Consider the following 72,089-nt stretch of genomic DNA (forward strand, 5'->3'; position numbering starts at 1 on the left):
GCTTCATTTTTGAGAAGATTCATAGAAGGGACTTTTTGACAAGTACAGGTTTTTGATCAATTTCAGATCATACTGCTGAACTGGGTAAGAAATTAAGAAATCCTAATGGAAAGCCTGATGGCTTAATAAGACTGTTAACAAAAAGGACTAGTTATATAGGACTGAGTGATCTGGTAAATATATTTATAATGTTTATGGGTTTTCTTTTGGTCTGAAATATTATTGTCTTTTAATCTGTGTTCTCCAGATATAAGAAAACCTTTTCTCTTAATCTAATGACTTACAGCAATTTGGTAAATTATATCTTTGTAAGCAGAATTGAAACATTTAAATATTTATCTTTTCTTTCTACTTATCCCCCCAGAAATTGGAAACTCTTAGGTTACCAGAAGTCTTATCAGGTGAATAAGGATGGTCACCACCTGACAGGTGCAGGAATCTCAAGATACTTTGGGGACTTCAAGAAGAGAGAAATTCACTCAAATCTATAGATAATGCAGGCGGAATCTGCGGCAAGCCCTTAGCACGGCTTTCCGGGCCTTAAGAAGCCTTTTAAAAGTTTAATCTGAGATTTATTACAAAAATTTCCAGCAAAATCAATTAAAAAAAGCCTCTATGATCAATTACACTTATGTAAGTAATCAGGTCAAGTTTATTGAAACCAGACTGATCCTCCAAACAAATTAGTCATAATTTAACTATATTTGATAGAAATGAGGGCAATTTTAGAGAGAAAAATTATGTTTCGATGGATATTAAGTTCTATTATAATTAATTATCTTTGAGGTTTGATATTTACTGCCTAAAACTCACTTCCCAGATAGCTCCTTGTTGCTATGTTACATAATTGTAAATTTTAATTGAATTATTAAAAGGACACTCTAAGCTTGTTTCTGAAGCTTATCACAGTAATCTATCTTTGGGTGAAGATCAGATGCCCCACTACCTGCAACCAGTAGAGTGTGCATACTGGAAAAGACATCATTTAAGGAACTGTCTCCAGCCTAGATGGAAGGACCTTTATCAGGTACTCTTACTAGCTCATGAGCAGTGAAACTGAAGGGGATTGACTCTTGGATTTATATTTCCCACTTAGAAAAGGCCCTGACACTGGACTGGTTTATAGAGAGGACTGCTGTCCTCAAAATCACCTTAAAATGACACTCAAACAGGGGAGAAAACCACACCCACACCAGGATGAGAAGATGACATCAGAAGTAGACAGCTACCCCAAGATGCTGGACCTGACCTGAATGATTATTTACAGTATTTTCTTAATTTCTTGGACTTTTGCATACGAATCAAATGTTTTTTTCTATCATAAGTGCAATCTAATGCAGAGTTTTAAAATTAATTTAATTGTTGGGTTTGTGGTCAATTACCTATATCCAGTACTTTTGGGTTACTTTGGTGGATTTCTCTTCTCTAAGGCTCTAACTGAATGGCCCTTAGGAAATTAATTCTAGAAGAAAAGAGTTATAGTTACATTTGGGACACTATTGATAATACTAGATGGGACTCCCTCACTTGGCCAATCAATCATACTTGCTCTGACCATGGCCATAAATATGAGTTTTCTTTTAAAGTTACTCAAGCTCAATCAGAGTAATGAGCTAACTTTCAGTCAAAGAAAATAATCTTCGTCAGTTATGGGATGGATTTATATGGATAATGCCAGGTTATGATGGTTTAAGTTTAAGGGCCCCCCTTATGTTGGGAACAGTTAAACCATACTAAGGATAATCAGCCTAATAACACTAGGAAATTGAGCTGGGTGCCTTATGAACAATGCGAATATATAATTGCCCTTAAAGATAGGGATTGGTATGGAACACACTAGGTCAGATGACCTGGAGCTATACTGGGCTACACCTAATGGAAGTTCTTGCCTTAAATTCTTACTTATGACCTTACCAATCCTACTAGGTATATTACGTGTATTCTGCCTATTTTGCAAGGTTGTTGTTTCTTGCATTACCAAATGTGTGACTGAGCTTCTGATAAAATGATGACTAGGTGACTTGAAATGATTGACCAAATACATAGTTCTGCATGATATCAATGATTGTAATGGTGATATTCTAGATATGTGAGGAAGCAACAAGAGGGAATCTTTTTGTGGACCATCACAGACTAGTAAGACAGGTTGTCCAGGGACTTTTGGCTACTGTTAACAGGGCCTAGTCCAGTAATAACACATTGAGTGGCCTATCAACAAAATCCTGATCTGACCTAGGAGTGAGCATTCCTACCACTGTGGGACAAAATGGTCATGAAATGCCTCTCAAACCATGGTCAGTTTTATGATCATGAGGGGGCACTGACAACTAAAAATTATCACTTGCCATCTGATTCTACAAGAATTAAATCACTGGTCACTGCAGTTGCTGACCTTTAACACACCCTGAAAGGAGTTCAGGGCAGAGATCAGGAATGAGGCACTCTGTGCTCTGGAAAAACTGGCAGAACAGGCCTTTTCAGAAGAAAATTTTATGAATCCAATTTCTTGCATCTTCCCATACTTAGAAAAGTACTAAAAACATTAACTAAGATTTCTGTTCCTCATGACCAGTGGCAACCTTCTACCAGTTGTGTGCTTGATTGCACGTACTCCCTTCACCAAAATCACATATATGCTGACCTTCCCCTACCTCTTCAGAGCAGTTCCTTAGAGTTATCTGAGAGGCTGTCTTCTGGGCAAAGAACCAGCTTTTAGTTTCATCAATTTGGTGTAATGTTCTATTTCAGTGTTTTCTGCTTTGATCTTTATGAATTCGTTTGTTTTGGCTATTTGGGATTTAATTTGCTCTTCTTTTCTAGTTCTTCAGGTGGAAGCTGAGGCCATTGATTTGACACTTTAAAAAGGTATAAGCGTTTAGTGATAGGAATTTCCCTTTAAGAGTAATCTCACAGAAGATGATAAAGTAGGAAGCACCAGGAACCTTTGTCTCCACCTGGACAACAAGAGTCCTGGTAGAAACGGTCTGAAATAAATATTTTGGAACTCTAACATTTATTGGAATGCTTGCAACTTCCAGGGGAAATCTTGGCTGGTAAGTTGCAGTTAATTTTGGTCAATTTCAGCCATTGGTGCTTTGGGGCCACCCGTTTCAAATTCCCAGCCCTGTGACAGTCAGCTGTGGGGATGGCAATCTGTGTTTTTGGTGCTGCATCTAGGCTAGGTAATAAAGACCTTGTCCTCCACATGTTGGAGTTCTGGTTGTAGATTGCTGCTCTGATTACTAAGGCATAGGCATGGTGGCTGGCTGCCAAGGTTCCAACCCCCATGGGCTGTAGTGACTTCCAAGATACTTAAAAAGCTCCACCTGTTTTTTTTTTTTTTTTTTGACATTCAAGAAAAAAGACTATACATGTAGGGAAATTTAGAAGCCATCACATATTCCCAGGGAGATACACAGACTCAGAAAAGAACTGAGATCTTAAGCTTTCACCTCAGGCTGATCCTAGCATAGAGACACCCTATAAGCATCAGGAAAACAGTAAACCCTGGGGGAGGATAAGACTGATTTTCATAGTTACCACATTATAAGATTATAATGTTTACTGTACAACAAAAGTCATAAGGCATACAAAGAAACAGAAAAGTATAGCTCATTCAAAGGAACAAAAAATAATTGATAGAAAATGTGCCCAAACTATCCCAGATGTCAGACTTACTGGTCAAAGACTTTAAAACAACTCTTAAAGATACTCAGAGCTAAAGGAAGACATGTACAAAAAAGAGGATATCAATGTGCTAACAAAATGAGAATATCAATAAGGAGATAGAAATTAGAAAAAGGAATCAAAAAGAATTTCTGAAGCTGAAAAGTATGATAACTGAAATAAAAACTAAAATGGAGGGGTTCAAAATCAGATATGAGCAAGCAAAAGAAAGAATCAATTTATAGATAGGACAATTGGAATTATCAAGTCCAAGGAACAGAAAGAAAAAGGGAATGAAGAAAAGTGAACAGAGTCTAAGGGACCTGTGGGATACCATCAAATAGACCAACACGCACATATGGGAATCCCAGGAAGAGAAGAGAGAGAAAGTGGCAGAAAGAATATTTGAAGAACTAATGGCTGAAAACTACCCAAATTTGATGCAAGATAAAAATATACAAATCCAAGAAGCTCATTAACTCCAAGTAGAATAAGCTCAAAGATACTATAATCAAGCTGCCAAAAGCCAAAGCCAAAGTGAGAATCTTAACATCAACAAGAGGGAAGTGATTTAGCAAATACAGGGGATCCTCAACAAAGATTATCAGCCAAATTCTCATCAGAAACCTTGGAGGCCAGAAGGTAGTGGGTTGATATGTTCAAAGTACTGAAAGAAAAAAAAAAACACTGAGAACTCTATATCTGGCAAAACTGTCCTTTAAAAATGAGGGAGAAATCCCCAAATAAAGACATTCCTAGATAAACAAAAGGAGTTTATTACCACTACACCTGCCTTGCAAGAAATACTAAAGGGAGTTCTTCAGGTTGAAATGAAAGGAAACTAGACAGTAACTTGAAGCCATATGAAGAAATAAAAATCTCTGGTAAAGGTAAATAGGTGGGAAATTATAAAAGCCAGTATTATTGTAATTCTGCTTTGTGACATCACTTTTTATATTTTGTACATGATTCAAAAAACAAATGATTAATCAATGTTATTGAGCATATAATATATAAAGATGTAATCTCTGACATCAGTAACAGGAAGATGTGGAGAGCTGTAGAGGGGTAGAGTTTTTGTATGCTATTCAAGTTCAATTGGTGTAAATTCAAATTAGATTGTTAGAACTTTAGGATGTTAAATGTACTCTTCATGGTAACCTCAGAGAAAATGTCTATGAAGTATAGACATAAGAAGATGAGAAGGGGACCAAAATGTTTTACTAAAAAAAATTAAACACAAAAAGAAGGCAGTAAGGGAGAAATTGAGGAACAAAAATGCTAAAGTCATACAGAAAATATATAGCAAAATGGCAGATTTTTTTCTTATCAGTAATTACTCTAAATGTAAATAGATTGGAGGAGTGGGTAGAAAATATGATTCAACTATATACTATCTACAAGAGACTCAGTTTATATCTCAATATACAAATAGGTTGAAAGTGAAAGGATGGAAAAGATATTCCATATAAATAGCAACTGAAAGAGAGCTGGAGTGGTTTTCTACTAGTATCAGACAAAATAGGTCTTAAATCCAGAAATATTCAAGGGACAAAGAGTGATATTATATATTAATAAAAATTTAATATAGCAATATGATATAATACTTATAAACATTTACACACCTAATAACAGATTCTCAAAATATACAAAGCAAAAATTGAGAGAATTGAAGGGAGAAAAAGACAATCCTACAATAATAATTGGACGCTTCAGTACTCCAATTTCAATAATGGTAAATCAACCAGACATAACGTAAGTAAGGAAATAGAGCACTTGACTACACAATACAACAACTAAACCTAACAGACGTATGCAAAACACTCCACCCAACAACAGTAGAATAAACATTCTTCTTAAGTGAATAGGGAACTTCTCCAGGACAGACCATATATAAGGCCAAGAAACAAGTCTCAATAGATTTAAAAACATAGATATCATACAAAGTATCTTCTTTAATCATAACAAGATCAAGTTAGAAATCACTAACAGAAGGAAAACTGGAAAATTCACAAATATGTGGAATTAAACAACACACTCTTATAAAACCAATGGGTCAAAGAAAAACATCAAAAGGAAAATTAGAAAATACTTAGAGGTGAATGAAGGCAAAAACACGATATACAAACACATATGGGATGCATTACAGCAGCGCTCACAGGAAAATAAAGATCTGTAAATGCCCACGTTAAAAAGGAAGAAAAATCTCAAATCAGTAACCTAACTTTATATCTTAAAGACCTAGAAAAGGAAGAGCAAATTAAACCCAAATCTAGCAGAAGGAAGAAAATAATTTTTAAGAATATAAGGCAGAGGTAAATGGAGAATAGAAACAAAATAGAGAAAATCAATAAAACCAAATATTGGTTCTATGAAAAGCTCAACAAAATTTACAAACCTTTAGCTAGATTGACAGTGAAAAATAGAGAAGGCACAAATAACCAAAATCAGAAGTGAAACTGGAAACATTACTAATGGCCCTGACAGAGATAAAAAGATTATGAGTATACTATGAGCAAAGGTATGCCAACAAATTTGATACCTAGAAGAAATGGACAATGACTTAAGACACAAATTAACTAAACTGACTCAAGAAGAAATAACAAGTTTTATCCGATGTTTAACAATTGAAAAGATTGAATCAGTAACCATAAACCTCCCAAGAAAGAAAAGTCCTGGACCAGATGGCTTCACTAGTGAATGCTAACAAACATTTAAAGGATTAGCACCAGTCGTTCTCTAACTTCCAAAAAATTGAAGAGAACACTTCCTAACTCAGCCTATGAGACTAGCATAACTTTGATCCCAAAGCCAGATAAGGACATCACAGAAAAGAAAATTACAGATGCAAATTCCTTATGAATATTGAGGTAAAAGTCCACAACAAAATATTAGCAAATTGAATCCAACAGCATATCAAAGTGATTATTCATCATGATCAAGGGATTTACCCTAGGAATGCAAGGGTTGCTCATTATAATTAGTAAAACACAATTAACAGAATGAAGAAAAAGAACCCACATGATCTTCTCAACTGATGTAGAAAAGACATTTGGCAAAAATGCAACACACCTTTCATGATAAAAGCTCTCAGGAAAGTAGGAATAGAGGAAAAGTTCCTCAACACAATAAAGAGTATTTAAAAAAATTTATTGAAGTGTAGTTGATTTACAATGTTGTGTTAGTTTCAGATGTACAGCAAAGTGATTCAGTTATACGTATACATATATTCACCCTTTTTCAGATTCTTTTCCCATATAAGTTATTACAGAATATTGAGTAGAGTTCCCTGTGCTATACAGTAGGTCTATAAAGGGTATTTATGAATAACCTACAGCTAACATGATATTCAATGGTGAAAGACTGAAATCTTTCCCCCTAATGTCAGGAACAAGACGAGGATGCTCGCTTTCCTTGTTGCTATTCAACATTGTACTGGAAATTCTAGCCAGAGATTCTTACTGTTCATGTTAACTTTCATTATCTGATTGAGGTAGCATTTGTCTTCCCCACTGGAAAGTTGGAGAAACTCCTTTTAATATTGTATGCTTTTGAAAGGAAGTCACTATACGCAGCATACATTTAAGGAGTGAGGAGTTATGTTCCATCCCTTTGAGAGCAGAGTGTCTCCGTAACTTATTTAGAATTCTTCTGTGATTTGCCTATTATCTCCCATTTATTTATTGATTGAGTAGTTGATTGATATCAGTATTGACTCGTGGATATTTATATTATACTTTGAGTTATAAACCAATGTTACTTAATTTATTTTGTTGCTCAAAAAAACAGAAAACAGGTTTGTCATTATTTTTCCAAAATTTTTCTCCCTTCTCCTTCATTGAGGATTCCTACAATAAGTTTATTAGTCTAATTAAGTTTGTCCAGCTGGTGCTCTTTCCCCTTTTTTCCTCTTTATGTTTCTTTTTTGTGTAATTTTTATTGCTATGCCTTTCAGTTCTCTACTCATTCCTTCTACAATGTCTGATCTGCCATTAATCCCATACAACATACCTTGCAGTCTCTGACATTGTAGTTTTAATCTCTAAACATTACATTTGTGTACTTTTTGGAGCTCTCCTATCTCTACTTAACTTTTTGGATGTATGGAACACTATATTTTATGTTTGTATTAATGTCCTTGTCTACTAATTCTAACATCTGTATTAGCTCTGGGTTGGTTTTTATTGATTGGTTTTTCTCTCATAAGGCGGCATATTTTTGGTTCTTTGCATGCCTGGTAATTTTTTGTGTGCGTGTGTGTGTTATGCGGGCCTCTCACTGTTGTGGCCTCTCCCGTTGCGGAGCACAGGCTCTGGACGCGCAGGCTCAGTGGCCATGGCTCACGGGCCCAGCCGCTCTGCGGCATGTGGGATCTTCCCGGACCGGGGCACGAACCCATGTCCCCTGCATCGGCAGGTGGACTCTCAACCATTGTGCCACCAGGGAAGCCAGCCTGGTAATTTTTGATTGGATTTCAGACATCATGAATTTTACCTTGTTGGATACTGGTTATCTTTATATTCTTACAAATATTCTTAACCTTTGTTCCAGCACACAGTTGACATACTTGCAAATATCAATATTTTGATTCACTTGATGTCCTGCTTTTTAGATTTGTTAAGTGATACAAGGGCAAGATTTGGTCTAGAGCTAATTATTTCACACTACTGAGGTAAGATTCTTCTGAGTATTTTACCCAGCACCTTGTGAATTATGAGGTTTTCCAGTTAGCTGTTGGAAATAGTCAATACTCCTGGCCTTATGTGAGTTCTGGACACATTTTCCCTCAATTTTTTTTATTTCTGTCTCTGGCCTCAGGTAGTCTTTTCGCAAGGATCAGTATTCTGTTGAATATTCAATGGGAACCCTCTGCAGATATCTGAGGTTCTTTCCCTGTGCAGCTCTCTCCTTTTTGATATTCTGTCCTGTGAATTATAGCCACCTTAGTCAGCTCAGTTTCCTAAATTCTGGGAGTCTTTTGGGCTCTGCCTAGGCTTCCCTCCCCCCATGCCATGGTCTGGAAACTGTCAAGACAATATACTGGGGCAATGGTAGGGTTCACCTCATTTCCCCCACGTCTTTCAGGAATCATTGTTCTTTATTGCCTGATGTTTAGTTTCTTGAAAAAAAATTTTTTTTCATATGCTTTGTCTTTTTGTTTTGTTCAGTTTGGTTTGATTTTTTTCAGACAGGATGTTCAATCTGGTCTTTGTTACTTTATCTTAGATAGAAGTTGAACATCATTTTGCTCATTTGTTAAATATTGGCACATAATAGAGAATTTAAAAAGACATATTGCAAGCAAACAAAAAACGTCTAGGCTTGCATTTAGTCCTTAGGTCATCAGTTTGTGATCTCTGAGGGAGAAGATCACGTAGATAGGCAAAAGTCTCATTCTGAGAAAAATGAAGCAAGCCAGGGTGAGCTGGTTTAGCTGAGAATAAAAAGATATTCTATGTTTTCAAGAAGAATGGAATTGGCAGCCAGTGTTTCCCTGTTGTAAGGTTGGCCAAGATTATTACTATATTGAACATTGTTGGGTTTAGGAGGAGACAAGAGGTCAGTATGTGAATAAAATAGGATTGCCAGATTCAGCAAATAGAAATACAGGGCAAGTTTAAATATGAATTTAAAGTAACGAAGGATAAATCTTTACTATAAGTATGTCCTAGGTGTGATTTGGAACATACATAAACTAAAACAATTATTTGGTGTTTATCTTAAATTCAAATTTAACTGGATGCCCTGCATTTTTTTTTTTTGCCAACTTTAGGATAAAACTACTCAGTGAAAGTGGGAGAAAAACCCAAAGCAAGTCAGGGTGAGCTGAGTTAGGAATCAAAAGTCCTGTTTTGAGTATAATCATAAATGGGTTGTCATTGGCTTAGGTCTTGGGATTAGTCTGGTTTTGAAAGAAAGAACTGAAAACTAGCCCACAAAGCTCTTTTAATAATATGATCCCTTATACTGATATAACACATATGCTTTTCCAAAGTTCTTTCACAATGCATTCTCTCACTTTACCCTCCAAACCACCAGAAGTTCAGTTCACATTAGCCATAGTTTGACAGTTGAAAACAACCAAGGGCTAGAGAAAAGAGACTATTCTGAAGTCCCCAAATGGGTTAGTATTAAATCAAGACCTAGGAACTTTTTTTTCCTACTTGTAGAGGAGTTCACAATCTTAAAATAGAGGTGCCAAGGTTCAGACTGTGTGTGTGTGTGTGTGTGTGTGTGTGTGTACATGGACAAACAGGTGAGAATGTGTGACATTCCTAGCAAGGGAGGAAGAGGTTAATCTGCTTAATATGAGCCTAATCCTGTGAGTTTAAACCAGGCCACACTTCCCATCCTCCATTTCATAACTGAAACTGAATCAAAATCAGCTCAGGTGAAGGCAGTTCTTTGGGTCATGCTCACTTCACTTCTGTTCTTGCTTTTCCTTCTGTTACTGCCTCTGTTTGTCTCTTAGCTCTTGGAGTTACCTTCCATATCTGGATCCTCAGAGACAAATTTCAGGTTCTTGGGTTTCATTGCTTTCATCCTCGAGATAACGATTTGACTTGCTCTGGCCCTCTAGTACTTCCTGGTCCTGCCATCTTGACTGAGCTCCAGCCCTGCCGAGACCCCAGCCTGCTGTTGACTTGGGGAGCTGAAATTCTAGCCAGGGTGGGGCTTTTGAAGGAAGCAGGTGGGTAGTAATCTTGAGCTGTGAGGGGGTGCTTTGGCAGCAGCCAATTAGCTAGAAATCTTCTGCGAACTGGTCTGTTGACCATTTCTGAGGCGTGTGCCGTGCTGCTATTCATCTACCTTTCAGCCTGGAGTGCTATGACACAGTCCATACCCCTGGCAAGAACCTTCATGGTGACCTGCTTTAAGTGTTGACTTAAGCCAGGTTCATGAACATAAGGCCTCCATAGTTCGTGTACCTCTTAAGCTGCCAGCAAATGTTTATTCAACGCTTTAATTTTATTAATCTGTTTTCCTTCTCTTTCTCTCTTGTTCTCTTTTTTGCCCTCTCACCCACCCCTTTCTCCCTCTGTCTCTCTCCCCTGCCTTTCTCTTTCCAATCTAGAGCCATTTGAATGGAAATAAGGAACATACAACAATATGGAAGGCACAGCTCCATCCAGTAATATGTTTTACTCTTTTCCAGTTCATATCAGTTGGGCCAAAAACCCACTACTAAACCAGATGTGAAGCTCCCCCTACCAGCAGTGCATTCTCATCAACTGCTTTGAGCTAAGGATGGAATAAATCGGCTGCTTGAATTGGAAATTTTTACTGACCCTGATACTAAGAAAAAGTATAGCAAATAGGGGTCATGAGGTAATCATTTGTATATTAGTCAAAGAAGCTCCTTGTGTTGACCTCCAAACCTAAAAATTTTAGGAGAAGATGATATATGGAAGCCCATATTCTCTGTCTTAATCTCACATAACGTTGGAGTTGGAAAAAGCATTGGAGACTCTGAGATGTTGAATGAGGTGGAGTAGGGACAAAACTCAAAGCCCCTAGGCTTTATGACAATCTACTGTTACAATATACTTCCTTTAGTTTTCTGAGTTTTTCATTTCACTCTGTGAGATTGAGAAGTTTCAGAATAATGTGGTTGGTTAGATTGGTGGGAATATCCAATCTAACTGAGATCCAACTAGCTGAGAATCTAGTTCTTTATCTCTTTAAGGATAGGGCTGATTCTCCAATGTAGGGCGAAGTCCAAACTCCTTAGGTTGGCCATTTGAGGTCCTCCACAGGTTGATGTACACCTGATTTTCCATCTTCCTGGTGAGTGTCATCTGCTTATCCAAACTGGTTCCCTTGCTGCCCATGGAACACTCTTCATGCGTTGCCTCTTCTGAGTCTGTTTCTGGAATGGGCTCCTCTCTCCATGCTGTCTACATCCTATACCATCTCAAGTCCTAGCTCAGATGTTACTTCTCTATGAAACTTTTCTGACACCCTCTGATCTCCTAGGCCATTTTTGTCTGCACCATTCTTGACGACTTACTGTGTACCAGGAATGAAGTTCAACATAGTGGGCACTAATTGATCAAAACGGTTGCTGGTCATAGCTCTAGCACAGGGTTCCAAAGGATTTCCTTTTGTGCCAGATAGTTCATTTTAATTGCTAGATGAGGAGGAGATCTGGAGGGAAGGGCCAGAGTGGCCAGAGTAGCCCTGGCACAGTGGTGGGAGGATTTGGGGACAGATGCTATTTACCACCCAGAATAGAGGTATTTTAAGATTTTAGCAGTCTGCATAGACATAACAATGCATATCAGTCTAATGTCATTTCTCTATATATTATCTTATTTTCTTAACCTGCTTTATATGTGTGTGTTTTACATAGTTCTAGAACTAAAACTTTATTTCAGAAATCATCCATTCTAGGGGTTCTTAGCCTAGGGTTCATTCTATAGACTCAAAAGGAGTTGATAGCTTTCATCAGAGTTTTCAAAGGTATGCATAAAGAAGAAAAATTTAGGAACAACTGCTTTGCTCCAACACTTCCATTTACAGATCAAGAAACTATAGCTCAGTGGTTGAGCATTAGTGCCCTGCATGCAATACTTTTCAGGGAAATATTTGCTGCCTGCAGTCTAATTTAAGTTCCTTTGTTGACGGCACCATTATTATTAACCTTATTGAAGGTGTTCCATGACACCACATTGATTATCTGCACCTTTTCTTCTGCAAGGAGCCTGTGGAGCTTGCCTGCTAGGTTGGAGTTCTTTTTTTTTTTTTTTTTTTTTTTTTGCGGTACGCGGGCCTCTCACTGTTATGGCCTCTCCCGTTGCGGAGCACAGGCTCCGGACACGCAGGCCCAGCGGCCATGGCTCACGGGCCCAGCTGCTCCGCAGCATGCGGGATCCTCCCAGGGACCGGGGCATGAACCCGCGTCCCCTGCATCGGCAGGCAGACCCCCAACCACTGCGCCACCAGGGAAGCCCCTGGAGTTCTTTTTTTTAACAATTTGTTTTATTCAAGTATAGTTGATTTACTGTGTTGTGTTAATTTCTGCTGTACAGCAAAGTGATTTATTTATACATATATAGACATTCTTTTCCATTATGGTTTATCACAGGATACTGAATATAGTTCCCTGTGCTATGCAGTAGGACCTTGTTGTTTATCCATCCTATATGTAATATAGGGTGTAATTAGCATCTGCAAATCCCAAACTCTCAACCTATCCCTCCCCTGCCCTTGGCAACCACAAGTCTGTTCCCTACATCTGTGAGTCTGTTTCTGTTTCGTAGATAAGGTCATTTATGTCATATTTTAGATTCCACATATAAGTGATATCATATGGTATTTGTCTTTCTCTTTCTGACTTACTTCACTTAGTACGATAATCTCTAGGTCCATCCATGTTGCTGCAGATGGCATTATTTCATTCTTTTTTATGGCCGAGTAGTATTCCATTGTATGTAGGTACCACATCTTCTTTATGCATTCATTCATCTGTCGATGGGCATTTAGGTTGTTTCCATGACTTGGCTACCATAAATAGTGCTGCTGTAAACATAAGGGTTCATGTATCTTTTTGAATTATAGTTTTGTCAAGATATATGCCCAGGACTGGAATTGCTGGATCATATGGCAACTCTATTTTTAGTTTTTTGAGGAACCTCCATACTGTTTTCTGTAGTGGCTGTACCAATTTATGTTCCCACCCACAGTGTAAGAGGGTTCCCTTTTCTCTGCGCCCTCTGCGGCATTTGTTATTTGTAGTCTTCTTGATGACGGCCATTCTACTGGTGTGAGGTGGTATCGCATTGTAGTTTTGATTTACATTTCTCTAATAATTAGTAATGTTGAGCATCTTTTCATGTGCTTGTTGGCCATCTGTATGTCTTCTTTGGAGAAATGTCTATTTAGGTCTTCTGCTCATTTTATGACTGGGTTGTTTGGGGTGTTTTTGTTATTAAATTGTATGAGCTGTTTGTGTATTTTGGAAATGAATCCATTGTTGGCCACATCATTTGCAAATATTTTCTCTTAGTCTGTAGGTTGTCTTTTTGTTTGTTTATGGCTTCCTTTGCTGTACAAAATCTTGTAAGTTTGGTTAGATCCCATTTGTTTATTTTTCCTTTTATTTCTATTGCCTTGGGAGACTGTAAGTTGGAGTTCTTTTTAAAAAAAAATTTAAGGGCTTCCCTGGTGGCGCAGTGGTTGGGAGTCCGCCTGCCGATGCAGGGGACGCGGGTTCTTGCCCCGGTCCGGGAGGATCCCACGTGCTGCGGAGCGGCTGGGCCCGTGAGCCGTGGCCGCTGGGCCTGCGCGTCCGGAGCCTGTGCTCCGCAACGGGAGAGGCCACAGCAGTGAGAGGCCTGCGTACCGTAAAAAAAAAAAAAAAAAAAAAAAAAAAAAAAAAAAAATTTAAGATTAATTTTTATTGGAGTCTAGTTGATTTACAATGTTGTGTTAGTTTCAGGTGTACAGCAAAGTGAATCAGCTATACATATACATATATCCACTCTTTTTTAGATTCTATTTCCATATTGGTCATTACAGAGTATTGAGTAGAGTTCCCTGTGCTATTCAGTAGATTGACATATACACACTACTCTATATAAGTTGGGATTCTTGATGGAGTGAGAGTGAGTTGCTGGCGGAGGCAACAGCTCTTACCTAAGGCAATAGGTGATGCTTATACTGAGGTAGTGTGTAGACAAAGCATTTTATTGGCGAGACAAGTTCAAAAACCCAGAGCAGAATGTAAAATGGATCGTCAGACCAGGGAAGGAGTTGAAAGCAGATATTAATAATTTCTATATTATCTACTATATTAATAGAGCATTTGTTATCACATAAGCACTTTACATGTGTTTCAGCTTTGTGACAAACTTATGAGGTAGAAACTTCCAGCTTCCATCTTACAGACGAAGAATTCGAGGCCCAGAGAGGACACTTTCCTTGCTCAAGTTCATACAACTAGGAGAACTAGGATTTGAGCTGACGTAGTCTGGTTCCAGCATCTTCACTTCCAACTACTACATCAATTACTGCCTCTTAAAAGTTGGGGTGTAGAGTCAGGGAATGAAAAAGCAAGGAAGGGTAGATTGAAGTGGGTGATTTAAGTCGAGGGATAGAATGGGGAGGCTGGCCAATGTCTCCATCAAGTGTTGCTACCACAGCCGGCTTTCGTGTGGTGTGTGCTGGGATGCCGGCCAGGTGTAAAGGGTAATGATGGAGTGGACAGAGTCTCCTGGGAGTCTGAAAGCAAACGGTATTTATTTATTCATCCATGGAAGCCCGGTGCTTGGTACTGGGCACACAAGATGCATCAACAGCCTGGTACTGAAGAAACTTGCAGTTCTTTCCAAAAGGAATAGAACGCTGAGGATCTGACAGTTCGTCTTTGAGGCTGCACCCTCCCCTTTCAGAGCCTTCCCTGCTCCTTGATGCCTTTCTCCCTTCTGTCCTCCAGGGTCCAGTGCCAACATCCTAGCTTCTCTGCTAAATAGTTTGCTCTCAGGAAAGGAAGGGAAACCCTGTTAGCCTGGGGTGTACATAACGAGGGAGGCATAAACGTTTACCTTTCCTGGATGTTCTTTTAAGCATGTTCTGTCTAGTTCTTCACGTTTACTCCTATGTCTCCCTGAAGAATCATGTAGTCAGCACCACTACAACTAAGTTCCAAACATCCCTCCACCCTCATTCTCAACCCAAACTCTGGACCCTGCCCCAGCACAGGTTTCTGAATTTTCCTCTTCTTTCCGTGCCTGTACTCGCGTTGGAGCTGATGACAACATCTGTCTCTTCTGTGGCACTGCCTGGCTGCTATCCTTGTCACCCATCCCCAGCTGTGTCAGGATGAGCCTGGCTGGGAACTGGGGCTGGACTGGGTGGACTTGGGCTGGGACAGCTACTTAAAGAGCCTGGTATTGGGAACAGCCAGGGGATGAGTGTGACCATTCCTGAGCCTCTGGACTTTCCATACTTTATCTTATTTAATCTTCCCCATAACCCTATGACGTTAGTGACCTCATCTTACAGATGAGAAAACTGAAGATTAGAGAGTTTAAAGTACCTTCTTCAAGCTCACACAGCTAGTGAATGGCAGAGCTGGGACTCAGCCCTTACGTGTCTGATTGCAAAGCCTCTCTGTGATATTTCCCCTTCCCTAATACCATGGAAACAGAATCCTGTTGTCTAGTCCAAGGTGGCAAGGAAAGGACCAGAAATGAAAGAGAAAAGTGAAAGGGTTAGACGTTGAGTGGGCATTGAAGTGAAGCAACCAGAAAAAACCAGCAAGGGAAAGGACGGAACTAGGAAGTAAGACAATCACAATGAGTGAAGCTGGAAAGCCTGAATCTTCTTATATTTTGGCTTTGGGTCCCATGGTTGGTGGGAGGGGTGGTCTGGTCTTGGGGGACAGGATGTGTCTTCCCGGCCATGCTTTGACTCTCATTCCTGCACCTGTTCTGCTCATAATGACCACTTCACACATGACTTGGCTCCAGACCCCAGGACAGCACCCCAGCCTTGGCCAGCAGCTCCACGGGGCTCACCCCAGACTGTGCAGCAGGACCAGACAAAATGGGATTAAAGACTGTAAGCCTGTGAACAGAGCTGGCAGCCTGGGATTTTAAGCATTAGCAGGTTTGTGGGGAAGGCAACCTTCTTCATTCAAGGGGTCCTTCTCAGTATTCCTAAAATCCTACCCTGATCGGTAGCTGCCTATTTTCCATAAGCCTGAATCTGGCTTCAGATAAAGTTATGCAGATGATATTAGCCCCCTGGATGCTCTTGCTTTGGTTTTCTGACTTCCTCTACAGATCCTTTCTCGGGAGAATGATATGCCTTTTCCTTTCCCTTCCCCACCATTATATACTTCCTGGCTGAGACGTGAAATAGAGTCCACAGATGGCTTGGGGGAACCCCAGTGGTTTTCAGCTTGGCTCTCGAAGCTGGAACAGGAGAATTCCAGCTCTGACCTGAATGGTTGACTAAACTCAGCTCCACTTGTAGAGCTCAGGGTTGTGTTGTTTTCTGCTTCTGGGCATTAGGCAGTGTGTTGAGAACTGTGTGGCTGAGAGAGGAAACAGGTGGATAGCATGTGGGCTGGAGGAAGCACAGGGTCACCAACTCCCACTGGGGCCCCGGATGATTGCTCTTTTTGGAGAATGGCGTGTTAATCATCAGATCACCAAGGTGCCAGGCTGTAGAGAGGAAAGTGAGAGGGGGGCTTGTTAGGTTTGTGATGAGGAACCAATTTAGCACGGGTTAGAGTCACTTTCAGTTCCTTTTCTCAGTGATAAGTTAGACATTGGAAAAAACCTGAATGTTGTCATTGACACCGGGCAGGTTGCACTGCCCTCTATGTTCTGCAACTGGATAACTGGGAGAGACCACCTGGCCTAGTGCCTGGTGCTGGAGGGGCTCTGTCAATGCTTATTGAATCTTACTGGATTTTTATAGAGGAGGGCAGTGACCTTCCCAAGCGTGTGCTGTGCATTAGGGCTGGAAGAGGTGGGTCCCAGGCAAGGATGCCCCTCCCTATGGAGGAACATTGAATTCTGTACCGCCCTGGAAATCTGTCATAAATATGATTGCCAGAATGAGTTAAGTGGATGGGCAAATATAAATAAGAATTGCACACATCACATGTTATTTTCCTATGGATTTGTTATTTAGAGATAATTTATCTCAGTTAATATCCTTCACATTAATCAGAATGTGGATCTCTAAGCCCTTCTCCCTTAGCTGCTCTGCCAGGTTTTGCTTTGTTTTGTTTTGTTTGTTGGCATTTAATACTCTACAATCATCTCATGTTCTGTGGGGTCTACATATTTGTTGGGGCGGCAGTGTAGTTTAATAGAAAGAGAAATGGATGAGGGACACAGCAGTCCTGGGCTTCAAACCCTGTGTCCACTGCTGATTAGATATGTAACCTCTGGCTTGTTACTTACTTTCTCAGAATTTCTGTTTTCTTATCTGTGAAATGAGAGATAGTAAGAACGCTTTCTGTGGGTTACTGTGAGGATTAAATGGGATAATACATGCTTAGCCTGGCATCTAGCACCTAGTAAGCCCTCAATAAAGGTTACTGATATTTAAATCTTAAACTGAACAATATTTAACATTAGTTTTCTTTCACTTATAGGATATTCTGTCTTCAAAGTAGGAACCTCCCTGCCCACCCCCTCCCCTGCTTTTAAAAAAATAACCAAATAGCCATTACTTTGTAAAGTTGAATGTTCTTATATTGGTTGACATACATGGAAATACACATCTGTATTTTAAATTAGATCACCTGGTGTTTATAGCCTCTCTAGGGTATACAAAGGACTTTTACATCAGTTTAGTTTTTTTTTTTAATAAGCTCATTAGTTTTCACAACATTCTTACGAGACAGGGATTAGACATATTGTTCATGAATTAATGAAAATACAGAGAAGTTTTGGCTCTTGTCCAACAACGCAGAAAAATCAGTGACAGCCAGGAATAGCATGGACATCTCCAGGCTGCAAACTCTGTGTCGTCTTGCTCTCAGCTGACTATGTGCTCCATGTCCATGACTTTTCTCCTCTGCTTGGATTGTGTGTATCTTAGGTCCTCTGTGGTACACGAAGTGTATGAGGGATGCACAGGGAGCCCCTACCAGACGTTGACCACTGACCTTTCCCACTGCCCCTCCCCCATTCCACTTTCAATTAGAAGAGAAGGAAGGGGCCACCTGGAGCAGCGCTGCTGAAGACAAAATGAAGTGTATGAAATACCTAACTTTCTTCTATCCCACTTTCCATACCCTTTTGCCTTCCAGGATGTCCACGTTTTTGGACCTTTCTGGAGCCAAGTTCTTGTTTTCCTTTGACGCTCTGTTCCTAGGGAAGGTGCTCTCTATGCCTCCCTCCCTGTTGATGGCTTCTTAAGTCTTATCCTGAACAAAATCCATTAAGTTCTGTTCCACAACCAAAGGCATCTCAGGCATTAGTGTGGTGCTCGTAGGTTATCTGGGGACCAACGTGCCATTCCCTGTGTTCCTAAAATCAAGTTGTAACGTTGGGGACCTTTCTACCTCTGGGTGAGGGGTGCTGGTTGAAATCAGGGTGTCAGATTTGGGCTCCAGTTGCCTTGCTCAGAGGGGGGACATAAGCCCCCCTGTGGTAGAAGTGGTCTGGTCTTCATAGGCAGCCTTGAGATTGACTCTGGAATGACCAGGTGACCACTTGCTCCCATATTTGGTCTCCCTGCTCATGCTGGCCATCTCAAATCCCGGGGTTGACTCATGGACTCTTCCTCCTCAATGTTTTCTACAAAGCCTTGTTGTCTTGTGTTGCCTTGCCTGCTGACTGAGGACCTGGGACCAGTCTTAACTATTTTGGCAGCTTTCACTGTGTTTCGATTTCCTTCTCCTAGATTCCCGGCAGCCTAGACTTTCACCATCTCTGATCTTGGCCTTAAACACCTCTCTTAGTGTTGACCGTTTAGTTTTGTCCCTCCTTGCTGTAAGATTAGAAGGAAGAGGGTAGAACAGGCTGGTGATTCACACAAGGTTTCCTGCAGGAGCTAGGAATTGAAATGGTACTTGAAGTTTGGGTGACATCCCAACAAGTGGAGAGAGTTGGGGAGGGGGCCCCAGGCAGAAGGAACAAGAGTTAGGAAGTGCAGCATGGTGTCATAGAAAAAGCATGGTTTGGTGTTGGACAGAATTGGGCTCAAAGTGTCAGTGGCATCTGGTACTTACGGAACATCTATGCAGGCTTTATGTATGTTTTAATTACAGTCATCTTATTGCAGAGTTTGGGTCCAACAAGAGAGTCACACTAAAAAAAATTTCACAGGAAATTCTTTTCTCTTTCCCCAAACTACATACAAGATTGAAGCTGTGGTTGTATATACTTGCATATGCATGCATGTATTTAGCTTCTAAAGCTCCCTTTTTATCATAAAAGTAGTGAAGTCTCCATATAAGTTGTTTTCTACTATAAAAGAAGCAGCTCCTGAAAAATGTATGACTAGTGCTTTGAGTGTGAGGAATTATCAGAAAGGTTCTTGGGCAGACCTCTTAACTTCTCTGGACCTTGCTTTCTTATCTGTAAAATGGGGATAATATAACTTACTTATCAGTGTTGTTGGGACTGTTAAATAGTACATGTGAAAGCAGCCAGCACGGTGCCCCCGGGTAGGTTCTCAAAAAATATGAATTTTATGTCATTTCATGCCTTTTATGTCATTCATGCTGCCTGAAATTCCGGTTTACTTAGGTAGTCTGGAGAAAGCCAGAGAGAGAGAGAAAAGCTCCTGTTTCTGCTCCAACCTCTTGCCTGGCCAGCTGCTCAATGTTGAGCACTGAGGATGCTTCCTCTACAGATACGCCTGTTCCCCTGGGACAGGCTTGAGTGTTTCAGTGCTAGAACCTACACACTGGGCTAATGATGCTTTTTCTTGCCCTTAATAAAACTCAGCCTAGGAATGAAAAGTGGTATCAGCTCCTTCCCCTCCCAGGTGCCCCGTGTCCCTCATCCTCTTTCTTTGTGATAATGAATTCTAGCCGTTGGTGGCCTGTGCATTTAACACCAGGCATTGTTATGGAAGCTCTAGATTTATGCTGAGTTTAGAGAGGACCTGATGTTGGGAGTAGCTTGGGCTCTTGTTAATTGGATGTGCTTGTCTGCTTATGAGGACATATCTTGTTCCAGCTCAAGAACCAAGGTGCCTATCTGAAGATCTTTATTTTAGGATTTCCATCTTAGGACTTGAACTTCTGCTGACAAGATGAAGTCATTGTCTCTGGTTTTTGATTCCTAGTTTTTCCCTTACGTTTGATGTAGATGTTTCATCAGCCTCCATCTTTTTTCTTTAGTAACTCAAAATGCTACGGATCACTGTCCAGGTACCAATACTTTTGTCCCTGATATTGGATGTCCAGGATTCTTCAATTCTATCTTTAACTGAGTCCCTTTAGCTTTTTATAGGTCAAAATCTACCTGACCACCTGCCAGAAATGCCCTGGGTCTGGAAGTATCTCTAGACTCCAAACTCTAATTCTGATTCAGCAGAGACTTTGATTTAGAAGGTTGGCTGGAGAAGGGGCTGGGGTGTTGAAGAACTAAGGGGACGTGGAGCCTAGACCTGCCCAGAACTCCAGGTGCTTCTGATACAGGTGGTTCATGGATCATTCACTTTGAGAAACACTAACACTGAAGTTTCTAGAAATCTGACTTTCATATAAAGGGAAATGTTGTCATCTTGGCCCACAGAGCTTTAAAGCCACAGGTAAGCAGGACTTGTTTGAAATCAGAGCTTCTTTGGGGACTGAAAACCGTTTCATTTCCTAAGTAAGCTAAACATTCTTTCCGTAGGTTTGTCTACCGTAAGCATCTTTCTTCAGAGGAAACTCAGAGGTGAATTTCAGGCCATGCTTTGTCAAATAACTTTAAAAGTTGAATTTGTTCAAGTCTGTGTTTATGAATTGCGCCTGGGCTCACAAAATATAAAGTGTATTCTCATTTGGTACCATTGTCACTTTCCCCACCCGCCTCCAATCCTTGCCCTTAATCTGCCCCACACTCCTGCCAACTCCCCGCAAACGTTAGCAATAAGTGCTTCATGGGTGATCTTTCTTTGAGCCGTATTTTTAGCAGAAGAGATGAAAGGAGACTGAAAAATTAAAATCAAGATAAGCAATCTCTCTCTTGGAATGTTATTAAGAGGATATAGTCATTTAAAAGTACTTTCCTCTCTTCTTCTCAGTGTTTGACATCTGAAGTCATGGAAGATGCTATCACACCTTGCTTTATTAACATAGCTAGAGTCACCTGTTTTGAAAGGCCCAGAACATTAACCTTAAATGAAAAGAAAGTGGAACAAAAGGGAAGATAAAGGGAGACTGGGTTTTGGCAGCAATAGATGCAGGCTGTCAGCCAGGCCCCTTCAGCTACGCTGTTCAATGGCCCCTTGAATTTATTTTACAGGGAGATCATTTCCACTATCTGAGTATACTGAGTCTGCTGTTGTTCAGACAAGATCCAGAAGCCCAGTTAAGTTATGTAACGTGTTGATCTTCCAGGAGAACAAGGGAGGGAAGTAGCAAGTTAACGAAGGGAATAGACAGTAAAGATGATGAGGATTGGCCTTTGGAGCCCAGCAGGACTTGTGGAGAAGGGTCAGGGGTTCAAGAGAAGTTGGGCTGAGGATTATATACACTAAAGCCGCAGTCATGGAGCCTGAGGCCAAAGGCATGTGCTGACAGAGCATGGCTCTTGCAGGAAAGGCGAGGTGAAGCAGAGTTGGGAAGGTGGGTATTACGGCAGCTGACAGAAGCCTTAAAGCAAGGCACTGTCACTAGTTCCATTTTTTTTGCACTGAGGCCTAGGCTTATCATTCTATTTCTTGTTGTTAGAGATTGAATGTTCCTGAAAGGTGGATGGGGTGGGGATGGGATAGGAGTGTGAAAAACTTATAGCCCAGATTTTACAAGACAGGCATATTCCCAGTGTCCTTCAGTGACTTCATAGCCCACTTATCAAACTGTTATGTCCTGACCTGGGGGGCTGAAGACCTTCATGCTTTGTTTCTCTGATAGTTTGTCACAGAGTGGCTTTGGGTTCTGTAAAACTTCACTTCCAGGTCTGCTACTTGCCCTCTAGAGTCTAACGAGGCAAGTGATTTTAGTGCATTAGAATATTAGAATAGCTTGTTATTCAGTAGAATAAAGAGGACTGAGGAATGCGTTTGATCAAAAGTGCAACAGGTGGTTTTGCTCGGGTTCCTGAGCGCAGACAGAACTCCCCTACCGCAAGCTACCTTGCAAATGGTTTACCTCTGGTCGTAGAGCCAAAGGGAGAGTGAGGAGGGGGCAAAGATCAAGTGTGAATCCATTTTCCCATTTGGGAAAACAGCTCAATGTATGTGTCATCTTGATGGCTTCATCACTCTATGGAAGAGACAGAAAATTTGTACCCCGGTAGGAAAGGTTTTTCATGCATATAAAAAATAAGGAAAAACTATAAACTGTTACCATTTAGTAGAGGTGAAAGGTGCTATAAGTTCTGGACTGTGATGAGTACAGAGCCTGGCACTTACTAGGAGCTAGATAATCATGTTGTGTGATGTATGAATTGCCTTAACCTTGAGTAGTGTGATTCAGCAGTTTTCTAGGAAAAGACACATATCTCTTAAATTAAAATCATTGGATGTATTTATGAACAGCTGGAAAGCAAATAAGACAAGGGAGTTTGCTACTTTATTTACTTTCTTTATTTTTGGAGCCAAAATGACATTATTATTATCTTTTTAAGACCTTTTTTTTTTTTTTTTTTTTTTTTCGTACGCGGGCCTCTCACTGTTGTGGTCTCTCCCGTTGCGGAGCACAGGCTCCGGACGCGCAGGCCCAGCGGCCATGGCTCACGGGCCCAGCCGCTCCGCGGCATATGGGATCCTCCCAGACCGGGGCACGAACCCGTGTCCCCTGCATCGGCAGGCGGACTCTCAACCACTGCGCCACCAGGGAGGCCCTAAGACCTTTATTGGAGTATAATTGCTCTACAGTTTTGTGTTAGTTTCTGCTGTATAACGAAGTGAATCAGTTATATGTATACATATATCCCCATATCCCCTCTCTCTTGCATCTCCCTCCCACCCTTCCCTATCCCACCCCTCTGTTGGTCACAAAGCACCGAGCTGATCTCCCTGTGCCATGCAGCTGCTTCCCACTAGCTAGCTATTCTACATTTGGTAGGGTTTATATGACAATCCTACTTTTTCACTTCGTCCCAGCTTCCCCTTCCCCTTCCCAGTGTCCTCAAGCCCATTCTCTATGTCTGAGTCTTTATTCCTGTCGGGCCCCTAGGTTCATCAGAACCATTTTTTTTTTCTTTTCAGATTCCAAATATATGTGTTAGCATACGGTATTTGTTTTTCTCTTTCTGACTTACCTCACTCTGTATGACAGACTCTAGGTCCATCCACCTCACTACAAGTAACTCAATTTTGTTTCTTTTTAGGGCTGAGTAATATTCTTTATCCATTCATCTGTCGATGGACACTTAGGTTGCTTCCATGTCCTGGCTAATGTAAATAGAGCTGCAATGAACATTGTGGTACATGACTCTTTTTGAATTATGGTTTTCTCAGGGTATATGCTCAGTAGTGGGATTGCTGGGTGATATGGTAGTTCTATTTTTAGTTTTCTAAGGAACCTCCATACTGTTCTCCATAGTGGCTGTATCAATTTACATTCCCACCAACAGTGCCAGAGGGTTCCCTTTTCTCCACACCCTCTCCAGCATTTATTGTTTGTAGATTTTTTGATGATGTCCATTCTGACCAGTGTGAGGTGATACCTCATTGTGGTTTTGATTTGCATTTCTCTAATGATTAGTGATGTTGAGCATCCTTTAATGTGTTTGTTTGCAATCTGTATATCTTCTGTGGAGAAAGTGTATTTAGGTCTTCTGCCCATTTTTGGATTGGGTTGTGTGTTTTTTTGATATTGAGCTGCATGAGCTGCTTGTATATTTTGGAGATTAATCCTTTGTCAGTTGCTTCATTTGCAAATATTTTCTCCCATTGTGGGTGTTGTCTTTTCATCTTGTTTATGGTTTCCTTTGCTGTGCAAAAGCTTTTAAGTTTCATTAGGTCCCATTTGTTTCCTTTTGTTTTTATTTCCTTTTCTCTAGGAGGTGGGTCAAAGAGGATCTTGCTGTGATTTATGTCATAGAGTGTTATGCCTATGTTTTCCTCTAACAGTTTTATAGTCTCTGGCCTTACATTTATTTAGGTCTTTAATCCATTTTGAGTTTATTTTTGTGTATGGTGTTAGTAAGTGTTTTTTTTTTTTTTTTTGCAGTATGCGGGCCTCTCACTGTTGTGGCCTCTCCTGTTGTGGAGCACAGGCTCCGGACGCGCAGGCTCAGCAGCCATGGCTCACAGGCCCAGCCGCTCCACGGCATGTGGGATCTTCCTGGACCAGGGCGCGAACTCGTGTCCCCTGCATCGGCAGGCGGACTCTCAACCACTGCGCCACCAGGGAAGCCCTAATCCATTTACTTTTAAGGTAATTATTGATATGTATGTTCCTATTACCATTTTCTTAACTGTTTTGGGTTTGTTATTGTAGGTCTTTTCCTTCTCTTGTGTTTCCTGCCTAGAGAAGTTCCTTTAGCATTTGTTGTAAAGCTGGTTTGGTGGTGTGAATTCTCTTTAACTTTTGCTTGTGTGTCAATGTTTTAATTTCTCCCTTGAATCTGAATGAGATCCTTGCTGGGTAGAGTAATCTTGGTTGTAAGTTTTTCCTTTTCATCAGTTTAAATATGTCCTGCCCCTCCCTTCTGGCTTGCGGAGTTTCTGCTGAAAGGTCAACTGTTAACCTTATGGGGATTCCCTTGTTATGTTATTTGTTGCTTTTCCCTTGCTGCTTTTAATATGTTTTCTTTGTATTTAATTTTTGATATTTTGATTAATATGTGTCTTGGAGTGTTTCTCCTTGGATTTATCCTGTATGGGACTCTCTGGACTTGATCAGCTATTTCCTTTCCCATGTTAGGGAAGTTTTCAACTATAATCTCTTCAAATGCTTTCTCAGACCCTTTCTTTTTCTCTTCTTCTTCTGGGACCCCTATAATTCAAACGTTGGTGTGTTTAATGTTTTCTCAGAGGTCTCTGAGACTGTCCTCAATTCTTTTCATTCTTTTTTCTTTCTTCTGCTCTGCAGTAGTTATTTCCACGATTTTATCTTCCAGGTCACTTATCCATTTTTCTGCCTCAGTTATTCTGCTATTGATTCCTTCTAGAGTATTTTTAGTTTCGTTTATTGTTTTGTTCATCATTTTTTGTTTGCTCTTTATTTCTTCTAGGTCCTTGTTAAATGTTTCTTGTATTTTCTCCATTCTATTTCTGTGATTTGGATCACCTTTGCTATCATTACTCTGAGTTCTTTTTCAGGTAGACTGCCTATTTCCTCTTCATTTGTTTGGTCTGCTGGGTTTTTACCTTGCTCCTTCATCTGCTGAATATTTCTCTGTCTTCTCATTTTGTTTAACCTACTGTGTTTGGGGTCTCCTTTTTGCAGGCTGCAGGTTCGTAGTCCCTGTTACTTTTGGTGTCTGCCCCCAGTGGGTGAGGTTGGTTCAGTGGCCTGTGTAGGCCTCCTGGTAGAGGGGACTGGTGCCTGTTTTCTTGTGGGTGGGGCTGTATCTTGTTCTTCTGATGGGCAGGGCTTCATCCGGTGGTGTGTTTTGGTGTGTCTGTGAACTTAGTATGACTTTAGGCACCCTCTCTGCTAATGGGTGGGGCTGTGTTCCTGTCTTCCTTGTTATTTGGCATGGGGTGTGCAGCAGTGGAGCTTGCTGACCTTTGGGTAGAGCTGGGTCTTAGTGTTGAGATGACGATCTCTGGAAGAGCTCTCACTGATTGATATTACGTGGGGCCAGGATGTTTCTGGTGGTCCAGTGTCCTAGACTCGGCCCTCCCACCTTGGAGGCTCAGGCCTGACACCTGGCCGGAGCACCAAAACCCTGCCAGCCACATGGCTCAGAAGAAAAGGAAGAAAGAAAAAACAAAAAACAAAAATCAAAAACAAAAAAATGAACAGACAGAACCCTAGGACAAATGGTAAAAGCAAACCTATACAGACAAAAGCACACAAAGAAGCATACACATACACACTCACAAAAAGAGAAAAAGGAGAAGAAAAAATAAATATGTATTAAAAAAAAGGAAGAGAGCCACCAAACCAATAAACAAATCTGCCAATGATAATAAGCACTAAATAGTATACTAAGAAAAACATAAAACCAGAAACAATTTAGACACAGAAAGCAAACCCCAAGTCTACAGTTGTTCCCAAAGTCCACCTCCTCAATTTTGAGGACTTTCGTTGTCTATTCAGGTATTCTTCAGATGCAGGGTTTATCAAGTTGATTGTGGAGATTTAATCTGCTGCTCCTGAGGATGCAAGGAGAAGTTTCCCTTTGTCTTCTTTGTTTGCACAGCTCCTGGGTTTCATCTTTGGTTTTGGCCCTGCCTCTGCATGTAGGTCACCCTCAGGAGTCTGTTATCCACCCAGACAGGAGGGGGTTAGAGCAGCAGCTGATCAGGGCTCTCTTGCTCACTCAGGCCGGGGAGGGGGGGTACGATAGTCATAACTGGAATGTGGGACAAACCTGAGGCAGCAGAGGCCAGTGTGATGTTGCAGCAGCCTGAAGCATGCCATGTGTTCCCCTGGGGAAGTTGTCCCTGGGTCATGGGACCCTGGCAGTGATGTGCTTACACAGGCTCCCGGGGAGGTGTGGATAGTGACTTGGTCTTGCACACAGGATTCTTGGTGGCAGTGGTAGTAGCGTTAGTGGTTCATACCCGTCTCTGGGGTCTGAGCTGATAGCCGAGGCTTGCGCCTGTCTCTGGAACTCTTTTAGGCACTGCTCTGCCTTCTGTGGGCACACTGGGAAGGAATCCCCTCTCCTCATGCACCCCGAAACAATGGTCTCTTGCCTCTTCGGCAGGTCCAGACTTTTCCCCGGACTCCCTCCCAGCTAGCTGTGGTGCACTAGCCCCCTTCAGGCTGTGTTCACGCAGCCAACCCCAGTCCTCTCCCTGGGGTCTGACCTCCGCAGCCCGAGCCTCAGCTCCCAGCCCCCAACTGCCCCGGCAGGTGACCACACAAGCCTCTCAGGCTGGTAAGTGCTGTTCGCACTGATCCTCTGTGTGGGAATCTCTCTGCTTTGCTCTCTGCACCCCTGTTGCTGCGCTCTCCTTCGTAGCTCCAAAGCTTCCCCTTGCCCACCCTCTGTCTCAGCCAGTGAAGCGGCTTCCTAGTGTGTGGAAACCTTTCCTCCTTCACGGCTCCCTCCCGGAGGTGCAGGTCCTGTCCCTATTCTTTTGTCTCTGTTTATTCTTTTTTCTTTTGCCCTACACAGGTACATGGGTATTTTCTTGCCTTTTGGGAAGTCTGAGGTCTTCTGCCAGCATTCAGTAGGTGTTCTGTAGGAGTTGTTCCACATGTAGACGTATTTTTGATATATTTATGGGGAGGAAGGTGATCTCCACATCTTACGCCTCCGCCATCTTGAAGGTCTGTCGAGTTTGCTACTTTAATGAGGACTTTTATATAAATATATATGGTGAGAATATAGTATTAATATTTTGGACCCTTTAAGGTCAAAATAAAGTAGTTTCACAGTAATAAGTGACAGTGTAAGGCATGATTTTTGATTCTGATTTTGTAAAATTTTATTTTCGTTGTATAATAAAAATAGTACATTAGAAAAGTACTGGAAATACAGAAAAATCTCCAAAAAACAAAGCCAAAATGGCAAGTTATTCTATGAAACAAAAATAATCACTATCAACATTTTATTATGTAAACTTCTAGTCTGATATATAAATATTTATGGATACATACACACATATCTGTATATTTTTATAAAAATAAGATCATATCGTACATGAATTTTTTCTAAGTTCTTTTTTCACTTATATATTTTGAATCTTTTCCTATGTTTTTAAATATGCTTTGTATCCTTTTTAATGACAATATTATTTCACCACAATTTCTTTAGTCAATTTATTACTGTATATATAAGTTATTTTTGTTTATTTGGTAATAGAAAAGTTTTTGTGATAAATATCTCCATAGCAAAATGTTGTACATAGATATTTTCCTATAGTACATTTCCATATGTGGAATTTCTAGTTTAAAGCCTTCGTAAAACTTTAAGAACTTGGACAGATACTGATAAAATATTCACCAAAAAGTCACTATTTTGCATTATTATCAGTAGTGTTTGAGAGTTTTCCTTTCTTTAAACACTGATAAACACTGGAAATTATTATTTACAAAATCTTTCAAGTTAGATAGGTGCAGATATACACATCTTGAACCTTTTTCACCTGAAATGGCCAACTGTATTTGTTCTTTTGGAACCTGCTTGCATTTCTTTTACCACTTTTCCTACCAGAGTGTTCATGCTAAGAGCAATTTCTGTCTCACATGTGTCTTGCTGTTGTCCCAGAATGAATCCTCCTAGAAAAAGAATGACCACCTTTTAATTAATTTAACTATGCCACATTCTTCTTCAGTTAAATTCAACAAGTCTTTATTGAGTAACTATTATGTGCCAGGCACTATGCTTGACAATAGGCATTCAGTTTTGAAAAATGACACTGACCCAGCTCTCAAAGAACATATAGTCTAGTGAAGGAAGAGAAACAAGTCTCTAGGAAATTTAAATTCTCCAATAGAGAAATAAGCACTAGAAGCTTTGGAAGCAGTAGAAAGAGTACCAAACTCTGTCTTAGGTAGTCACAGAAGGCTTCTTGGGGAAAGGGATGCTTTTACTGAGTCCTAAAGGATGAATGGCAGTTTAGCCAGACATGGAAATGGGTGTGTGTGTGTGTTTGTGTGATACAATAGTACTAAAAAGTTTTATTGTATTGTTAATACAGTAGTATTAAGAAAGGTCAAGACCAAGGTAAATGTATGGAATTGCATATACAGCATGCATGCTGGAGTTCACAGTGAGAGAAGCAGGAAAGGGGTTGAACTGGTTAATAAGAGGTGAAGCTGAAAATTCAGAAGTGGCCAGATTATATAGCATCTTATATTGCATGCTAAGCAGCATGCAGCTTTTTCTGATGTTTTAGAGTTGCCACTGACAGTTTTCAAGCCATGGAGTGATGGAGTCAGATTTACTCTCTGGAAAGAGTCTTCTGGCTCTAAAGTCGGAAATGGATTTTGGGGCAAAGGCAGGGCATTACTGGAGTCTCAGAGAGAGTTTAGGAGGCTCTTGAGAACAGGGTAGCAATGTGAATGTGGATAAGTGGACCGATTAGAGGGATAATTAGGGAGAAAACAATGGTTAATATTTGCTGAGAGAGATGAGGAGAGAGGAGTTAAAGGTGGTACCTATATTTTGGGTGGCTGGAGACGCCTTGAAATGAGTTTGGGAACACAGTTTGGGAACACAGAAGAGGAACAAGTCTCTGAGGATGAAGGCGTTTGGAGAATTCTGTTTTGGACCTGCTGTGTTGTTGGTGGCTATCATACATCAAAGTGGAAGTATCTTGTTGGATATGTGTTGGATATATGGATCTGAAGCTCAGTGGAGTTTTCAAGGGAAATACAGAGCTTTGGAGTTATCAACACATAAACAGGAATTGAAATATGAGTTCCAAAGAAGAGTATATAGAATGAGAAGAAAAGAGGGGTCAGGACAGAAAGCTGAGGAATTCCAGTATTTAAGGGATGAAAAGAAGAGATGAGATGGAATAATCAGAGAAAGAAAAAGTGTTGCCATGAAAGGCCTTTTAAGGAGGACAGGATGTTTATCAGCGCCAAATGGTGTCCATTAATCACATAAGAATTTTGGATTTAGCAACAAGAGGTATCTTGACCTAGTTTACAGGTATTTCAGTGGAGGTGGATGCCACATTCCAAAGCGTTAAAGGGTAAATGGGAGATGAGGCATGAAGAAAATAAATGCAGACACCTCTTTTTAAAAGACTGTAAAAGGATGAGAGAGAGAGGATGGTAGCTGAAAGATGGCTCCGAGAGGAAGCAGAGTGGGAGAGGCTGCTGATGTAGGAGAGAGGACACTTGAAGTGATGGGTGAAATGGTTGGGCTCTAGAACTCAGGAGCATTCATTCTTCTGAGACAGCAAGAGAGATTCTGCACCTTTTGTGGCAGGAAAAGTACATAAGGATAGGTGTAAATGGGTATGGTAGTGGGGAATTGAGGGCTTTTTGATGTGAAGGTTTCTATTTTGTTTGTGCGGTAGGAGGCAAGATTCTCTGCTGGGTGTTAGAAGAGTCATGGTTGGGTAGGAGGCTTGAATAGATTGGAGGTTTTAATTGCTGCTGTGGAGAGTGGAAAGGGGAGCCAAACGGGGATGGAGAAGAAGATGCCCAGGCAACGCTGAGGGTCCTGTGGAGCTTGAAGTTGATAATTTTCTTTCTTTTTTTTTTTTTTTTTGCGGTACGTGGACCTCTCACTGTTGTGGTCTTTCCCATTGTGGAGCACAGGCTCCGGACGCGCAGGCTCAGTGGCCATGGCTCACGGGCCCAGCCCCTCCGCGGCATGTGGGATCTTCCCAGACCGGGGCACGAACCCGTGTCCCCTGCATCGGCAGGTGGACTCTCAACCACTGCGCCACCAGGGAAGCCCCTGAAGCTGATAATTTTAAGTGACATCATATCTGTACATGGCTTTATAATTTTCTTCTCTAGCTGAGAAGGCAGACTTCAAGGTTTGGGATTTTTCCAGTTGAGTGTGACGGAAGATTGATGGGGCAAGCTATTTGAGGGCAATGCAATTGCATGGTTGAAGTGAAATTAACCATGGGTTTAAGGGAGAGGATCATGATAGGAGGGGGGCTGAAAGATCCGGAGAATGTAGATGGGTCAAGGTCCTGGAGGGCGGGGTAAAGTTAAAGAACTGGTGTAAGTACAAATAAATGAGTGGGAGAGCCGTGAGGGAAAGCTGTTGCAGTCAGAAGTCGAGATTTTGGATTTAAGTTTTCAGAATTGTACCATTTTTAGAAAAGGGTTATACTCAACAAATTTAACTGGTCTGACATGGACAGTGACCAATCAGGGTAAACCATACACAGTCATACTGATGTGTACCTTTTGATTCCAGAGCGTGGGCATGGGGTTGAACTGAGGAAGGATGGGGAGTGTGAGCACTGGATGAAGCATTTCCCTGAATATTGAATTTTTCCAGACTGAAGGTGTGACTTGAGGATGAAAAGGAAAATCATGAGTCTGTTACCACTGTCATCGAAAACGAGAGAGGCAATTCTTGTCAGTATCATGCCAAGATAATTTGGGGCTGGTTAACCGTGATAAGGAGAGGAGGAAAGTGGTAGAGTCAGGTGGGGCTGCTATAATAGAACACCAAATACTGCGTGACTTACCAACAACAGAAATTTATTTCTCACAGTTCTGGAAGCTAGAAATCCAAGATCAAAACATTGGAAGGTTTGGCATCTGGCGAGGAGCTGCTTCTTAGTTCATAGATAGGGATCTTCTCACTGTGTCCTCACATGGTGGAAGAGGCGAGGAAGCTCTCTCAGGTCCCTTTTATAAGGGCACTAATCCCATTCAGGAAAGCTCCACCCTCATGCCCTAAGCACCTCTCAAAGACCACACCTCCTAATACCATTACCTTTGGGGTTAGGATTTCAACATAGGAATTTTTTTTGGCGGGGGGGATCACAAACATTTAGAACATAGCAGCCTACGCCTCAGCTGGTCAGCAGTTTTACAGGACAGTGGCAGAGTCACATTCTGAACCAGTGTTAGGAGAAAGGCATATGGACCCCACTCTCCAACCTTGGGGATTTGGAAAAATAAGCAACCATTTGGGAAGATTGCAGGGAACAATGTTCTCTGAGGAACCAGTAAGACTAGAAATCAGAGGGGATATTAAAAGGGAGGGTGAGGGCCTCCCTGGTGGCGCAGTGGTTGAGAGTCCGCCTGCCGATGCAGGGGATACGGGTTCGTGCCCCGGTCTGGGAGGATCCCATATGCCGCGGAGCGGCTGGGCCCGTGAGCCATGGCCGCTGGGCCTGCGCATCCGGAGCCTGTGCTCCGCAACGGGAGAGGCCACAACAGTGAGAGGCCCGCATACCGCAAAAAGAAAAAAAAAAAAAAAAAAAAAAAAAAGGGAGGGTGAGAGACAGTAGACTGTGTTTACCCTGCAATGGGCAGAGTTTGGAATGAGGAGAGCAGTGGGAGGTTGATTCAGGGAAGAAGGACATAAAGCAATATGAAAATGTGCAGATAGGAGGATGCTAGATGTCAGAGAGGCTTCGACCTTGAGTGCTATCTTTGGAGTGATTAGCAAGCTGCAAGGTTTCCACATAATTAGTCTTAGCAGTTTCCTGATGGATAGGGGATGGGGAGGATAGGAGCTCAGGCCAGTGTGGAAAGAGTGAGCCGTGGCCTGGAATGATTGTGCTTCCAAGAAATCCCAAGACAGGTGAGCAGGCTGTCACTGGAATTGGTTCCAAGATTTTGACCAAATATTGGAAACACCGACTGTCTCTTGTGGGACATGTATCTGGTTTTCCTACAGCAGAGTACACCTGCAGTGTGACTTAATTGTGCTAAAGTTGAGAATAACATTCTATCCTCAAATGGAAGCCATGAATCCCTTAGTGCAGAGTGGGGAGCCGAGATGCATTTAACTGGAAAGCAAGGGTCTGAATTAGTGAGTACTCAGTTTAGCCTGCTGTACGCTGTCTCCAGATACAGCCAAATAGCACATAGGTCTTCAGACGATACTTATTCAATAATTGGGCTTTGATTAGTTGTTTGCAAAACGGAGTGATGTGCATTGCTTTTCAGATTTTACAGTAGAGTGATGGGGTGGGCTTGGCCAATATCTCACTCTGGTCCTCAAGTTCTTCCTTGAGGTAAAAAATCAAAGGGCCATGGGGAATGCTGTTTATGGCAGAGCTTGAGTATAGAGAAGAAGAATTAGTGAACTGAAGGGTATTATAAAAATAAGTACATGACAGAATAACTAAGGATACAAGAAAACTTGATGTAGCTTGACTTGCAAATGACCGTATTCCTTCCGTGTTCCAGCTCTCCAGTATGATGCCTTGCACAGACTTAGTGAATATCTGAACATGTTTGTCGATGCGTCTTTTGTTGCTTAGGTTACCAGGAGAAAGTAACAGCAAATGTATACTTTTATCAAGGGTAGTGCTGGAAAGGAATATAGCTATGTGGTATTGTTACAAGCTGGCAGACTTAAGGATACCCAACTGGCAGCTGGAATTAGTTTTCCTGCTCACCATGGTAACATGCTCACCATTCCCCAGCATACTCTGCTATGGCTGCAAAGGCCCCAGCATCCTAGTGGAGGAAGAGTCATGGATTAGTTGATGGTGGTCAAAAGACTTCCTTCCTTCCTTCCTTCCCTCCTTTCTCCACTCACAAATGCTTAGCGCATGCCAGCTTTGTGTTAAGTACCGGGAATACAAAGATGACGAAATCCTCTCTCCTTGCAAACAGCCTTCAGTGCAATTCGCTACAAACTTGGGTATTCTGGGAAGGCTTCCCAGGTGATACAGGCTTTGGAGAATGAAAACAAGTTTGGGGAGAAGCATATTCATTAGCAGGAATGATAGGTGTGAAGTTCACATGTCAAAATAATGAGGCGGAAAAGGTCATGGTGTCTTTGGGGGGAGAAGGAGAAGTCAGCATTAACAAAATCTAGGAGGCACACGGGAAAGAAGGGACCAGATTTTGAGAGGCTTAAATTTGAAGTCAAGATGCCTGATTTTTGTCCTTTAGGCAGTGGGGAGCTACTAAAGCAAGGAAGTGAAATGATCATACTTGCTGTTTAGTAAGATCCTCGTCATGGCTGTGTGGAGGTCTCTAGGATTGAGGAACGGATTCAGTTATGTCAGAACAACTGGGACCTTGCTACTCGAATTATCCTCCGTGGAGTATCAGCTCCAATATCAGCATCACCTGGGAGCATGTGAGAAATGCAGACCCTTGGGCCTCACCCAGAGGTACTGGATCATTTTAATGAGATTCCCAGGTGATATGTGTGCACAGTAAATCGGAAGCTACATTGGTAGATGGTGCTTATGGCATTCATGTAGGACCCATGGGAGGGATGACCTGAACTTTTTCCTTCTTTTATACCACAGATTCACAAAGCACTCCGTGATCTTTTTATCCCCATTTTTGAAATGCTGAGAGAAAATTTTAAATGTATATTTCAATAATTTGAGAAATTTTGAAAATTCTTTTAAGCCATGGCTTTTGGAAACATTTTTGTCACAGGTTGTTAATGTACGAGTGGGTTCAGGGAGGCATGCACAAGAGGCTCTTATATCTGTGCTATCTTATGTCTTCAGCGTGGTGATGGGATGCAGGTGTTCATATATTACAATTTGCTGTTTTATGTAGGTTGCAATATTTTATCATTCATATTCATAAACTCTTGATTCAACAGTAATTTTTAGTGATGTACAAAGGGAAAAAGGGCAAGAAACTTCATCCAAAATGGTACCTCAAGACTCATGTCAGGGGTGGGAGAACATAAATGATGGTGATAATATTCGTGTGAATGGTAATAGTTATATTTGCTGAGTGCCTAATAGATACTATTTTGGGTATACTCACTATGTGCTAGACACCATTTTAAGTGCTTTATATATAACTCGCTGAATGCTCATGACCACTCTAGGTGGTAGGACCTATTATTTATCATGATTTCATAGGGACATATTTTTAAAAATTTTATCGAAGTATAGTTGAATGATAATGTGTTGATTTCTGCTGTATACCACAGTGATTCATTTATACCCATGTATGCATTCTTTTTCCTATTCTTTTCCATTATGGTTTATCACAGGATATTGAATGTAGTTTCCTCTGCTATACAGTAGGACTTTGTTGTTTACCCATTCTATATATAATAGTTTTTGCATCTGTTAATCTCAAACTCCCACTCCATCCCTCCCCCCACCCCCCCATTCCCCTCGGCAACCACAAGTCTATTCTCTATGTCTGTATGTTTCTGTTTCATAGATAAGTTCATTTATTTTGTATTTTAGATTCCATATATAAGTGATATCGTATGGTATTTGTATTTCCCTTTCTGACTTACTTCACTTAGTATGATAATCTCTAGGTCCATCCATGTTGCTGCAAATGGCATTATTTCATTCTTTTTTATGGCCGAGTAGTATTCCATTGTATATAGGTACCACATCTTCTTTATGCATTCATCTGTCGATGGACATTTAGGTTGTTTCCGTGACTTGGCTATTGTAAATAGTGCTGCTATGAACATAGGGGTTCATGTATCTTTTTGAATTATAGTTTTGTCAAGATATATGCCCAGGAGTGGAATTGCTGGATGATATGGCAACTTTATTTTTAGTTTTTTGAGGAACCTCCATACTGTTTTCCATAGTGGCTGCACCAATTTACATCCCCACCAACAGTGTAGAAGGGTTCTCATAAGGATATTTTCATAGATGGAAAAAAAAAAAGTGTGAAGATGTTAGATACCTGGCCCAAGGCCACAAACTAGAATTTGGACTCAGTTCCCGGAAATCCCAGGTCTAAGTTCTTAATCACTACACTACAGTATAGTATGTACACAGCCTCTCTGCATAAATAGATATTGATTGAAGACGATTAAGGATAAAGGATCATAATGAAATAAATGTACTCTTTTTCCTTGGCCAGGTCAGAGCAAAGCAAATGCAATACATTTTTGGCTTTGGGGAGACAATTCTTATAGCATTTGTTAGCTGTCTTCTGTATATCTGCACTTGGGAAAATGCAGTTTGGAGCTAGAAATGAATGATATTGAGAAACATCCCATCTGAATTTAAAATATGGAGAAAATCCACTAATTAAAAAAATAAACTATATAAGACCTCTCTTTGAAACATCTACACTGCACAAGTCCCCAATTTTCTGTGACTGAACTTGTAACTGTCCTTCAAGACCCAGGTAAATGTCATTTTGCTGGAAATCTTTTCCCCATTTTCCAAGATGGGCCACCTCCTCCTTTTGTTCAGGTCCCCTCTACCTGTGATGATAGTAATAATAGCTGACACTTATTACATTACGGTGTGTTGAACATGTTGTTAGCACTTATTTTATCTTCCTCTAACAGCCCCATGGACAGTTATCACTATCCTCATTTTACAGAGGAAGAAACTGATATATTTTGAGATTAAGTGACTTGTCTGACATCATGCAGAGACAGAATTCAAATTTCAGAAGTCTGACCCTGGAGCTGGATCTTTATCACCACAGAGCTATCTGCCTCCCTTCCCACATTGATTCAATTGTCTTTTCCCCTCTTCTGACTCTTTCTAAATCATTCATTAAGGTATTGAGTGTATCTTGCGAATTGGGTTTTCTTTCCAGTGCTGGGAATGCATTGGTGAACAAGCAAAGGTGCTTCCCCTCTCGGCAAAGGGTGGAGGGCAACATCTTCTAGAACGTGAGAACAGCGTAATTAAAGGTGTGGAAGGGAGAGAGTGAACAGTCCTTCCCAGAGCTCCTTCATGGATGGAGCGTAGAGTTCACTGAACAGTAGGGTGAGTCTCGAGGCTGGAGAGCTGAGCAGAGCCAGACCATAAAGCTTCTTCTAGCGTTGTAAGGAGTTTGGGTTGCAATTTTACTGTGAGGGTAATGGTTTTGAGGACATTGGGAAAATGTTCATTTAAAGTATATTCATTTACACATTGGCACTTCATTAGCGACTTTAAAGAAACCAATCAGCCATTAACTTCAGGTTCAGAAAGTCTCATTCAAGAAGTTTTTTAACGAATAACAATGAAAGACATTGGGGGAAAAAAACCCAGTAAGACGTAACACTTTATTATTTTTTGTTATCTTAGAAGGAATTCACCAAAGGCTTCATATTATGCTATGGCATCTTTAATTATAAAAATAAGCAAATAAAATAACTTGCATCTGTCATTACCATGATATGTTTCATAACCTTTATATGCACATGGAGCTTAAAAATGTAATTTAACAATAAATAATGACATATACCAGATATGCTCACTGTTTATTCCAGTACTCAGCCAAAAACCTAAATATCATTTAAATTATAAATACATAATGCAAATATAATGGCACAAAAATGTCTAAAGTGCAACCAAATCACAAGAGAAGAATCATGCAAACTGGTCTAGGTCAGCCCCGGAATCACTCTGTGCAGCAAACACAAGACAAAGCTTTGGAAGTTTAAGGGGGACTTGGAGGGAGCAGGATGGGAAGAAGAGAAGCAAAAAACTAGCAACATTGTGAGAACTGCTTCTTTCCATATGTGTAGATATATGTATTATAGATACATATATAAATATTATTGTGGGGAGAAAAGGAGGGGGGGTACCACGGTTTGAAGAGGTCACAGCAAATCAAAGAGAATCCACTGGACGGAAGTAAGAGAGAATTTTGTTAGGAATACTCATGAACTACTCGTTGCATTGGGGTCCTGGCTTAGTGGGTTTGAGAAACGGACACAACACACAAAACTGTAATAGCTTTTCTGGTTTGGAGAAGCCAGCCTTGCCTGCAGGGTAGGAATGGGTGAGGGAGGGAGAGGGATAGTCAACTTAGAGTATGATCTACCTGATTTCCAAGAGGCTAAGGCAGTGTCCGTATGTTTGGGGACCTGGGGATGGGACAGTTCTGAGTATAAAAATGCTCTTAACAATCTGATGTCAGCACGCTGAGAGGCTGTGTGGGGACAAAGGCAGCCACGCTTGTGCTGCTGCTGGGTCTGCTGCATTCGCTCTTGGTCCTTGAGCAGCACGTTACTGGTTTTAAAGGCTTTGTGGTAAAGTTGTATTGCTTTTTGTTTTTCTGGGGATGTGCCCTCCCTCCTCCCACCAGCATCCCTAACACTCAATTTGGGCAAATCTGGAGTTTATCCTAGTGAGAGTCAAGCACCAATGGTTTCTACCTAAGCAAGTTTGGAGTGGCGCTTACAGTCCTAGCCCTCCTCCCTCTCCCTCTCTCAACATTGACCTTTGGTGGGCAGTGACGCTCCTAAGGGACCGTTGGGTTCAAGGACAGTGACCCTGAGAAACTACTGTTGTTCATAGCTAGGTTAATCATTTGGCTTTGGTGGTTGCCATCTTGTAAACATCACGGCAGACATGATCAAACCGCCAGCGCTTTTTTTCCTCTTTCTTTCATTTTTTTTTTCTTTTTTCTTTTTTGCAATCCTACAGAGATGGCCCAGCTGCCAGGACTACTTTGGCAGGCAGCGTGCTACAGGACAAAAATGTAAGAGGAGTCTATTAAGGCTGGACAGCCCAGGGTTATTTATACCCCCTCAGCCCCAAGTCCCCCAAACTAAAGACCCAAAGGCTGATTGACTCATACCTGATTGAGTTAATGGAAAGCCTCCTACCCCATCATCAGGCTGCCAGAGTACCAGGCACTGATGAAAGGCAGAAAGTCAAGAACTGCCACTTCCCAAGGTATAGCAGGCCTTATCACACTCCTAAGTGGTCCAAGCCCAAAGGGATGCTCTTTTTGGTCCCTGTAATTCTCGGTTGGATGTGACAGAGCTGTTTCAGGATAGGTCTAAGTCAAGAGTAGCCTCTGGGTTGAGGTGGGCTGGGAGATTAACATCTTGCCTGGGGTCCTTCAGATAAACCTGTTGGTTTTTCCTATCTCATAACAGGCCCATCTTAAGTTTTGATGTTGAATAAAACTACTTCTACCCCCTTAGTTATAAAAAAGGCCACAAGGAGCATTTATGTGGATATCTGGAAGTGAGATAGTTATTCCATTCCCAGGAAAAGAAAAATAAAGCTAAGTTACAAAACTAAATCTATATGCAATAAAGTTATTATATACTGCTTTGTTTAAGCAGAGTCCTCTGGAATTTATGTACAGTACATTAGTTTTCACCTATTTATATTCCACAGTTAGACCTTAAGATTCTCTGGATTTAAGACAATTGTTAAAGATACTTTTAAAGCTCTGAGCAGTTACAGTACATAGAGATGTTAGCTTTTTGTTTTTCATTAGATGCAAGAAGATGCAGGCTCCAAGTCTGGTTGGAGAGCCAGGCTCGAGCAATTTGGTAAATGTGTTGGGAAGGAAATTAGACATTGAGGATCAAGACCGTAAGACACTAGCTCATGAGAGATCAAGAATTCAAATATGACATTCATATTCGTCCATGGCCAGCACAGATTCATAACACGAATTCCACTGAGCATCTTTATGAGCGTTTTAAGACATGCATTTAAATTAAGTTGCTTCTTACCAGCTAACTCTACTGGGGCAACCATTCTAAAGGGTTCCACATCTTCAAATTACAAAGTCTGGGGAATTACATGAATGTTTTGTGTTTGAGAGTCATTGGAGGGGAGCTGGGAAAAGACCTGGTAGAGGAAAGTGGTAAAAGAGGCCACTTTCTCCTGAGGAGAGGCAGAAAGATCACACGTGTTCTGTTGGTGAGAATGCCGCCATCGAAGAATGTTGAGAGATTGATTACAGAAGCCTAGTTTCATGCAATTTTTTTTAAGGGGGGATAGAAAATAGGAACTACTTAAAAAAATCAAACCAGGCACAGTACACTCGAAGTTGGTGAGCGAACACCCTTAAAATGATCGTAGTTTGGTGAGGTTGTGAATACCTCTCCCCGGCTATGCACTCTCTTGGGAGGTGCGTTTGATGAGGGAGGGAGAGGCCACCTCACCTCGGAGGCTCCTGAGGAGGACTTTCAGCTTCTGTGGCTCGTTGGCACGCCTCCTGTTGAAGTCAGCTCGCTGGTGTGTGTGGGCACAGTGGTCTGTCTGCAGGATGTGAAAGAGGCTGGCCATGTTGGGTCCGATTTTCTCCATCAGGCTGTCTCTGATTGTGCTGACGGTGTCTTCATCACATTCCAGTAGACTTCGGACGAGTCTGTTATAGTATCTGCATTGGGAAAGAGAGGGTCATTCAGTGGGCGCAAGGCAAGACCCAGGCTTTCATCCGGGCTCCAGTCAACACCCGTCCTGCATGGCCAGATCAAGCACCCACAAATAGTTGCCTCAGCTGAAGGTGGCTTTTGCTTCTAACCTTCAGGCAGTGTCTTCTTCGTGTGAGAGCTTGCGCTGCCTGGATTTACCACCCAGTGCAAGACAGCTCTGTGTCCACGTTTAGAGCTCAGGAGACTGAGATCATACTTTGAATAGTAGGCTCGTGGCAATGTCTAAAAGTTTTAGAAAGAGAGAATTGTGGAGCTAGCTGGGATCACAGAGACCATTTAACGACTCTTTCATCATTTCATTGTACAGAGAAGAAACTAAGGTGGGAGAGCTGAAGTGACTTGTCTGAGGTCATACAGTGGGCTAGTGGTCGAAGCAGGACTGAGTCAAATGTATGAGGTGACCCAACACTCACACTTATGTTTTAATAGTCATTGCACATGGATGCAATCATTTGCAGTTATTTTGGTGCCTCTTTGCGATTTTTCTTTTTCTTGGTGGGAGGTGTGTGTGTGTGCATATTCTGATTAATTTCTATCTTTTTTTTTCTTTTTGGCCGTGCCGAGTGGCATGTGGGATTTTAGTTCCCTGACCAGGGATCAAACCCGTGCCCCCTGCAGTGGAAATGTGGAGCCCTAACCACTGGACTGCCAGGGAAGTCCCTAAATTTCTATTTTTAAAGGAGACCCCTGTCTTCAGTATCTCATGCATTTTTCTACTCAATCTAATTTCCCTATCATACACTTGGCTAGCCTCTCTGAAGGCTGTCGTCTCACCTGATTTTCAGTCTTCTTGCAAAGGTATATTGCAGTCAGAGGGCCAAATGCCAGGCAACAAGGATATTTAAATAGAACGATTGGTGATCCTTAGTGGTTTGTGCTTCAGTAGTTTCAAGAAGCCTTCTCCCACTGCTCTAGATTGTGCTGCCCTCTCCTTTTTGGGGATGTTTTATAGATATTGGGTTACCATCGTACAGGTCAGCATTTGATGGTTTACTGATGGTTTTGTTTTCCTGACTAGGCTGTAAACCTATTGAAGGCAGGAGATGTGTCCTTATTCTTTGTATCCCTCATGTGCCCATGTCCTAGGGGTGCCTGCACACTGTCATTCTGTTGATTTATTTTGTGGCCCCTGAGGGAATGGAGCTTTCAAAATAGAGTTCTTTCCAATGTCATGATTCCCAAAAGAAAAAATTATCTGTGGGTCTTCTGGTAAGTTTTACAAAAGAATTTGTGTTTGGTATAAATTTCCTTCATCTTTGGTGCAAGTTCTTTAAGCCTCCAAAATGCTGCAGCTAACTGTTAGGCTCAGAAAGAATAAAACTGTCTAATCTATTTTTTTTTCCTGAAGACTATGGTTTAATCATTTTAAACAGTCACAGGACATGTTTCCACACATGTGGAAGATGTGATGACAGTGAAAATGACAGTGAAGAAGATGTGAAAGATGACAGTGAAGAAGATGTGAAAGATGACAGTGAAGAAGATGTGAAAACAATTGTGTACATGTTGTACAGCAAATAGTCCTAGGTAATACTCCCTTTGATGTAGGTTTTTGAAAAATCAGTACATATGGCTTAGACAGCATGGAAACTACCCAAAAAAAGATGGAGTCTTTTATGACATAGAGAACACACTTAAACCTTGTCATTGACCTTTTATCAGTAAACTGTCTAATAGTTAAGGCATATAAATTACTCGTCCTATTCTTTGGGAAGACACTTCGGGTATTTCCCAATTTGAATTGGGATGGATTTGGTCCATTTCAAGGTGGCAGATGTCAGAACCCATTAGCTCTGTGTTCACTAATTAGCGACTGTCCTAATGACGGTGGTCTGCAGCATTTATGTGGAGAGACCCTTTCCTCAGAGGAGCCCGAGGACTGCCGGACCACAAGATCTTCCGTGAAAAGAAACCTGTTTATTTTTAACTCACCTCACAGAGCACAGGATCAAACATCTTTCCAGAATAACTTAACCCCCCAGAGAGGTCCTTTCAAGGATGTACAGTAAATAGAGTGGAATGTGGGCACTGAAGCAAAGCCATCACCCTTCTGTGAGGGAGGAGAACCAAGCTGGGGATGGAGGGAGAAATGTGTCTGGGTCTCTGATATAGTCCTGGCTCCCATGAGGGAGGATTATATCCAGCTGTTGTTAAAACTGGGATTCCCTGGCACAGAGACACATTTTCCAACCCTTTGGAATTATAAAGCACATGAGTCAAAGCAGATCTCACTTGGATGGGGAAATGGGGAGAAAAGTGGTTTTGGAAAAACTGAGAATAAACTACTTTGTACCATCAGCTTCAGACATCTACACACCCACACAGATCCCCAGGCATCTCTTGGGCTCTGCTAGGATGTGGGTCCCCTGGATCTCTTTGTCTATTTCAAACGGTGATTAGATCCTAGAGAAAAAGGTTTCTGACCCCTCATCTTCCTGCCCCTCAGTTAAGGACTTTATAACTTAGAAGTTAACCCTTCCACTTCTAGAAAGAAAGAACTGTTCACACCAAATGATCTTCCAAATGGGCTGGAGAGGATGATCTTTCCTTATATTAACATTGAAAACTCTAGTCTGGATGAAGAAGTCTAACACCAGTAAGGAAACTAAGCTTCTGTAACTCGCCTCACCTCTTTAAGGTCAGACGTGTTCCTCTGGCCCCCACTTTGTCAAAACACCTCTTCTCCATCTCTGAGAGAGCCTACCTTTACTGTTACTTTCTCTGCCGGCCCCGATAGGCCACCTGTTCTTGGCGCTTCTTGAGGATGACCCTTGCCAGCCTGACTGTTCTTAGCGACTCCCCCCAAATCTACCCTTAGCTTCTCCCATGGAGCTGGTTACCTCAGCAAGGGCAGGCTAAGAGAGCTCCTTGGAATAGATAACAGCCATGGCTCCAGTAGCGGCTCCTCCAAGTGTGGGAGACCTATCAGGCTGCCTTGATGACAACACCGTTTGCCTGAGCAAGCAATAGATTAATCCCACACCTCTCTATTGAGGGCCAGAATATGGCATTGACCTCTGGGGTTGTGTGGGCTGATGAGACAGACCTTTCCTATCTCTAAGCCAGTCAGTGAGGTTATTGAAGAGATTGTGTCTTCAGCGAAAGTTGACTTAGCAATTGTCATGTAGTCCTTGATCACTGTCTTGGACCAAGACTTGATGTTACTATAGCTATTGGTGAGAGATGTACACAAATTTAATTGTTGATCACCAGGGGGTGCATTTATTCCATTCTACTTGGAATTCCATTTTTGGATTGTGGATTTTATCTGCAGGTTTGACTGGCTGCCATTTTTGAAGTGGAAATCAAATAGCCTGGCTCAGGGCCATGTGAATTCTAGGCTCAACTCTGTCATTCACTAGCTGTGTGAACTTCAGCAGGTCACCCCTCTCTCTGGGTCTCTGTTCTCTAATCAGTAAAAAGAGGCAGTTAGTCCAGATAACCTTTACGGTCATTTCCAGCTATGACATTTTATGTTTCTGGGGTTCAGTATATACGCTTCTTCTCAATTTAACAAAAAAATAGTTCAGCTCTGCTTAAGGCCCATCCTTGGCAGGAAGAGTTACAACTATTTAAGAAGATGCCTTTCTTCATCTTTATGGGGAGTGGTGGTGGGTTGTACTCCCAAGACTTAATGGGCTAAGTGTTCAGATCACCCAGCCTGGAAGGAACCTTTAAAGCATGTTTCTTTCCTCCCCCTTTGAAAATTCCATCACTGACTTTTTTCCTTGGTAAAGAATAAGATCAGATATTCTCCATAGCTACTGTTTTAAGCCATGCTTACCCAAATACACACATACTGCCTAGGAACGTTCTGTGTGAAGGTTTATAAATAGTCCTTTGTTTCCCTTGATCAATATTATTCTTCTGTTTCCTGTTCCCTATCCATGCCCTAGAGAGTTGGAAGCTTTGTCACTTTTCCCATCTGGATCTGGATTGGTTTAATTTCTTCTCAGGCCTCATGCCGTCCAGCCTGCCTGATCAATCGTGCCTGCTTCCCTCATGGTTGAAAGTAGAGTTTACAAATTCAGCCAGGGGGACACTCCAGCTATCCTTTGTGTTCTAAGTGCATTTCTGTCATGGAAAACCTCCCTGTGCTGGCTCCTGGTCCAGTCACAGGCTTTTGGATTCTCCCAGGCCCAAACCTCATGCTAGATAAGTCACAGGAAGGTGGAATGAACCTGTAACTACTTCCTTTCACAATTCTTTGCCAACTGGCACAACGTAGTGTGTATCTGTGGTGGGACAGAGGCTGGGAAAGCAGGATGTGTCAGAAGAGTGAGGATCTTAAATAGAGCAAATCGAGCCCAACATGGAACCGGAAACCTCTAGCTCTGAGCAGGAATAACATCAGCCAGTTCAAGCGAAGTAACTGGAGAAAGCTAAGAGCTGCATGGAGGATTCTAGTCTTCAAGAGATGACCTTCCTGAATCAGGATGATTCTTCTAAGATGATAAAGGGAGATAACTAGACTCCTGTGACCCCTTTCTAAAGGTGGTGAAAACAAGGCACCTATCGAAAAGAACAGCGGCCTGCTTAAAAGCTCCTATTACTAGTCTCTTAGATGGTTAGGATCACCAGTCCAGAATCTGTATTCTCCTTCCTGTAAGACCTCCTCTTCATAATGGAAAATGCTACCTCAGTTGAATTAGAGATACTAGTGTTGTCTCAAAACTGGCCACATGCCGTATTATAGATCATGAATTGTCACTGGACCATTAAAGATCAAACCTTATAATAATGACTGTGCTAACCTATTCCTGCCCCCCAGCTACCACATAAACACACACTGAAGAGACAGGGCGCTTGAGATAAATGCTGAATTTGATTTTCCTGTTCTCAGAACATCAGTTAGCACCATGACAGAGTCACTTCCAAGGACTGAACAAACGATTTTTGTAAACTGACATGAGGTTCTCAAGAACAATGATCAGTAGTTAAGAGCGAATCAGAAATGTACGACGTTTCACGTCAGAGGCCTTAACCTTTCCCCGAGGAGGAGCTACTTTTCCCGTTTTCCAGTTGCACGCATGTACATGACTAACCCACTGGTAAGCCCCAGAAGGACTAGGTTATTGCCAGTATCTGAAGAAGGGTGGCAGCCTCTGGCTAGGAAGTTAATCAGGTAAGTCTGCGTTAGCGCTCCTGTGGTCAGAATAACACGTAAGGTCTGATCTTTGTGAATATGTGCAGATTTGGCTGGAGAGTCAAAGAATCCTAGCCCTTCAGGACTAGGAGTCAAGTCAGTGGCATCACAGTAGGCTGAACTTGACCGTTCTGCACTGCCCCTGCCATGCCTCCATGCTAGCCCCATCAGCACCTTTCTGAACTTGACCACAGATGGGGAAGCCCAGGTCTTGCCAGGAAACTTTCTACGCCATGGAATGAGCATGTCTGCCATCTCATGTCTTAGATGTTCGTACCTGGCTGGTAAAGACGGTGAGTCAAGGGCACAGAAAGGCACGATGCTCAGATATTACTAGCTCAGTGGCTTGGGATCAGTTTAGAATACTAAGATGAGAATGTGATCTGGGGAGTCACCAGAACATCATTCCAGGAAATCTTGGACTAGACAAATGGGATAACAGACCTGGAAGGGACCATGGGAATCATCTAGTCTAGCCACTTCACTTTTCACAAAGGAAATTTGAGTCCCACCGAAGTCAGATGGTTCGCTCTGGGCTACCCAGTGAAATATCTGATTGGGCTTAGGATGGACTCAAATATATGCAGTTTTAAAACTCTGCATTATGACATTTGACCAAGGTTTTCATAATGGCCAATTGTACTGTGCCTAGTCATGATTTCAGCCCAATTTGATGTCTCAGAATCTTGTTACCATAAACTTCACAATTCCCTTCAGGCTTATGGAAGGAAATGGACAATGCACCCAGGGATGCTGCAGATGAAGTTTTCTATTAGCTGCATGGAGAGACTTTTCCTATAACAGTGAAAAAAAAAATCCAGGCTGCTTAAGCTGTCACAACCAATCACAAACATATTTTTTTCCTGCAAAAGCTGGGAAGACTGCAAGCTAAAATAAGAGCATCACCGTGGCAATTTAACTCCTTCTGTGTCTGGCTCTGCCGGCCAACCACTCCCCCTCCCCCCGAACTGCCACACGAGTGGACTCATTTTGTACCTGTTGGAGAAGTGATTAGGGAGCTGGACGACTTCCGTGATGGCTTCGGGGTTCCGCTTGGCCACACTACACACGTTCAGCTTGCTGTAGCACTCCTCCTGCACCTCGGCAATCATCCTCTGGAAAGTGGAGCACCTCCGAATGGCCAGGAAGACCTTGGCGGTGACCCCGTTGGCGATGCACTTTAAGCTCTCTTTGACAAATGCTTTTCCCTGACGAGGAAGGGGGGGAGGAGGACAAGATTTAGCTTGAGCTGACAAGAGAGGACAGGGCCTATGATATGTGGACCTTAAGGGGGCTCACCCTGGCACTGTCTCACGGCCCTCTCTGCATGTCCTTGCAATAAGCGAACTGTACCCTGCGACCAGGATTTTTTTAAAAAGTCCCTATTCCCTTAGACTACCTTGAGAATTGAGCTACATAGAAATGAAATGAGACGAGAAAAAGAGATGGACCATAAACAACCACCCTTCAGCCTAAAAATAGCCATAATACGGTTTTGTATTCTTGGGATTGAGACTTGATAACTCAAATCACAAGCTAGTAAAAAAAAAAAACCGAAAAAAAACCCAAGCTAGTATGCCGGCTCTTCGTGAGAAGAACTTCTTTGTTAGAAGAACATTTTTATTTCCTCTTGAAGAGGCAAAGATTTTCTGCTCATCACCCCTCCCTTAGAAGACAGCCTCTGTCAGCCTGTTACAATTGTGCATTAGAGTGGGTGGAGAGTGGCTTATATAGAACCTATTTCTTGGCCAAAAGTGTGTGTGTGTGTGTGTGTGTGTGTGTGTGTGTGTGTGTACACATGTTGGAGATGAGAATTTAGACTGGGGAGGCTGAGAAGCAGAGTTGGTTCCCTACAAGCCCGGCTCCTAAGAACAATAGTCTCATACACTGTTAAAGACAAGCAGCCAGTTGTGAGCAGGGGTCAAGGTCTTATTACCTGAGTGTCAAATTTAGCAGCGCTGTACAAGAAGGATTTACAGATGTCGTACATCCCATCTGTGTCACAGGTGGAGTTTTCCAGGCATGCAAACGCTCCACAGCCAACCTGCAGAGCGCTGTTGAGGCAGCGAACCACTTCAGCTGAAAGAGACAAATCCATGCAATCTGGGTCAGACGGTGAGGACAGTCTAGAGGGATCAAGCTGATGTGGAGGCAAAATTCAAGGAAAAGGGGTCAGAAGAACTTATCCTAGAAGTCTGTGATGGGGCCAGTAGATAGACCCATTCCGAGCGGGGTGGGAGTGAGGAATAGAGGGGACAGACAGATCCCTTTTGCTTATAAGAACCAGAGAACATGGAGGAAGGGAGTGAGTTTTCCCTCGGAGATACACTCTCTTGGTCTCACCATCACACACAGTTCTGGTGGCTGGAAAAGTAAGGTTGGAGTAGGAGGCATGCCCAGTGCTTAAAGCAGCTCTGCAGAATCCAAGGGCACCCCTTAAAGGCTGAAATCATGGGAAGGTAGATGGTAGTGGTAGGTGGTCAAGTTTAGGAGGAGGAAGGAGAAGGGAATCCATTTGGCTTCCAGAAAATACACTCCAGAGTCATAAGGATGGAATTTTGGTCTAAATGGCAGAGAAGAATTTGCCAGGAGTCCACTAGGAGACCCTTCTGATTTAGGGCTTTTAACTTACCTTCCTATTGGCAGAAAGAAATCTGATCCGTTCATGTTTCATCCCAACCCCCCACTATAGGACAGTGCTTAGAGGTATGCATAATCTCTGTCATATTAAAAGCCTTTTTTTTTTTAAAAAAAAAAAAAGAGAGAAACACAGGTGTAGAATAACCAGGCCAAGGCAACACTTGTGCAAGACTGGAAGAAAACCGCAGAGAACTTGCACGAGGCTTTCTACATTCTGGATAAGATCTTCCATAAAAGTAACTTCTCTCCTACAGAAGAGGGGTGTTCTGGCAGGCAGCTCTGCGAGAAATGATCTGCAGCCTTCATACCATAGGAGTCTCCTCTGAGATCAAAAGCACGGTTCGGTTAGGCGGCCCCTCCCCCTCCCACCACCCGCAGCCTCTGGGATGTTACAAGTCATTTCCCTAATTATATATTTCCACGGGTTCAAATGATAACTTTGCTTTAAGCAGTTTTAATATGCATTAGGATTGCTATTGTTTTTGGCAAGCTTGAATTGTGAATCACTGCATCTCTATAGCAACTAAGTACAAAAGGAAGTGAAGCAAAGCCCTCCTCTCGGCAGGGACCTGTGCTCTTCCGAGGGGAGCAGCGTCTGCAGCATTTGGACACCTGCGAGCCCATCTTTGCTGACAGTTGGGGGAGAGGGAGCAGTCATGGAAGGGGAGCAAGCTGGACAAGCGAAGTCCAAAGACAGAGGTGTCAATGCCGGCTTCCTAAGGACTCTCTTCCTTTAGAGACCAAGATAATACACAATTAACTGCTCAAGGAGTCAGGGCTAGAGTGAGACCTCTCCCTTGGAGAAATAGCTGCTACGTTTCACAGATACTCTTTTTCGAGGGGCTGTCTAGCCACGGGGCTGCGTGGAGACTGAATGGAGCCCCAGAGAGCAGGGAGGGACAGACGGAACAGTGTCGAGGGTGGGATGTGTAGGGTTTTCTCTGAATCTGCCCTGGATTTGTCAGACTGGAGGGCTATGGTTCCGTAAGTCAGTCTGCACAGGGAGCTTTCTGTGTGTTCTCTGGAGGGGCAGGGAAGTCAAGTTATAGGGTCTTCAGGGTAAAGAAAGAGGGACAGCATCAGACAAGTCACGTCTCACCTTAAGATCAGCTTCAGCTTCTGGAAAGTATAGAGAGCGCTTTGAAGCATGCCAACATTCAAGTCTTCCCCCCGCCCCCTCCCCCCCAAGAGGGTACGTGCCAGATTTCAGGCAATCAGGCTAGGCTTATGCAATGAAATACCCTCAGCGGAGCGCCCAGCTTCTTCGTTAGTTGCATGCAATTTATTAAACAAAGGAGCTCCACTTCCTAAGGCTATTGGATTACACTGGCAGTTTATTGCCATCAGGCATGAAGCACATTTATTATCAAGATCAGCCGTCACAGACACAGTTGCAAAAGCGAGAGGCAAATGAGGACAGCTCTTTGGGGGAGAAACCGGTCCTGGGTTTGCCGCTTACCTGAGTTCTGAGCTGCCACCCGGGCTTTCCTGGGGCTCACAGAATCATTCTGCTCCGCCTCATGGGTTGCAGAAGCACTGATCACCAGCACCAGAAGCACTGCTGAGTTTTGGAGCATTCTCTGAGAAGTTTCCGCTAAGTTGTTGGGTTTTTTTTTTTTTTTTTTCCTCCCCCCCCCTTCCTCTTTCCCTCTCCCGGCTTGAGTGAAGATGTGGATCTGGATACACTGAGAGCCTAGGTGAGGATTTGATGAGGAATTTTCTGTTGCTGCTTCTGCTGGCGCTTTCGCTGCTGCTGCTGCAGTCGCTGCTTCTTGCACCTCTGGCTTTTGCAAACTGGGGGCCCAAGAGCTGCACCCAGGGATTTTATAGCCGTTCTTATCGGTCCTCAGGATCAGGGACCAATCAGGTCCCTCAACTGGTCTGGCCAGCCAATCGGAGGGCATGCTCATTGGGCTGGAGCTGTTTGACTTCTTAGAAATATTTTCCAGCAAATTAAAAGTACCTGCTGCCAATGTCTTATACGTGTGTGTGACTGTGTGTGCAGAGATGTGTGAAAGAGCTATTTTCACAGAACTAAGGGATGACTTTGTATTGATCTAACGAAAGGGAAATCATAGGACCGTCTCAACAAGGTGCCTTGGGAAACCTATCCATCTTTTAAAAAAAATGTGCTATGGGGAGGAATGGGCAGCTCAGGCAGGATGAGTAGTGTAGTCTCTTTGGATTTGAATTTAGCCTCATTATAGCAGTTTTACTATCATTTTCACAGCACATTCTCTGTGTTGTAAGCTACATACACCATACCTCCCCGTCTTCTCAGTTTAGGCATGTTTACAGGTCTGTGAGGCATTTTGGTTGTATGTGGACATCCTGAGTTTTCACATGGATGAGCCCTTGGGAAGGGACATATAGGAGGGGGAAGGGCCCTCATGGACTGGAAGAGGACAGCTCTGAGCTGTGGCCCGAGTTCCTCTTTTGGTTAGCTCTGTGACCCTGGTCAAGTCCTTTTACCTTGTTCTACCTGTTTCCCGATCTGTCAAATGCCAAAGTTGGAGTCTAGCATTCTTTACGCCTCTAAAACTATGATTCTCTAGTAACACAAATTAACCTCGACTCCATCTTTTTTGTTACCAGCACGACTACAAACTCCAAGAGTGTTAGCTACTACAGGTAGACACATGCACACCTATGTACACTACGCTCAACAGGGAGACATCATGAATGCCTGGAAATTAATAAACTGTGTATTTAAGCCCAACAGCTTCATAATCACGTTGAAACAATAAGCTGGCCAAAGTAAGACTAAATCTGCTGGGTAAACCGATTCATTTCTTCGGGGGTGAGGGGTAAGGGGGTGGGCAGGACAGGAAAGAAGAGGTAGGAGAGCAGAATGTGTAGGAGAAAAGACAGATAAGCTCTAGACGTAATAAGAAAATTACAGTGGCATCACAAACATGCCTAGGATAGAAGCTCATATTTTCTTATAAGTGGGTTGTAGGCAACACGGAGGCTTGTCACTAACTTGTGAAGGAAGCTAATGATCTCAGAGAGGACTTAGGGTAGAAAAGTGGTCATTAAGGGCTGGGTTGAAGTAAAGGATTAAGCAAGACAACCTATAAACATTTGGGGGAGGTAAATGAGGAAGGGCCATTGGAGATTCATACAGACAGGGGCAAGATGACCTTGTAAGGAAACAGAGCCAGTGGCTTCTGTGTAAATCCTCAAATCTTCAAACAAAGGTTGACGAAAGAACACCAACTCTATTAACCACAAACCGAGAATCAACCCTACGTGTGTGTGGGGAGTGAGCTTGCTGAGTGATTAGAGGTTCCCTTGCCAAAAAAAAAAAAAAAAAAGCTTGTTTGGAAAGCATGAAGTTTGCTAGAAAAAGGGATAGAGGAAATAAAGGATAGAAGGAATATCCAAAGAAGAGAAGGGGAATTTTCAAATTTCCATTAAATAATAGTGTTTTTCAATTTAGATTAACTGACAGTATTTCCCAAGTGTCTTCTGGGCTGGGAGCTAGTGGATGCGTCGGGGAAGGTAAATGAGAAGAGAGATAGAAGGAGGAAAAGTAATGATTCTTATCATCGAGGAGCTTGTAATCAAGTTGGGAAGACAGTCAACCCCAGTCATATTTCCTAAAGGTTCAGGATGTCAGGACCTTGCATGGTAAGAGAAGAGCATGGCCAGCACTGGCTAGAGATGTGGGGAAGGCTTCGTGGAAGGGTCGGTGCAGGAAGGATGTGAGCTGCCGTTAGTACCTTTTAAGACTTTAGGAAAAAGCCATGATATTTCATGTTTTGAAGTGCTTGTGTTCTGGAAATCTCAGAGGTTGTTTTTATTGCTTTAGGCAGGAGTGGTAGATGTATGGCACTAGGGCACTGCAACATAGTCATTCAGTGTTTTCTTCTAGAAGGAGAAAGAGGACAGATGCATGCATATTATTCCCAAGGATTTGGATTTCTGTTCCTCAGCATTCTCTGCCTCCTTAGCCATTGTTTATTTTTCTTATTTTAAAAAAAATAAATTTATTTATATATTTATGTTTATCTTTGGCTGCATCGGGTCTTTGTTGCTGCACGCGGGCTTTCTCTAGTTGTGGTGAGCAGAGGCTACTCTTCGTTGCAGTGTGTGGGCTTCTCATTGCGGTGGCTTCTCTCGTTGCAGAGCGCTGGCTCTAGGTGCGCGGGCTTCAGTAGTTGTGGCGCATGGGCCCAGTTGCTCCATGGCATGTGGCATCTTCCCAGACCAGGTATTGAACCTGTGTCCCCTGCATTGGCAGGCGGATTCTTAACCACTGCACCACCAGGGAAGCCCCAACCATTGTTTGTTGTTAATGGCAGTGCTGTTTCTCTTGTTAGACTTTCCCTGTGTTGACCTACTGGCTTTGTAGGGTGATGACTGACTTTCCACCATCCACATTTTTTCCCCTACACTCTGGTGCTCCTAGATTGTTCCACAAGTGTCAGGATGTGTTTTGCGTTTTCTCTGATGTTGATTTATAGTTTCTCCTTATTTCACTCACTTACTATCATGTGCCTGGAGGTTCCTAGCTGGGTGTGTGAAGTGTCTCACAATGACAGATAAGCTGTCAGCTGAAGAAATCCAACAGTGGGCAGCCATATTGGTTTGCATATTAATTGGTTCATCAGTGCATTTGAGAACATCAAAGGCAGAAGCTGAAGCCTAAGTAGAAATGCCCAATGGAAATAAAGTTTCTTCCCCAGAGTTCAAGGACCTCTATATGTCCACAATCATTGTGCTCCCCCTGGACTTTGATATAGCAATGATAGAAGAGTCTTGGGAACACTGGAGGTGATGTCTAGTTTCTAAGAGTTTGAGTATCAGATTTCAGAGTTTGAATACTCTCTTGCAAGCAACAAGGAGTCAAGGGTTCTTGAGTAGGAATTGTTAAATGTGTTGAAATTAGCATTTGGGGAAGGTCTTTTGATTGTACTTATGATGGTTTGGAGGAAGAAAAGAATGGCGGTTGTAAGACTAGTTAGTAATATCAGTTTGCTTTGATGAGGTCCTGGACAACCACAGTAGTAATAGGAAAGGAAGGAAGAAAATTATGAGAGATATTTTAAATAAAATGGAAATTATCAATTAACCTAAGAAATTTATTGGAAAAAATCTTTCTCCTAGTTTAATGATAATGGAGGTAATGTACATCAGGGTTTTCCCTTCCCCATTTATTGGTTATGATTTTTAGTGGATAAGACTATCTAGCATCTCGGTTAGGCAGGCACTTTCTGGGGTTCTGTTGAGGTAGTAATTTACCCAACAAAAGGACTTGATGTGCTTAAGGTAGGTGAAGAACTGTGCAGTAGGTGGGAGGGGAGGGAAGCCTTTGCCATTATCCCCAAGCAGGGTAAGTGCAAAGGAGTGGGTGGCAGAAGCTGGGTGATGGTACCCTGGCTGTGCCCATGCAAGGCTGGCATGAGTTCAGTGAGAAGATTAAACCAAAGATCTCTGGGGCTTTCTTGGATTTGGCTAGCTTAAAGCTGAGCAGTGAATGGCTCTGGGCCTTTTGGTGAGAGCAGCCAGGAGCATGGTTTCTTGGTAAATGTTTCTTTTGTTGTTAACAGAGTACAAGACTCATCAAGGTTGGTGTGACATGGTGACCAAGGTTGGAGTGTCATCATCATTCTTTTATGGGAATTTTAGGCCTGACTGCACTGTTGGACTATTGAGTCATGCCTTCCTAACCTCAAGAAAAAGGAGGAGAGGAAGAGGAGAAAGATGAGGGGGAAAAATTATTTTCATCCTTCTATAAAGATACCAGGTTTTCTGTGTGGACAGTCTCAAATTCTTGAGTCTTAAATTCTTTACCTCTCCAAGTTGCCTTTGATTGCTTTAAACTCTGCCAAAGAAAGAAAGGGAGAAAATATATTAAGAGGGCAAACTCCCCTCACCCCCACTGATTTAGGGAGGGTTACTGAGTGCTTGGCACTAGGTCAGGTGATGTGGGAAATGCAGAGAAATGTTTGATGTTTTCTTGTGCTCCATGAATTCCCAAACTAGCTCTTAACGCACGAATGTTGTATTTGATGAGGAAGAATATCTGTTTTCTGGAAATATAATACGGTAAGTGGGTTGGACTAGAGTTTACAGGTTTAGATTCAATTAACATTTACTGGGTGCCTATCAGCTCTATGCCAGGCATTGCTGCTGGCGCTTCTTTTCTGTGAGAAAAAACCCTGCTCTCCTCCCAGAGGAAGAATATGGGACCAGAGAGAAAATGGTTTTTGCATGGTTATAGGGTGGATGGTGGAGTTAGGTTACCTGAGATTTCTTATTCTAGAAGGTGCTCTGGGTTCTTCAGTTGTGTGACCCCCGCAGTGCAGGAGAAGTTAGTGCCCTGCCCCTTGGGGCGGGGCGGGGGAGGGAAAAGAAATACACAGGATGACCTAACATGTTTAAACCAGAACAGGCAAGTTGACCTTAGCCTCTACGCCTGTGAACACTGGCACACCATCCTTTCAGGTGTAAGTTACAATGTCACTTTATATCAGGGAGGACAAGTTCATAGTCCCTGTCAATCTTCCGCTTCATACAAGGCTCCTGAAACAAGTACAAAGAGGATACGTGTGTCATTGAATCTGTCAGTACCAATGGCCCTTTGGAGACCTGAAGGGACATTACTCTATTGAGACACATGAGGGCGCCCGAACCAACCAGCAAGGAGATGTTTCTTCTACATTAAAAAAAAAAAGTGTGAATCCTGGCTAAGTTAGATTGACCACTGATTGTTTCAGGCCATCAGTACGCTTTTTTAGGGAGATGACTTATGTTTGTGGTTTAGGTCAGCGGTCCCCAAGCTTTTTGTCACCAGAAACCAGTTTCGTGGAAGACAATTTCTCCACGGACCGGGGGTGGGGGGGATGATTTCAGGATGATTCAAGCACATTACATTTATTGTGCACTTTATTTCTATTATTATTACATTGTAATATATAATAAAATCATTGTACAACTCACCATAATGCAGAATCCGTGGGAGCCCTGAGCTTGTTTTCACTTGCCACTCACTGATAGGGTTTTGAGATGAGTCTGCAAGAAACTGATTTATTATGGTCTCTGTGCAGTCAGACCTCTCTGCTAATGGTAATCTGTATTTGCGGCCACTCCCCAGAGCTAGCATCACCGCCTCAGCCCCACCTCAGATCATCAGGCATTCGATTCTCATAAGGAGCACACAAGCTAGATCCCTCGCAAGTGCAGTTCACAGTAGGGTTTGCGCTCCTGTGAGAATCTAATGACGCCACTGATATGACCGGAGGTGGAGCTCAGGCGGTAATGAGAGCGATGGGGAGCGGCTGTAAATACAGTTGAAGCTTCTCTCTCTCGCCCACCTGTGGTTCCTAACCCCGGGGTTGGGGACCCATGGTTTAGGTAACACACCTGTGAGCCAGTGAGCTTGCATATGCCTAGCATGGTTCTGCATATTTAGAAATTTTGTGATATAACCATTCTGTTTACCATCCTATTATTACCTAGTAGGGAAATAGGTTGTAGGCAAGTTTATTAACTATTCTACCCCAGTGCTAAGGGGAGGATCACGTTCGTACCTAACTGTTCAGGGCAGATGAGGGGATACGTCAGATAACACATGTATCATTTGAGCTCTTTGGTTTAAAAAAGGGATTCTATTTTAAGGTGGCAGTGAACATTTCACTTTGTTAGTGAAGAAAACAAAACTCCTTTGACCCATTTTTCTACTTAGGCTTCTTTCCTCTCGGGGTCTGCAGACAGAGGTCAAGGCTGACTCACTTTCCACTCAATTTCTGACCCTTTTTTGCATCTATCCTATGGCTTGGAGATCTTCCTGGGGAGTGTTGGGAGGTCAACGTGGAGGCAGACCTGTGCATGAGTGTTTCCTCCTGCTTCTTGGTCCTGCCCTCAAACGCCTTTGTGAAGAGGACATTTGTACTAGGTTAGATGCAGGGATAGCTGAGGAATCGGACTGACCTGTCACACTGCACACTTCTGAGAAAGCCTTCCACCCAGCACTTAATGCAAACCTCTCCAGTTAGAGACCAGGGCTTATCACTTGTTGGCTGATCCATCCATCAGTGTGTATTCTTTAAGCTCTCTGTGCCTGGGATGGTGCTAGCACTGTGAAAATACAGACAGTGCAGTGTGGGGTGAGACCTAGAGGGGTGGACCTGAATCCAAGGCAGCCAATCCACAGGACCCAACTGTGAGCTATAACGAGTGAGACTGGTGGGTGATGCCAATGAGTTTGTGAAATAGAAATTTTAAAAAATCCACTCCAGCCACCCGTGCTGAAGCATCATTCTGACATATGTAGCCTAAAGCCAGCTTGTCATTTGCAAAATGCTGTCCAAGTATAAAGAAGTGTCTTGCAGCCATTCTTGAGTGCTAGACAAATCTATTATTCTGAATTTATTGGCTGAGAAAGGGGGAAGTGGAGAGGGAGCAGCCTCTATATACAAAGTTACCTTGCAAGTTAGCAAAGGGACCAGACTAAGAGACTAGAGATTTCTCTACTTGATGTTTGGAAAGCTTGCCAAGAAATTGATTATGGCAATTCAAGTGCATTCTGTAATCAAATTGCATTTAATACGCTTTAGGCTAAAGTGCAGTGAAGGTAAACCGGTTCCTGGCTCTGGATGGGTGTCATGGGAGTCTCGTCATATTCTGATTACTGTATCAGTGTAATAAAGTGTAGAATGCAGAGTCAGAATTTATACTGTAAGGATTTTAGAATGGTAGTGAAAATGGTCACCAAGTGCCATTCTGTTTGCTTTCATGGAACACGGTTTTTGTCAGCTGTTTGAGAAATGGACTCTCTCAGCTCTTTTAAAAATTAATTGTAAGGAAATTCAGTGGAATAAATGGAAAATCCTAGTGCAAAGGAAACACACTCTGGCCTCAAGGCAAGCGTTTTCTCGAGGATGTCATTCTGCAGTCTTCAGTGACAATAATAGGAAGGGGGAGGAAGAGAGAGAGAGAAAAAGTTACAGCTTTGGAGGAAGTGGTGAAGTCCTTAAGGGCAAAAAATGTCATCAGGGAGTCACTGCGCTAAGACAGGAAAATTTAGCTCAAGAACGCGTGGAGCAGCAGAATTTTATTCTTCTCATACAGCAAATTTTAATTATATTTTCAGTGCTTCTCATATTTGTGCCTATAATAATTTCTTCACATAGTTGTGATTGATTGCCTTTACTGTTTTTCTTGTTAAGTTAACAAAGGAAGTGCAGCTTCCTCTGTGTGTGTGTGTGTGTGTGTGTGTGTGTGTGTATGGGGGGGGCATGGTGGTTTACCCTTCACTTGGCATTTAAATCACTCACAGCAGACTTTGGAATATGGAAAACAACTAGAAGTGAGCCACCCTGTTAAAATCAAACATTAGAAGCGAGAAAAAAGTATTTCCTAACATGATGTTAAACAGACCCTGAGAAGTAGATTGAAGGATGGGTCAGTGTTTGGAGCTTTTAAAGTCATAGCTTCCCTCTCTCTCTCTTTTTTCTCCAAAGAAGTAGAGACACCGACTGATAGTTTTGCCCTATTTCATGAGTCCATATGTCTTTCTGATCATGGAGAAAGGTTCAGGGATATGGAGTCATGTCTCTTGTGACCTCAGGTGTGACCCACACATACAACCATCTCATCTCAACCCGGGCTGACCCTCTGCAGGACTCAGGGAAGCTGGCTACGTCCATAGTTACAAGGCTCTGACAATTTATACCTTTCCTTGTGTGTCTCTTTTCCAAAAAGTGATAAATTTTAAGAAGACCTTTGAAGCAGTGAGATTTTCTTTCAGCCCCTCTCAAAACCTTTCCCCCACTCCCTCCTTAAAATGTTGCCTTTTGCCATGAATTGGAAAGAACCCCTGAAAGCCCAGAGCTGCTTTCAGAAGCAGTGAATGCAAAGCCATCAGCTGTAAAATAGATGCCCTGAATGGCTTTGCATAGAGAGGGGGAGAAAGCTTTGCCTCGCTGCAGCCTCTGCGGGTATTGCCAAAAAGGATTTGCTACGTGGTTGAGAATCCAAACCTTACTGAGTCCTTGAGCACTGCTTATGGAAGATGGGGAGAGGGGACCCCCAACCGACCTCACTATTAAATGATTGAATCTGACTGCTGCTCTCATGCCAGGGGCTTGGTTTATAATTTTGGTTCCTAATTGGTTGGAACTTCTCCAGCTCCTGGTTGTGTGTGTGTGTGTGCGCGCGCACACACACGCGTGCACATGCACTTATGCACCTGCATTCTTGTACATTACGTGATTTGAAGGTATGGCCCTTATCAAGGTAACCAGTGGTCTTTCTGAACTCTAGGCTCTCATTCTAATGGAGCTCCTGAATAGTAAGTGTGTTCTGAGGCATCTATATTCCAGGAAAAGTACATTTTTATGTAATTATGTATGATGTGTTGAACAGCAGGTGACATAATAACATGATTTTGTAGATATTTACTTAAATTTACTTAAATATACATTGTAGACATTTACTTAAATATCTTTTTCAAATTTTGCAGTTTTCTTATTGTATTTTTTATCCCTTTGGAACCAGCAAAATTTTTCCCCAGTTCTTCATCATCTTTAAGCCCTTGAAGGACGCATAGATGCTGGGTACCATACTATAATGCCTAAGGTACAAGTTGGTTCTGAGCTTTAGACTTAAGAAGGAGTTATCACACAACCCAGAGGCCCATTCATTTAAACCAACATTTCCTCGATTGTGTTCCCAGAGGTAATAGTCCCACGAAATGCACCATGAAAACAGGACCCCAGGCTCAAATCCATTGGGGGTGGGTGGTTCGTGGTGAGTATCTAGCCTATCAAAGTCACCCAGAAACCTTGCAATAAGAAAACTATTAAATTGTTTAATCCAATGTTTCCCAAATGTATTATTTAGAAAGATTTAAAAATAGGTAATACTTATCAATATCCTGCAGGACTAGCGTTCCTTGGAACTAACTTTGGCGAATGCTAGTTTTAAGCTGATCAGCTCCTGGTCACCTCCTCTGAGTTTACCTTGGTCTTGCTCTGGACCAGCTTTCATCCTTGCATCCTCAAGCTCCCTTCTTTACAACCATAGTCCTAATTAGACCTACCTTTACTTGAGTGTCTACAGAGCTTTAGGTGCTCGACACCTCTCATTTAATCTTCATAACAACAGTGCAACACAGGTATTATTATGAATATTGTACTTACAGAGAGTGAGGTTCAAAGAAGCCTAGTCATTAAGAAGTTGTATCTTGATTCAACATTGGGGCTGACTCTAGAGCACATGATTCTAACCAATGATTCCATAAAAGAAAACTGAAACACTTAATTCAGATGTAAGTGTATTTAGGAAGACAATAGAAAGAGTGTGTTTCTCTGTACATTTCTGAAAACTCTACCTTCAACTGAACAGGACTCTTCCCAGCTGCCTGTTGGAGCAGAACAGAGAGGGAAGGAGCACAGGCACTCCTGAATGGTGTTTCGCCTCCAGCTTAGAAAATCCTCTCTGCTGCTACCAGCGATTCAGGGTTTTCAGGCCAGGCTGCACCCAGAAGGTTAGGAGGGCTGCTTCCTTTGGAATTTACCTGCTGGGTTCAGCTCCTCATTGGCTGTCTCCCCACGCTACTTCTTCTGCTGAGTTTGCTACCGGCTACCCAAAATACTGCAGCAAAACAAAATCATCTGGGCTGCCCTTGTCTGTGCTTCTTCGTTGTTCTCACACCAGTGCTCTTGCCTCTTGCTGGGGAATGGCTCAATCTCTGACTCAGGGTAATTTTCTTGTCTGGAGAAAACGGGAGGGGGAGCACAGTGGTGGCTTTGATGAGTCTGAGAGAGTTCAGTGGTGTGTTGGCTTTCTCTCTACTTAAAGACAAGACGTTTAGAGTTACAGCTATTACTGCTGCTCATTGGAGAGGTCCTGAGTTGTCACTCCTCAAAACTGCTGGGGAAATTCTAAACTTATGCCTTTCCCCATTTGTATGTAGTATAAGCGATGTATACCTGGTAAAGACTATAAATCTAATTTTTTAAAGCACCTCTTTCATGGGAGGACATCTATGTGCCATCCCCATAGTTGATTCTCCATGTGAGGTCTTTTGTATGTCTATAAAGGCATGTATAGTAATAGCCTTCCTATGTCTCTTATTGGGGGAGTGAGGGACAGAAATTTGTATATATATATTCTCCAGGCTTCACAAGTACATGAAGCTTTTTATTTTTATTTTATTTTTTGGCCATGCCGTGAGGCTTGCTGGATCTTAGTTTCCCGAACAGGGATTGAACCTGTGCCCCCTGCAGTGGAAACACAGAGTCTTAACCACTGGACCGCCAGGGAATTCCCTTCATAACTAAATGAAATGACACATGGAAAAGCCAAATTATGGAACTGGAAAGGATTATCCATGTTATTATTTTTTTTCTTTCACCTATTTCTAAGCCAAGAACATCAGCGGGGATAGGGAGAAAAAATGTGTTGTTAAATATTACTTAGGTGCTTGACATGTTATGAGGGGCAAAGTCCAACCACATTCTTATGTATACCATTACGTTCGCTCCTCTATTAATATCAGTAGTTTGACTAAGTGGCAGTTACAGGCTAACGCAAGCAAAGAGTCATCAATGTGCTGAGTGTTACAACTCAAAAATTCAAGACAATAATCAGACCACGTGGTCAAAGAAGTTTTCCTAGAAGAGGTGTTTAAGCTGAAATCTCAACAATAACCATGATGTAGTTTGGCGATAGTGAGGGTAGGGCGGTTGGGTTGCACAACTCTAGGGATCACCAGTCATAGCCCTCTTAGTCTAGGTATATGATGACCTCTAATTGTTTAACCCTGATGTGGAAATGTGTGCAATGGAAGAGGGGGAGCGGTGTCTAGTGGGAAGGAACAGCGTGCGTGGCCATCCTGAGATGCAGTATGGTGGGCCTGAGGAACTGAAAGGTGTACAGTAGTGAAACTTAGGGAGAGGAAGAGTGATATTAGGTGAGACCAAAGAGGTTGAGTCTAGCTAGATCAAGCATGATTTTGTAGTCCATGTTAAGATTTCTCAACGCTTTCCTACAGGGCAACGAGAGACCATTAAAGAGGTTTAAGCAAGCAAATGTAGTTGGCAAGATGGGTATTTGAAAATGTGTATTTCATACTACAGTGTGAAGGAGGGATTGGTTGAGAACTAAGGTAGGGTAGGCACACTAATAGGAGATGAATGATGTTTGGACTACAGTGATAGTGGGATTAGAGAAAAATGTATGGATCCAAGGGACATTTAGCATATTGGATCAGTGGGATCAGATGATTGATATTTTGGGGTGGGGCATAGTAGGGAGAGAGAGATGGTAGATTCAGAGATAATTTCTGAGTTTCTGTCTTGAACGGGATGGATGGGGTGACATTTACTAACATAAGACACTAGTGGGAGAGATTTTTGTGTGTGAATGCAAAATCATGACCTCAGTTTTGGACTGAATTAAGATGCTAAGTTGTCTAAAGGGAGATTTTGAGAGGGGGCTGGATATATAGATCTGGGAGTCAGGAGGGGAATCTGAGCCGTAGTTATACATTTGGTGGTTGTCAGGGTTTAGAAACCCTGGAAGTGGTTGAGATCATTTAGGAGAAAGTGTTGGGTTGGAATCAGAGAAGACCCCCAAAGAAAGAGGTTTCTGGAAATCACACATTAAATGGTTGGGTAGATGAAGAGGAGGTTACAGAGGAGATTTAAAAGGAGAGTCCAGAGAGGTAAGAGGGTGCAATTATCAGAAGCAAGGGAAGAGAATGTTTCATGAAGAAGGAAGTTGTTAACTGTTAAACGTTGTTGAGGGATGAAGGGTATAAGGTAGGATATCTTTAGCTGCAAACAACAGAGAATCTGATTCAAACTTGCTTAAATTTAAACAACCAGGATATGTATCAACTCTTCTAACTGGAATTTAAGAAATATACAATAAAAGTCTTCAGGTTCACCTTATTCTAATGGCTCTGCCTTCATTACTCTGGATTGGGTTGCTTTTATCTTTAGATGATGATGATTATTGTTACTATTAATTATAGTTGCCTCTGGCTTCATATCAATACTTCCTGGTGTCCAGAAGTGAGAATTTGTCTCTTCCAACTTGCTCACCATTGCAAGTGAGAAAATTTATTTTATAAAAACCCTTGGCACACTATTCTGGCTTATTATTGAACTGTACTGAGTCACATGCTTATTCCTGGACCGAATACTGACCGGAAAAATACCTTGCATTGAACGAGTTAAATGTGATTCCTGAAACTATTACTACTTTGGGGTGGGGTGGTGGGGAGACATAAACAGACCAATAAGGCTAATCCCAGGAAATAAGGCTGGAGTTATTTCCTCTTGTGGCACAGATCTGGAGTTCTTTTGGGAATGATGGGGAAGAGAATGGATGTAGGCTGGGCAACCAACAATGTCCAGTATATTAACATAAGAAAGGGCTGAGAATTGTACTTTGGAATTTAAAAAATTCTATATCTATTTATTGAGGTATAGTGGACATATATTACATTTACATTTCTAAAAGTGTACCATGAAATGGTGACCACAATCAGGATAAAGAACATATCCATAGTAACAAAAGTTTCCTTATGACCCTTTGTAATCATTTTCTCCCCTTTCTGCCTATCATACCCCTTCCTCCTTGACCAGTCCTCAGGCAATCACTGATTGTTTGTGTCTTCTGAGGAGTTTATTCCTTTCATCTACATTGCCTAACTTATTAATATAAAGTCCACAATATTCCCTATTCCTTTTAATATCTGTGGAATCTGTAATGATGTCACCTCTCTCACTGCTGTTATTGGTTACTTATGTGTTTTCTCTTTTGTTCTACATCATTCTGGCTAGAGGATTGTCTATTGGATTTCTTCATCCTCCTCCCCCTCCCCCTCCCCCTCCTCCTCCTTCTCCTTCTTTCTCCTGTATGTTACTAGAAAATGGAAATAAAAAAATACATCAAGTTGAGACACTCACCTAAAGCAAGTACCTCTCCAGTCACAGCGAGTTTTAACAATTCTTTTAAAAATGTTAAGTTACTTTATATAAAGTAGTCATTTTCATATTGTGAAAATTTACAGTATGTAAGATCAGAAAATAAAAATTAAAAGTCCTATTTTGTTTCTCACCTTTGTCCCTTTTTACAGTTTCCACACACCTTGACCTCCTGATGGGATTATTCATAACAGTTTGGTGCATATTTTGCTAGATGCAATGTTCTCATTGTTTTAAAATTTAAATGGAATTACCTTGCACACATTGCTCCATAATTTATTCTGTTTCCTGTAAAAATAGTTTGTAGACACTTTCAGTTAAGTATACACAGATAGACATTATTTGAAAACCGTTTTATAGAATTAATGTGCAAAATATATAGCCAACTCCCTAATGGGGGGCATTTAGCTTGCTCCGATACTTTCAACATTACAAAATATTCTACATCATTGTAACTGCCTTTTGTGGCACGTGTAAGACTTTCTGTGGACTATTTTCCTCAAGGTGAAATGTCTGGGCCAAAGAGTAAGCACACAGAATTTTATAGAGGTTGAAAAAGCATCCTCCTTTAATGAAATAGTGCCATTTGCAGAGACATGGATGGACAGAGAGATTATAATACAGAGTGAGGTAAGTCAGAAAGAGAAAAACAAATAACATATAATATCTCTTATATGTGGAATCTAGAAAAGTGGTACAGATGAACTTATTTGCAAAGCAGAAACAGAGTCACAGATGTAGAGAACAAACTAAGGGTTACCAAGGGGAGAAGGGGAGGGTGGGGTGAACTGGAAGATTGAGAATGACATATATATACCACTATGTATAAAATAGATAACTAATGAGAACCTACTATTGGGTGCTCTGTGGTGACCTAAATGGGAAGGAAATCTAAAAAAGAGTGGATATGTCTATACATATGGCTGATTCACTTTGCTGTACAGCAGAAACTAACACAACATTGTAAAGCAGCTATACTCCAATAAAAAAAGAAAAGAAAAAGCATCCTCCTTTATACTGCTTCTTTGAATAGTCCATGAGAATGAACATTTCATCCATACACTCACCAATGCCGAACAGCAGCAGTTAGAAAATATTAGGTGAAATTATATTGTCATTTTATTTTATTTCCTAGATTATTATTATGTCTTTCAAAGTGAATTCTTTCCTCTACTTTAAATTTATTTTCATTTTTTGCTTTATTTGGATTTTCTACTCTTTTTTGCATGTATGTGGGCAAATTATATTTTTCCTAGAAGAAAGTCATCCATCAATATTTACATTACATTGGCATAAATTTCTCCATGGTGTTCCCTTTACATTTAGGAAATATCCTCTGTACCTGTAATGAAGACCATCTGTTGGCTTTTAAGATTGTTTATTTGTCCCTTCTCTCTGTTTTTTTGTTAATCAGACTTAGTAAAGATTTTTTTCATTATACTGTTTTCAAAGCACCATTTTTAAAAAGTCTTCTAGTTATTTGTTCTAGATTATTAATTTCTATTTTATCTTAATAAATTTATTCTTTCTACTTTTAAGATGCTTATTTTACTGTAAGTTTTACAGCCTTTTGGATTAGGAGTTTAATTTATTTGAAAAATTTCTTGTTACATAATGCTTTACGTGTATATGTTTCCCTGAAAGCTACTTGGTCACGCTCTAAGAATTTTACCATTTTTTTCAACAATTTTAAATTTCATATTGTATTCCCTTTAAAACTAAGTAATTGTTAAATAAATTTTAGTCTTCTAAAGGTACCACTAATATTTTAAAACATATTTGGAGTCATGTTTTTTCTAGTGATGCCTAGTGTTATATTCTCCCTCAAGAATATTAGCATGCAACTACTTTTGCTTTTTCCAATGTCACCATGTCCCAAATTGCTATCTACTATTTGTTGTTTAGGTGTATGAAAGCCTTTGGTTGACTGATATGCCGTTGCATGTATCGACCACATCTTCTCTACCCATTCATCTGGCAATGAATACTTAGATGGTTTCCACATCTTAGCTATTGTGACTAGCACTGCAGTGAACATGGGAGTGCTAACATCTCTTTGAGATCCTGATTTCAATTTTTAAGGATAAATACCCAGAAGTGGGGTATCTGGATCATATTGTGGTTCTATTTTTAATTTTTTGAGGAACTTCCGTACCGTTTTTTATGGTAACTGCACCATTTTGCATTCCCGCCAAAAATGCACAAGGATTCCAATTTCTCTACATCCTTGGCAACATGTATCTAAAGTTTCAGTTAAGCAAGATGAATAAGTTCTAGAGATCTGCTGTACAACATTGTACCTAAAGCCAATAATACTGTGTTATACCATTAAACATTTATTAAGAAAGTAGCTCTCGTGTTACGTGTTCTTACCACAATAAAATAAAATTAAAAAAAAAAGACTTTGGATAAAATATGGGTATCAGTTCCTCATTTTCAACCAAATTTTAACAACTCCCAGAGATAATATAGACATTACCCTTTTAATCTAGCAATAGCACATTTGTAAAATTAAAAAGAAATCCCCAAACAATAACAAGTGATATTAATCATAATGTAATCCCTCCACCTTGCAAAGTGAATAAATAATGCAAGTTCCTTTTTAGCTCTTGAGGTGGCTAGAGTTTGTGGATGCTTTTTGCTTCATACTTCCCAGTTGATGGGATTGCTGTTATTTGGTTTGTCTGTGCCAGGACTTTCAACTTTTCTTCTGGACAGTTTTCTTTTAATGGGATTCAAGCCAAGAATCTGTTATTTGGAGCACTGGTCACCTAAATAGGTCATCGAACATTCCGGGCTGATAATCATGGACCTTAAGCAACATAATCAACAGAGACATCAAGAATGACTAGTGCCTTTCGTCCATCCCATAATTACATCTGGGTCTCTGAAAAGCAGCATAATGCCTCTTTCCCACTTTCAGTAGAATTTGGACGCTTTGGCTCTCTGGATGCCTTATGTTCGCCTCTAGATACCTGGCAAGTCAGCAGTGGACATGACAGCTGAGGTACCTACACTCCTACCTCCCAGGTCTGAGACTCTGGAGCTTCCCTCAGCTTCATTTTGATCCAGAGAAGGTAAGAACCTGGCTGCCAGCATTTCTGGAAATATTGAGGAAAGAGGACTGGAGTCTCAGCTCCTTTCCTTTTGTGGAAAGTTCCTCTCTAGAACTCTCTGTACTCACACAGATCATGGTGCAGAAGGAAGGATAATTGTGGACTCTCAGGTAAGCACCAGGCATGTTTAGCTCTAGCAGTATTGTCCCAGGGGACAAATTCCTCATCTCTGATGCTAATGATATTAGTGATACAACCTTCCCCAACTAGTGCTACTCTCACTGTCACCCTTTATGTCTTCAGATCTGAGAAAGTAGTGGGTGCTAGACAGAAGTTTCAGGACCTGGAGTAACTCATGTCCCACGAGGGGTGGGTCATCCTGCTGCAGTTCTGCGTACAGTGCTTTTCTGTGTGTGCCTGTGGACCATGCCTCTCTGCTGCCACTGCCTGGTAGCCTGTCCCACACCGTGGCCTTCTGTCACTTGGGACAGTGCTCCCTTTCTCCTGTGCTTTCAAACGTATTTTTGTATTATTTATTCAAGTTTGAGAAATGGTGGCATAAAGCATTGTCTCTTGAGAGTCCTAGTAAAAATGCTATGTTCCTTGGCAAGATCAAAGGTTAATGTAACTACTTCCAACATTCATCAGCAAATCTGTAAATTATATCAGATCAGCTAGTTACCCTGCATCATACGTAATAATGTCATTAACACTGGGACAGCTCCATAGTGGTGGAGATAGAAGAGGCTTAGGATTTATTTAGAATCTACTAATTCTAACCATGAGGTGCTTGTCTTATTCCCTTCTTATTCCACCCAGACTGGGTGGCTTATTAATAAGAGAGTTTTATTTCTCACAGTTCTGGAGCCTTGAAGTCCAAGATCAAGACACCAGCCTCCTTATGTTCTTGTGAAGGGCTACTTTCCAGTTCCTAGCCAGCTCCTTTTCACTGTCCTCACATGGTGGTGGAGGGGGTGAGGGATCTTTCTGGAGCCTCTTTTATAAGGCACAGTCTCATTCATGAGGATTTTGCCCTCATGACTTAAATACCCCCCAAAGGCACCCCTACTAATACCATCACTTTGTTTTTTTCTGTTGTAGTAGTTGTTGTTTTGCGGTACGCGGGCCTCTCACTGTTGTTGTGGCCTCTCCCGTTGCGGAGCACAGGCTCCGGACGCGCAGGCTCAGCGGCCATGGCTCACGGGCCCAGCCGCTCCGCGGCATGTGGGATCTTCCTGGACCGGGGTACGAACCCGTGTCCCCTGCATCGGCAGGCGGACTCTCAACCACTGCGCCATCAGGGAAGCCCTAATACCATCACTTTGGACAATAGGAGGCACTTAAGAGGGAACAGAAACATTCAGACCATAACAGTGCTAAAGAAGAGTAATAGGACAATAGTAGAAGGCAGGGGACAGTCTTCTCTTAATCAACATTTTGCTTTTGTGTGGGCCTAATTTGACAAAGATTTAGTGGATCAAAGAACTTCCTGTGATGGTAGATAGACCTTTGCTGGAGAGGCTGGTTTTTATCCCCTCGTATGCACCCTCTTCAATCCCTGGTCCTCAGATGAGCACGGTGAGCCTCAGTTTCACTTGCTCCATTTTACTCTTCTCAGCACTGTGTCGGGAACACTAATCTGGTTCCGTCCATCATTTTATGTTTGAGGAAACTGAGCTCTATTTCTCTCAGAGTGACTTCCCCAAGATCTCTTATCTTGTAACCTGTGATAGTCACTGGCCCTCTTCAAAAAATTCATCTCCAGCCCCCCGAGTATGGCAGCGGTCAGCATCCCCTTGTGAGTATTCTCCTTCTGAGACCATCCTCAGGGCATCTAAGCCCAGCTTTACAAAATTCCTGGTGACCTTCCTTCCATGCAGTTTGTTTTCCTTGAATTTTCGGAATTGACTTTACATAGAGCCACAGTAACAGTGAAAGCTTTTGACAGTGATGACCTTGGCTTTAAGTAGACCACTATAATATAAAAAAAGAGTTATTTGAGGAAAATGTGGTAAACTGATAGATGACTATCTGATTTGATGGCAGGCATGTAAGCAGGGAATAGAGAGGTATTTGTTTACCTAATATCTCAGGGTGAATGTTGGCGTGAGAAGACTGAGAGGGAAGCATACAGTGGAAGAAAAAAAGTAGATTCCTGGAAACCTCAACTAGAGAAAGAACTGGAGATGACAGTCATGGCTTGTTTGCTTCCCCATGGCTATTTCTTCTTTCTACTTTGATTGCCAACAGTTGATTTAACTGTATTGTGTATCAGATTCTCTCTCTCCCCCTCTCCCTCTCTTTCTCTTTTATTTAATAGAGATTATTTCCAGAGAACTTACCTGTGTATTTATCTACTTATCCATCTATCCATCATCTAAGAGTAATAGCACACGTTGGGCTGCTTTTAATGGCATTTTTAATGGGTTTATTCATTTCTCACATTGTACTGTAATTGTTTCATTACTGTAAACATGTTTTTTTTTAAACATCAGACTAAGTTCCTGAAGGAGAGAATCCATGTCTTATTTGAATTCTGTATCCCAGCGGTCCAACAGAGAGAGCTTTGGGATGAAGGAATGAGCTCATAATATAGAGATTAGACACACTGCCCTTATTTTAAATTAGTGTGTGTTTGTGTGTGTGTGTGTGTTTGTGTATGTGTGTGTGTAAGGTAAGTGGCTAACAAGTGGTACCAATATAAACTAATAGAAGAGTTGAGAAAAGCCAGAACGCATGAAGACATTGTAGGGACTCAGCTAGTCCTTGAAGGATGGAGAGAAATTGAATAGGATGTCAGAAGATGTTTGAGGACAGAAAGAATGCTGTGAGCTAAGATGTGGATTCAGGAAAGTATAAGGTGTGTTTGGGGGAACAGTTTGAATGAGGGTGTTCAAGGTGGTTGATTTATGTTGGGGGATGATTGGCAGAAGGCTTAACGTTTGGCCTGGTCTGTGAGCATCTTGAGTATCTGTACCATATGCACAAATGAGGGCACACTTGAGAATATTGAGATATGAAGTAGGATGGAAGGTACCAGCAGCTTTGATGAGAGAACTGACACCATGAAAGTACAGGGGTAAGAAAGAGTTTAAAAGCACTTTATTCATTCCATACATCCTGTATGCCATGCACAATGCTAGCTTGGGATACAGCATTAAATGTATCCTGAGAGTCAGTAAGTATCCACCCTCGAGAGCTATAGAAGAGGCAGACAGACCTTCACAATACACATGGTAAGTGTTAAGGGGTCCACCTGAGATACTTGGCCATTAGAAGGAGCATCTGAGACATTCTTGGAGGATTGGCTGGGAAGGTTTCCTAGAAGAAGTGACAACTTGAGAAATAAAGGAAACTTTCTGAAAAGGAAGATCCAGAGTGCCACAGAAAAGAGCATGGCACTTTCATGGCACTCCAAGTAGTTTAGCCTGGTTTGAGTATGGAGAAAAAGAGGATGGAAGGGGGGATGTGGTGACCAGGAAGTAGCAACTGATGAAATTGGAAAAATGAGCATGAAAGCCCTGGCTTGCAACCCAAACCTAGTTAGAGATTGCATCATTCATACTTAAAATTTTCTTCTTCCTTATACCCCCTCTGAGATGTTTATCAAGGTTACTCTTTTTCATACGATGTCATTTAAATTCATTGCATTCTCTTTTCCACTAACAGTAAGGGCTTTCTTAGGTACCCAAGTCAAAACCAGTGGACTTCCACCCTCAATGTACAGAGACTGTAGTTTTCTCCTTTGATAGTCTAATTTCTATTACTAGATTTCTAATATTATTATCATTCTTGAGTTCCTGGAATAAAACTTGTTTTATTAAAAAAGTATTTTTCTGATAATTAGTGAATTCATTTACCAGTACTCTATTCTAGATTTTTGCTCATATATTTTGTCAGAGAGATTGTTTTGCAGGTGTGTTTTTCAGTGGTCAGATATTAGAGAGGATAAGTATAACTTGCTGAAATGAATCACCAGGTAACTTTCCATTGTTTTCTATGGTCTAGTGCATTTTAAACAGTACAGGAATGATCTTTCCCTGAAATTTCAAAAGCTTTATTATTTAGTAAGGAAACCTTCTAATGGAGTCTTTATGATTTTCAGTATAAGAAATCATGTCATCTGCAAATCGAGACAATTTTACTTCTTCCTTTCAAAATTTGATGCCCTTTATTTCTTTTTCTTGCTTGATTACTCTGGCTGGGATTTCCAGTACTATGTTGAATAGGAGTGGTGAAAGTGGGCAACCTTGTCTTGTTTACTAAATTTAGAGGTAAAGGTTTCAACCTTTTAACATTGAGTATGGTGTTAGTTGTGGGCTTGTCATATATGGCCTCTATTATACTGAGGTACAATCCTTCTATACCTAATTTGTTGAGAGATTTTATCATGAACAGATGTTGAATTTTTTTCAAATTCTTTTTTTTGCATTTATTTAGATGATTGTGTGATTTTCCCTTTCATTCTATTAATGTGATGTATCATATTTATTGATTTGTGTCTATGTAGTGTAAGCACCTGATAGTTGGCTTTTTTGATTGTCAAGCACGTGCACGACATTAAGCTTTTGATACTCGAGGCATCCACTTCAAAGACAGCTATCTCGAATAAACATGCTGCCAGCCACATCACAAAATAAAGAGCCAGCACCTCCCTCAACCCAAAGTTTTCTTTGTTTTAGTGATCTCTGGATGACTTAGATAACTGACCATCTGACCCCTTGTTTTTCCCCTCCTGTATTTTAATTCCTGCTCTTATGTTTCAAAGTCAACAGTAAAGAGTGGACCTGTGAGACCATAGGCACCCCACCCTCAACCCCAATAAAAGCAGAACCCCAGGCCCAGTCTCTGTCTCTCACTCTTTCTCTCTCTCTCTCTCTCTCCCTCTCTCCCTCCTTGTGACCTCACTGTGTGGCCCCAGGCATGCTGTGTGCCCTCCAGGACCTATGTGTAATGAAACATTTTTTTCCCAAGGTTCCCTGATGGTTATTGCTGAAGTGTGTCTTACAATCACAATAAGAACTACAAAGACTGGTCTAGCCACAACATTGTTTCCCAAAGGGTGAATGTCTCTGGGGGGGCTCATTGTGGGCCCACATGAGTGCCCCCAGGCATTTCTAGCTAACAGCATCACTGTCAGTGGGCTGAGACCAGCACAAAACAAGTATGTCGAACCATCCTTGCGTCCCAGGGATAAATCCCACTTGATCATGGTGATTCATCCTTTTAATGTGCTGCTGAATTTGGTTTGCTCGTATTTTGTTGAAAACTTCTGCATTTATATTCACCAGGGATATGGCCTATAGTTTTCTTTTCTTGTAGTTTCCTTATCTGGCTTTTGAATCAGAATAATGCTAGACTTGAGTTTGGGAGTGTTCTCTCCTCTTTGATCTTTTGGAACAGTTTGAGAAAGATTGGCTTTAATTCTTCTTTAAATGTTTGGTAAAATTCACCTGTGAAGCCATCTGGTCCTAGGCTTTTCTTTGTTGGGAGAATTTTGATTACGGATTTAATCTCCTTACTAGTAATAGGTCTGTTTAGATTTTCTATTTCTTCCCAATTCATTCCTGGGGGGTTGTATGTTTCTAAGACTTTTCCCATTTATTCTAGTTTTCCTAGTTTGTTGGTGTATAATTGTTCATAATCTCTCATGATCTTTTATATTTCTGTGGTATCAGTTGTAATGTCTCCTCTTTTGTTCATAAATTAGTTGATAAGGGTCTTCTCAGAAAAGCTTCTAATGGCATGAATTTTCCTCTGAGAACAACTTAGGTCCCACAAATTTGTTTAGTTATATAGTGCTTGTATCTTGTTATTTTTCCATGTAATTTATGATTGTGTTTTATATTTCCAATTTTACTCAAATATTGCTTGAAAGTGTTTTGTAGTTTCTAAATTGGTTTCCGCCATGAATTAAAGTAGTTGCTATAATTTTTTTCTTTTTAAAAATAAAATTGTGATCATAGATTTTGGTCTAGATTCAGAATAAACAAATTTCTGTAAATGGCCGGTTATAGTGGCTTTGCAGGTGTATGGTCTCTTTTGCAACTGCTCAGCTCTACCATGGTAGCAGGAAAGCAGCCATAGACGGTATGTAAGAAAATGAACTGTGTTCCTGCTACTAAATGATCAGAAATATTGAGGTTCTTTCTCAGCATAAGGCTAAAATATTTCTTTAAAG

General features: G+C 41.7%; 1 protein-coding gene across 1 annotated transcript; it reads right to left on the reverse strand.

Moving 5' to 3' along the window:
* Nucleotides 1–37,171: 37,171 nt before the first annotated feature.
* Nucleotides 37,172–49,662, reverse strand: STC1 (stanniocalcin 1). The gene is made up of 4 exons (XM_082634772.1): nucleotides 49,364–49,662; nucleotides 47,201–47,343; nucleotides 46,261–46,472; nucleotides 37,172–40,063 (listed from the first exon to the last, which is right to left on the reverse strand). The coding sequence occupies exons 1-4, from the start codon at nucleotides 49,479–49,481 to the stop codon at nucleotides 39,793–39,795; spliced, it is 744 nt and encodes a 247-aa protein (XP_082490898.1). The 5' UTR covers nucleotides 49,482–49,662; the 3' UTR covers nucleotides 37,172–39,792.
* Nucleotides 49,663–72,089: the final 22,427 nt, after the last annotated feature.

This window comes from Mesoplodon mirus (assembly GCF_964341445.2).
Source record: "Mesoplodon mirus genome assembly, chromosome: 1".
NCBI classification, from domain to species: Eukaryota; Metazoa; Chordata; class Mammalia; order Artiodactyla; family Ziphiidae; genus Mesoplodon; species Mesoplodon mirus.

Coding starts and splice junctions, on each gene's coding strand:
- STC1 (XM_082634772.1), bottom strand. CDS start 49,481: ATGCTCCAAAACTCAGCAGTGCTTCTGGTGCTGGTGATCAGTGCTTCT. Junction 47,344..49,363: donor GGTGGCAGCTCAGAACTCAG/GTAAGCGGCAAA, acceptor TGTCTCTTTCAG/CTGAAGTGGTTCGCTGCCTC. Junction 46,473..47,200: donor CTGCTAAATTTGACACTCAG/GTAATAAGACCT, acceptor CTTCCTCGTCAG/GGAAAAGCATTTGTCAAAGA.